Source organism: Lampetra planeri, chromosome 51 (assembly GCF_965212315.1).
Source record: "Lampetra planeri chromosome 51, kcLamPlan1.2.h2, whole genome shotgun sequence".
NCBI classification, from domain to species: Eukaryota; Metazoa; Chordata; class Hyperoartia; order Petromyzontiformes; family Petromyzontidae; genus Lampetra; species Lampetra planeri.
This window is the reverse complement of record NC_136157.1, coordinates 6,074,415-6,146,503: the sequence shown is the minus strand read 5'-3', so window position 1 is coordinate 6,146,503 and position 72,089 is coordinate 6,074,415. Positions and strand designations below refer to the sequence as shown.

Sequence of the window (72,089 nt, the reverse complement as noted above, 5' to 3'; positions counted from 1 at the left end):
CCCCCGCACCTCCCATTAGCACGGTTGGCTACGTACGGCGTGAAAGAAGTTCAACAATTAGTTTGAGAAGTTCGTAATTAATTTACTATGTACATTAATACAAATTGGCATTTTTTTATTCCGTCCTCTGCCCTTGCGAGTGGCGTCACGGGATCTTTAACGTCAATAGTGAGTGGTGCTTTCATTTATGGCGCTGAGTGGCATTTTTTAATCCTTTATATTAAGTTCACTTGCTTGCTTGCTTGCGCGCTTACGACCGTGCAAATCTTTCGGTCGTTTTTTAACCCACTTCCCGTGATCCAATCGAGCTGACATTTTGCACACAGACTCGTTGTACGTGACAATAAATTTTCGTGAAAATTTTTTTCCAAAATTTTCCACTTTTTAGGAAAACAAAATTTCATATTTAATTTAAAATACCAATGTGATGAAAATGAAACTCTTACTCAAGAAAAACTGAAATGAATAATAAAATATAACCGATGCCACGCATATAAAGGATTTATAGTGAAAAACTTAGTTTTTACGGGTTAATTTTTTAACGGTTAAAACCGTATTCACCAGGGTGGCCAACTGGATTCGAACAGCGTTAGTAATGCAGTGGGCGCCGTGGTGGCGAGCTGTTAACCACCTCGCTTGGTACGCATTCATTTAATGGCGCTGAGTGGCATTTTTTACGGTTAAAACCGCATTCACCAGGGTCGCCAACTGGATTCGAACAGCGTTTGTAATGCAGTGGGCGCCGTGGTGACGAGCTGTTAACTACCTCGCTTGGTACGCAGGAGGTCGTGGGTTCGACCCCTCACGCCTTCTGCATATTTGCAGTTTGCGTGTCTCTCTCTCTCTCCCTCTCTCCCCGTGGTCGCGTGGATTCTTCTCCGGGTCCTCCGGTACAGCCTTACCTGTAGTCTTCTTGGTTCTTTCGGTAAAGTCACGTAGAAGGGAAGTAATACAATAATAAAAATAAAACATATTTTATTATGTTTTATTTTATTACTTCCCTTCTACGTGACTTTACCGAAAGAACCAAGAAGATGAATCCCTGCAGTCACGAAAGCTTTAAATCGAAATTTAAGCTGTAGTATTAACCAGGTCAGCCGTTTGGTTCCAACCGCGACGATCTGCAAGGGACGGGCGGCGAACGGCTCTACAGCTGCTAGCCACGTCACCATCCTGGATGAATAATTTACACTTAAGATGAATTATTGTCTATAAGCCAAACGTGTGTCTCCATATGTGTCGCCCACAAGTAAATAATAAATGTGTTTCACACCCATTATTATAATTGTTTAGTAGCAGTAAAACTCTGAACCGGTTGTGACCTTCTGGGTCGACGTTGAGTCTTTAGGTCTCGATGTGAGTCTATGAGTTTCTGTGTGAGTCTTTGGGTTTCTATGTGAGTCTGTGTGTCTCTGTGTGAGTCTAATGGTCTCTGTGTGAGTCTATGGGTCTCTGTGTGAGTCTGTGTGTCTCTGTGTGAGTCCAATGGACTCTGTGTGAGTCTTTGGGTCTCTATGTGAGTCTGTGTGTCTCTGTGTGAGTCTATGAGTTTCTGTGCGAGTCTATGGGTCTCGATGTGAGTCTGTGTGTCTCTGTGTGAGTCTTTGGGTCTCTATGTGAGTCTGTGTGTCTCTGTGTGAGTCTAATGGTCTCTGTGTGAGTCTATGGGTCTCTGTGTGAGTCTGTGTGTCTCTGTGTGAGTCTAATGGTCTCTGTGTGAGTCTTTGGGTCTCTATGTGAGTCTGTGTGTCTCTGTGTGAGTCTAATGGTCTCTGTGTGAGTCTATGGGTCTCTGTGTGAGTCTATGGGTCTCTGTGTGAGTCTCTGTGTGAGTCTATGGATTTCTATGTGAGTCTGTGTGTCTCTGTGTGAGTCTAATGGTCTCTGTGTGAGTCTATGGGTCTCTGTGTGAGTCTATGGGTCTCGGTGTGAGTTTCTGTGTGAGTCTATGGATTTCTATGTGATTCTGTGTGTCTCTGTGTGAGTCTAATGGTCTCTGTGTGAGTCTATGGGTCTCTGTGTGAGTCTATGGGTCTCTGTGTGAGTCTATTGGTCTCTGTGTGAGTCTATGGATATCCATGCGAGTCTGTGAATCTTTATATGAATCTGTGAACCTCTGTGTAAGTATATGAGTCTCTACATAAGTCTATGGATCTCTATGATAGTCTGTGAGTCTCTTTGTAACTGCACGGGTCTCTGTGTGAGTCTATGGGTCTCTATTTAAATCTATGGATCTCTGAGTCCCGTTGTAACTAGATGGGTATCTATGTGAGTCCATGCGTTTCTGTGTGAGTATTTGGGTCTCTATGTGAGTCTGTGTGTCTCTGTGTGAGTCTAAGGGTCTCTGTGTGAGTCTATGGGTCTCTTTGTGAGTCTATGGTTCTCTGTGTGAGTCTATGGATCTCTGAGTCTGGTTGTAACTAGATGGGTCTCTATGCGAGTCTATGATCATCCAAGTAAGCGTTATGGGTCTTCATACGAGTCGATTGGTGTTCTGTTGAAACCACTGGGTTTGAACCTCTAACTGGTTCCTCCGGAGGGTGGAATAGGGCTGAACGATTTGGGGAAAATATCTCATTGAGATTTTTCTGACAGATATTGCAATTTGATTTGCGATTAATAGCCAAGTTTCAGTTCAATATTCACTGCGTAATAGATTTTCAACATGTAATTGAGCATTACCACATGATTCCATCAAAATATGAACTGCTCTATATAATCTAATGCAAGGATGAGAACTTAAAATATTTAAATTGCTTCCAACATGTATTTATAAAAACATTTTAATTGAAATAGAACATTTCGATTTAAAGCTTTCGTGACTGCAGGAATTCATTGTCTTGGTTCTTTCGGTAAAGTCACGTATAAGGGAAACAATAAAATAATACAAATAAAACATAATAAAATACAATTCTCACGACGTTTCGGCCACAACTCAAGCAGCCGTTCTCAGGTGAAGAACAGGTCTGTCGGAAAGACAGCGTCTGAATGTCTTTCCGACAGACCTGTTCTTCACCTGAGGACGGCTGCTTGCGTTGTGGCCGAAACGTCGTGAGAATGATTTTATTATGTTTTATTATTTTTATTATTTTATTACTTCCCTTCTACGTGACTTTACCGAAAGAACCAAGACGATGAAATAGAACAATCAAACATAGAACAATTGTTAAGTTAAATAAATAAAGTTACAATAATAACAAAAAATAAATACAAATCCTATTAGAAAGTAACAGGATTTTTCAAATCGCAACCTTCGCGCTTTGCTAATCGCATTGTTTCAAATTGCGAGTTCGATTTGAAATCGATTAATCGATTTAGATTTGAAATCGATTAATCGCTCAGCCTTAGTTTGGAACCCGCTTCAATCGCAGTGGGAACGTGCCTTAGACCAGGATACGAACCCATCATCTCCCGTGTCCGCGACGTGGCTATTGTAAACCTCACCTCCCACAGCCAATCCGGCTACCTCCAGTTCTGATGTTTTAAATATCGCATGCCACACACAAAGACAAAGATCCCCCCCCACCATCACCACCATCCCCCTCCCCTCCCCGTATAGCCTCAACAGACTGTGGGGGCAAATGCTGTCACAGCGAGTATCAGCAACCTATGAAGGCCGGCACGGCACACGAGGGGGTGGGTCAGGCCAGCCAGCACCACGCCCGGACCATCTTTGTCTCTCTGGTTCTCGATGTTTGCTACACAACGCACCGGGTACACATTCGAGGCTGAGTCGACCTAAGGGAGGCCTAAGACCGGCTCCGATCATCTACATATTGGACAACACGCACACGCGCACACCACCGTGGAAGAGTAGGCCAAGGGCTCCCAAGACCCTACTTTGCATACTCTTAGGTTTTATCGGTAAAGTCACGTGGGTAAAAAAATATAATTAAAATTAATAAAAGTAATAATAGAAATAAAATAAAATAATAAATCACGACGTTTCGGAGGCAACACAAGTCTCCGTCATCAGGTGGGACCGTCACAGCTAAATTTACTGTCTCAAGTGAGTAAATTAGTAAATTTAGCTGTGACGGTCCCACCTGATGACGGAGACTTGTGTTGCCTCCGAAACGTCGTGATTTTAATTTTAATTTTATTTTAATTAATTTAAATTTTTATTTTTTACCTACGTGACTTTACCGAAAAAACTCAAGAGTATGAATCCTTGCAGTCACGAAAGCTTCAAATCTAGAACCCTACTTCTAGATTTGAAGCTTTCGTGACTGCAAGGATTCATGTTCTTAGGTTTTTTCGGTAAAGTCACGTAGGTAAAAAAAATGTTAATTAATAAAAGTTAAATAAAATAAAACAAAATAAAAATCACGACGTTTCGCGAGCAACACAAGCCTCCGTCTTCAGGTGGAACCGTCACTGCCACGACAGCTGTATCAAGTAAGTAAATGAGAGATCACAAAAAATACCAGCCCATTATATATACGGGGTGGTATTTATTGTGATCTCTCATTTACTTGACACAGCTGTCGTGGCTGTGACGGTTTCACCTGAAGACGGAGGCTTGTGTTGCTTCCGAAACGTCGTGATTTTTATTTTGTTTCATTTTACTTTCATTAATTTACATTTTTGTACCTACGTGACTTTACCGAAAAAAACCTAAGGATATAGAACCCTACTTCTCTGCGTCCTTTCGCCAGCAGCGGTGTGAGAAAGGCGACTGGACGCCTTTCGGGAATGCCCAGAGCCAGACATCAAAGGCAGGATTAGAGTGATTTCGGGTTTTTTTGTTTTTAGTTAAAGGGGGTGGTGTGGTGGGGGGGGGGTAAATGTTTTTTTGAAGGTTTAAGATTTCTTCGAGAGATATCTTACACAGCACCTGGGCTAAAACAGAAGCACGAGAAAGCGTGCACACAGACGCACGTGTGTGTGTGTGTTGTGGTGGGCAAGAGCTGTTAGCGAGTAGCGGCAACCTATGAAGGTCGGCACGGCACACGAGAGGCTGGGTGGGTGGGTGGCCAGCACCACGCCCAAGCCGTGTGTGTTGTGTGTTGTATGTATAGCGTGTGTGTTGTATGTATAGCGTGTGTGTATTGTGTGTAGCGTGTGTGTGTATATTGTGTATAGCGCGTGTGTATTGTGTATAGTGTGTGTATATTGTGTATAGCGTGTGTGTATTGTGTGTAGCGTGTGTGTGTTGTGGATACCGTGTGTGTGTATTGTGTATAGTGTGTGTGTGTATATTGTGTATAGCGCGTGTGTATTGTGTATAGTGTGTGTGTATTGTGTATAGTGTGTGTGTGTATATTGTGTATAGCGTCTGTGTGTTGTGTATAGCGTGTGTGTGTGTTGTGTATAGTGTGTGTATATTGTGTATAGTGTGTGTGTATTGTGTGTAGCGTGTGTGTGTTGTGGATACCGTGTGTGTGTATTGTGTATAGTGTGTGTGTGTATATTGTGTATAGCGCGTGTGTGTTGTGTATAGTGTGTGTGTGTTGTGTATAGTGTGTGTGTATAGCGTGTGTGCATATTGTGTATATTGTGTGTGTATATTGTGGGTAGCGTGTGTATATATTGTGTATCGTGTGTATATATTGTGTATAGCATGTGTGCATATTGTGTATAGCGTGTGTGTGTATATTGTGTATAGCGTGTGTGTGTATTGTGTATAGCGTGTGTGTACTGTGTATCGTGTGTGTATATTGTGTATAGCGTGTGTGTGTATATTGTGCATAGTGTGTGTGTATATTGTGTATAGCGTGTGTGTGTATTGTGTATAGCGTGTGTGCATATTGTGTATAGCGTGTGTGTATATTGTGTATAGCGTGTGTGCATATTGTGTATAGCGTGTGTGTGTATATTGTGCATAGTGTGTGTGTATATTGTGTATAGCGTGTGTGTATATTGTGTATAGCGTGTGTGCATATTGTGTATAGCGTGTGTGTATATTGTGTATAGCGTGTGTGTGTATTGTGTATGGTGTGTGTGTATATTGTGTATAGCGTGTGTGTATATTGTGTATAGTGTGTGTGTACATTGTGTATAGCGTGTGTGTACATTGTGTATAGCATGTGTGTATTGTGTATAGCGTGTGTGTGTATTGTGTATGGTGTGTGTGTATATTGTGTATAGCGTGTGTGTATATTGTGTATAGTGTGTGTGTACATTGTGTATAGCGTGTGTGTGTATTGTGTATAGCGTGTGTGTGTATTGTGTATAGCATGTGTATATTGTGTATAGCGTGTGTGCATTGTGTATAGCGTGTGTGTACATTGTGTATAGCGTGTGTGTGTATTGTGTATAGCGTGTGTGTGTATTGTGTATAGCATGTGTATATTGTGTATAGCGTGTGTGCATTGTGTATAGCGTGTGTGTACATTGTGTATAGCGTGTGTGTGTATTGTGTATAGCGTGTGTGTGTATTGTGTATAGCGTGTGTGTATATTGTGTATAGTGTGTGTGTACATTGTGTATAGCGTGTGTGTACATTGTGTATAGCATGTGTGTATTGTGTATAGCGTGTGTGTACATTGTGTATAGCGTGTGTGTACTGTGTATCGTGTGTGTATATTGTGTATAGCGTGTGTGTGTATTGTGTATGGTGTGTGTGTATATTGTGTATAACGTTTGTGTATATTGTGTATAGCGTGTGTGTATATTGTGTATAGCGTGTGTGTACATTGTGTATAGCGTGTGTGTACATTGTGTATAGCATGTGTGTATTGTGTATCGTGTGTGTACATTGTGTATAGCATGTGTGTACATTGTGTATAGCGTGTGTGTACATTGTGTATAGCATGTGTGTATTGTGTATAACGTTTGTGTACATTGTGTATAGCGTGTGTGTACATTGTGTATAGCGTGTGTGTACATTGTGTATAGCATGTGTGTATTGTGTATAGAGCTACGCTGCGCTACGAACCCGAGTTCGAATTCAGCTCGCGGCCATCACCACCGGTGACGATTATCTGAACCTGTCCTGGGCCTCACCCAGGTAGACTCAGCCTCAAATGAGTACCTGGCGTAGTGTGTTAAAACATCGCCACTGGGGAGACAAAGGCGGCCGGGCGTGGTGCTAGCCACCCACCCCCTCGTGCGCCGTGCCTGCCTTCATAGGTGCTCGCTTCCAGCACTTGCCCCGACAGTCTGTTAAGGCTACCCGGGGGAGCTTTGTCTATGTTTGTTTTGTGTTTTGAGCAGTGGAGGCAGTGGTTAGCGCGCTGTGCTACGAACCCAGATGACTATCTGAACCGGTTCCTGGCCAACCCCTAGATCGACTCAGCTGCGATGTATAAACATCGCCACCAGAGAGACAAAGGCGGTCGGGCGGGTGTTGCCCCCCCCCCCCCCTCGTGTACCGTTCCGGCCTACTCGCTAACAGCACTTTGCCACAAGAGTATGTTGAAGGCTACACGGGTATCTTTGTCTTTGTGTGTGGCGAGCAGATTTCCCTGTAAGTTTACGTCAAAGGGCGTTTCATCTTCGAGAAGGACACGAACGCTGGGGACATCCCCCTTCTCATGATGCGGATTGTTTGCAATCTTAGTGGTTACCAAGTTTGACTTCATCGTCAAAGAGGAACTATTTTGTCGTTTTGTTAACGTGACATATCCCTTACTGATTGCCTGTGTCGGGTGGTGGAGGGTTTCGACGCATTTATACTTGAAGCCAAAAAACTTTTAGAATGAATTATTATCACGATCGTCGTGAATGTTGTTGTTGTTGGTGGTGGTGGTGATCGTAGCGGTGGTGATGATGATGATGATGACTGTAACGATGGGTTTTACCCTTAAGGGAAATACGACACGCGTTAAGATGTTAAAGCACCACAATTAATCATTTTTTCAAGGAATCCTGTCTGCATTAGCCACCCGTTACTAGTGGTAAACATGCACACCAAAACACACAGACAAGCTGTGAAAATAATTATATATGCATTTAATTTTGATGTAAAGCTTTCGTGACTGCAGGGATTCATATTCTTGGTTCTTTCGGTTAAAGTCACGTAGCAGGGAAACAATAAAATAATAAAAAAAATATATAAAACAATAAAATTCTCACGACGTTTCGACTGACGATGATTGCGTGTATTGCCCCTTCCTGCACGACGGACACAATAATCCCCTGTGGGCTGGTGTAACCAGGTTCCTACCAGTATATGTTTTAATCCTTTGTATTAAGTTCGCTTGCTTGCTTACGACCGTTCAAATCTTTAGGTCGTTTTTTTAACCCACTTCCCGTGATCCAATCGAGCTGACATTTTGCACACAGACTCGTTGTGCGTGACAATGAATTTTCATAAAAATTTGTACACTGTTTAGGGAATTTCTTTTTAATATTTAATTAACCAATTGTGTAAAGCTGCCAGAGGACGAAAGGACTCTAGCCGCCGCGATGCCACGCATATAAAGGATTTATAGTGACAAACTTTGTTTTTACGGGTTTACATGTTTCTACCCACGTTGACTTTACCGAAAAAATCAAAGAGTATGGATTCCTGCAGTCACGAAAGCTTCAAATTAAGAAAGCTGCCTCTGATGTGGCCAAATCAGTTTCAAAGACAATGCTAGCAGAGCATGTTTCTGTTTTGTTTTCATGTTCAGAACAAGCACGGGTGGTTAGTGCAGTACACGGTTCCTTGAAAAATGTGTTTGGTGTTTTTAACATCTTAGCACACAACTGTTTCATTGCTAGAGAGGGTTCAACCTATTTTGTTATTTTGACACTTTTGAACGAAAGGTCCCGTACCCTGATGATGGCTGTGACGATCATGAGTTTGCAGTGGTTAGCGCACTAAACAAAAAAAACAACTCTTTTAACACGCTTTCATTTAACTCACTCTGTCTGTTGTTGTTGTTGTCGTTGTTGAATCCTCAAATCTTGTAACACAATTTAAACCCACTTCCCAATGTGGTATCGACTGTAAACGTATTCCATCGTAAAAAATACAAATATATTTTTAAACATTAACTTTAAAAAATGTTATGTTTCAGCTTGGGTCTAATTGTCCACGCTCAACTGAGGTTGGCTGTAATTGACCACGGTCCCCTTACGTTATGGCAAGCTTCGGGGCCACTTCCTGGAGTCGTGGAGTTCTGCCATTACAAGTACGGTACATTTCATACTGGTAGGAACCTCCTCGCTACACCAGCCCACAGGCAATTATTGTGTTCGTCCGTCGTGCATGGCGGGGCTGGGTGGGGAGGGAGGGGCTGGGTGAGGAGGGTAGGGAGGGGCTGGGTGTGGAGGGGCTGGGCCGGGAGAGTGGGGCTGGGTTGGGGGTGGGAGGGGTGGGGCTGGGTGAGGAGAGGCTGGTCACCCCGTGGTGCCCTGATAAAACTCAACGTTTAACCTACTCACGCCAGCTTGTGCCCGCCCTTACAGTCGGGCATATTTGCGGAATACACCACGCCGCCGTTGACCCTGGCCATTGACCAAGCAACCCAACGTTCCTACCAGTTCCCTCCGCAGGAATGTGTTAAAAGCGTGTTTTAAAAAAAGTGTTTTTAAATATGTATTTTGTTGTTTCACCAGATAAAGGCCCTCTGAGCTACGTAGTTCTGTTTGCAGAAGCGACGTGGCAATCGCAAACGACAGCTCAGCGAAGTTGGCTTCCCCATCACGAGGACATTTACAGCAGCCAAACACTCCCAACGCGTTCGATGTTGATTCTTGTGTAGGCGGAGGGAAAAAACTTTGAAAGTCGGAGGACCAGGAGAAAAATCCACCCCAACACTGAGAGAGAGAGAGAATGACACGCAAACTCTAAATGTACAGCAGGCGTCAGGGTCGGGATCAAACCCACGACCTCCTGCACACCAGGCGAGGTAGTTAACATCTCCTCGCCACCGTGATGATGATGATGAGAGAAAGACACACAAACTCCAAATATACAGCAGCAGGCGTCAGGGTCGGGATCGAACCCACGACCTCCTGCACCCCAGGTGAGATAGTTAACATCTCGCCATAGAGAGAGAGAGACACGCAAATTCCAAATATACAACAGCAGCAGGCGTCAGGGTCGGGATCGAACCCACGACCTCCTGCACCCCAGGTGAGATAGTTAACATCTCGCCATAGAGAGAGAGAGACACGCAAATTCCAAATATACAACAGCAGCAGGCGTCAGGGTCGGGATCGACCCCACGACCTCCTGCACACCAGGCGAGGTAGTTGACATCTCCTCGCCACTGCGGCGGTAGAGTAACCCGGGCAAGGAATCTCCGAGTCGCCAGGCTGCTTTTGGGCACAGGGGACGTTAAAGACCTCGTGACGTCTTTCGCGAGAGCGGGGACATTGCATGCCGAGATGCATTCATTGGAAAAGTTGCACCGCAAATTTTTCCTCGGTTGAGATTATTACATAATAAGCATAGCGGCAAGTTTCCTCTTTGTTTTTTTCGGTAAAGTCACGGAGGTGAAAAATTAAATAAAAATAAATAAAATCACAGTGATTTAATACATTTATATATTTTTTTTTTACCTAATAATAAATTAAATCACAGTGAAATTTCGATTTAAAGCTTTCGTGACTGCAGGATTCATCTTCTTGGTTCTTTCTGTAAAGTCACGTAGAATGGAAATAATAAAATAATAAAAAGAAAAATAATAAAATAATTAAATTTTGATTTGAAGCTTTCGTGACTGCAGCGATTCATCTTCTTGGTTCTTTCGGTAAAGTCACGTCGAAGGGAAATAATAAAATAATAAAAATTAAACATAATAAAAATAATTCTCACGACGTTTCGGCCACAACGCAAGCAGCCGTCCTCAGGTGAAGAACAGGTCTGTCGGGAAGACAGCGTCTGAATGGTGTGCGTGGTGATGATGATGTTGGTGATTCATTCTCTCTCTCTCTTTCTCAGTGGCTGCTTGGGTTGTGGCCGAAACGTCGTGAGAATTATTTTATGATGTTTTATTTTCATTAATTTATTATTTCCCTTCTACGTGACTTATCCGAAAAAACCAAGAAGATGAATCCCTGCAGTCATGGTCGGGTTAAGGTTAGAGGTAGGGTTGGGGGTAGGGTAAGTGATAGGGTTAAAGTTTAGGGGTAGGGTTAGAGTTAGGGTTAGGGGTAGAGTAAGTGATAGGGTTAAAGTTTATGGGCAGGGTTAGAGTTAGGGTTAGGGTAAGCGGTAGGGTTAAGGTTACAGTTAGGGGTAGGGTTAAGGTTAGAGTTCGCGGTAGATTAAGTGATACGTTTAAAGTTTAGGGGTAGGGTTAAGGTTAGAGTTCGCGGTAGATTAAGTGATACGTTTAAAGTTTAGGGGTAGGGTTAAGGTTAGAGTTCGCGGTAGATTAAGTGATACGTTTAAAGTTTAGGGGTAGGGTTAAGGTTAGAGTTCGCGGTAGATTAAGTGATACGTTTAAAGTTTAGGGGTAGGGTTAAGGTTAGAGTTCGCGGTAGATTAAGTGATACGTTTAAAGTTTAGGGGTAGGGTTAAGGTTAGAGTTCGCGGTAGATTAAGTGATACGTTTAAAGTTTAGGGGTAGGGTTAAGGTTAGAGTTCGCGGTAGATTAAGTGATACGTTTAAAGTTTAGGGGTAGGGTTAAGGTTAGAGTTCGCGGTAGATTAAGTGATACGTTTAAAGTTTAGGGGTAGGGTTAAGGTTAGAGTTCGCGGTAGATTAAGTGATACGTTTAAAGTTTAGGGGTAGGGTTAAGGTTAGAGTTCGCGGTAGATTAAGTGATACGTTTAAAGTTTAGGGGTAGGGTTAAGGTTAGAGTTCGCGGTAGATTAAGTGATACGTTTAAAGTTTAGGGGTAGGGTTAAGGTTAGAGTTCGCGGTAGATTAAGTGATACGTTTAAAGTTTAGGGGTAGGGTTAAGGTTAGAGTTCGCGGTAGATTAAGTGATACGTTTAAAGTTTAGGGGTAGGGTTAAGGTTAGAGTTCGCGGTAGATTAAGTGATACGTTTAAAGTTTAGGGGTAGGGTTAAGGTTAGAGTTCGCGGTAGATTAAGTGATACGTTTAAAGTTTAGGGGTAGGGTTAAGGTTAGAGTTCGCGGTAGATTAAGTGATACGTTTAAAGTTTAGGGGTAGGGTTAAGGTTAGAGTTCGCGGTAGATTAAGTGATACGTTTAAAGTTTAGGGGTAGGGTTAAGGTTAGAGTTCGCGGTAGATTAAGTGATACGTTTAAAGTTTAGGGGTAGGGTTAAGGTTAGAGTTCGCGGTAGATTAAGTGATACGTTTAAAGTTTAGGGGTAGGGTTAAGGTTAGAGTTCGCGGTAGATTAAGTGATACGTTTAAAGTTTAGGGGTAGGGTTAAGGTTAGAGTTCGCGGTAGATTAAGTGATACGTTTAAAGTTTAGGGGTAGGGTTAAGGTTAGAGTTCGCGGTAGATTAAGTGATACGTTTAAAGTTTAGGGGTAGGGTTAAGGTTAGAGTTCGCGGTAGATTAAGTGATACGTTTAAAGTTTAGGGGTAGGGTTAAGGTTAGAGTTCGCGGTAGATTAAGTGATACGTTTAAAGTTTAGGGGTAGGGTTAAGGTTAGAGTTCGCGGTAGATTAAGTGATACGTTTAAAGTTTAGGGGTAGGGTTAAGGTTAGAGTTCGCGGTAGATTAAGTGATACGTTTAAAGTTTAGGGGTAGGGTTAAGGTTAGAGTTCGCGGTAGATTAAGTGATACGTTTAAAGTTTAGGGGTAGGGTTAAGGTTAGAGTTCGCGGTAGATTAAGTGATACGTTTAAAGTTTAGGGGTAGGGTTAAGGTTAGAGTTCGCGGTAGATTAAGTGATACGTTTAAAGTTTAGGGGTAGGGTTAAGGTTAGAGTTCGCGGTAGATTAAGTGATACGTTTAAAGTTTAGGGGTAGGGTTAAGGTTAGAGTTCGCGGTAGATTAAGTGATACGTTTAAAGTTTAGGGGTAGGGTTAAGGTTAGAGTTCGCGGTAGATTAAGTGATACGTTTAAAGTTTAGGGGTAGGGTTAAGGTTAGAGTTCGCGGTAGATTAAGTGATACGTTTAAAGTTTAGGGGTAGGGTTAAGGTTAGAGTTCGCGGTAGATTAAGTGATACGTTTAAAGTTTAGGGGTAGGGTTAAGGTTAGAGTTCGCGGTAGATTAAGTGATACGTTTAAAGTTTAGGGGTAGGGTTAAGGTTAGAGTTCGCGGTAGATTAAGTGATACGTTTAAAGTTTAGGGGTAGGGTTAAGGTTAGAGTTCGCGGTAGATTAAGTGATACGTTTAAAGTTTAGGGGTAGGGTTAAGGTTAGAGTTCGCGGTAGATTAAGTGATACGTTTAAAGTTTAGGGGTAGGGTTAAGGTTAGAGTTCGCGGTAGATTAAGTGATACGTTTAAAGTTTAGGGGTAGGGTTAAGGTTAGAGTTCGCGGTAGATTAAGTGATACGTTTAAAGTTTAGGGGTAGGGTTAAGGTTAGAGTTCGGGGTAGAGTAAGTGATAGGGTTAAGGTTAAGGTTAGAGTTAGGGGTAGGGTAAGTGATAGGGTTAAAGTTTAGGGGTAGGGTTAAGGTTAGAGTTAGAGGTAGGGTAATGGAAAGGGTTAAAGTTTAGGGGTCGGGTTAGAGGCAGGGTTAGGGAGTACAGTAACACTCCGGTTAACGTCGTGGATGCGTTCCTGAATAGCGCGATGACGGATATCGGAACGGCGCAAGATGAAAGCGACGAACATGGTAGTAGCAGGTGGTGGTGGCGGAGGAAGAACGGCTGAGAGACGACGGACAACGAGACAGGACGCACGATGCAGCCAGCGGCGTCGTAAGTGCGGGGAGTTCAAAGTGATGCAAAGGAGAAGACGAGAGAGAACGGTGGGTTTTTTTTGCGGACGTGAATCGGTACGTCGCTCGCGTTTCGAATTCTCGCTCAACCAGTTAACAATTCCCTTGCTTCTGGCTTCGTCCGCATGAACTCGGCGGGCAGATCAGCCGCCCAGATCTGCAAATTGACAAAGAGAGAGCGGAGAGAGAGAGAGAAACAACACAAAGTTATTTGAACGCGTGGGTGGGCTGTGAGTAACACGGCAGGAGCGGTGGCGCAGTGCTTAGCGCGTTGCCGCCCTCCCAAGTCGAGTTTTCGATTCCAGGCTCAATGGCCACGAAACGGCAGTGGCGATTATTTGAATCGGTTTGTGGGCTTCTCCTAGGTCGACTCAGCCTCAAGTAGGTGACCTTGGCGCGGTGTGTAAAACGTCTCCATTGGGGAGACAAAGGCGGCCGGGCGTGGTGCTGTTGGCCACGAATATCATCTGCTTAGCAGCACTTGACCCAAAAGTCTCTACGGGCTATACGGGGGATCTTTGTCTTTCTAGTTTACTGCCGGGGCAAGTGGTTGTTAGCGAGCACCTATTAAGAGACAGACCCCACTCCATTGTATAGAGATACACACAGATAAAGATGCCCCGTATAGTCTACGGAGGCTGTATGGGGCAAGTGCTGTTAGGGGAGTTCAAAAAGCACGCAACGCACGGCCACCTTTGTATCTCCCACCCGTTTGCTCGCCCAATATTTAGTCTGAGCTGACCTAGTGGAGCATAGTGAGGCATTCGGAAAAAAAAAATCTAATTACATATCTTGTTTTTTTTTTAAACGGTGAGATAATTAATTATTACGGCATTAATTATTTCTTTACTTAGTCAGTGTCACGGTGCTTCGCTTAATTTGAGATGCAGGGGCTGATTGCATGGTTAAAACATTAAGGTGTGGAATGTATTCGGCGCAGTATTCCTTATTCTGAACACGCATTGACGAAGATGCCCCGTATAGCCTCCGACGCGTGCCTGGGGCAAGTGCTGTGAGCGAATAGCACTACGACACGACCGCCTTTGTCTCCCCAGTGGCGATGTTTACTGGGTCCCAGGTGAGGCCCACGTCCGGTTCAGATAATCGTCAGCGGTATTGGTGGACTGATGAACTGGAATCGAACTCGGGTCGCTCGAACGGGTTTCGATGCGCAGCGTAGCGCTAACCGCTGCGCCACCGCTCCCCCCCACCCACCCCCACCCCCCCCCCGAACAAAACAAAGTCAAAGATCCCCCGTACAGCCTTCACAGGCTGTTCGTGGCAAGTGCTGTTAGCGAGCACCTATGAAGAACGACAGGGGTGGGTGGCCAGCACCACGCCCGACCGCCTTTGTCTCCCCAGCGAAGATGTTTACTCCAAAAACCAGCACCAGGTTACTCATTTCAGTCCGAGTCAACCTAGGTGAGAGTCCCAGGTCCAGCGCTGTCGGTTGCCGCGAGCCGGGAATCGAACTGGGGATCGCCCGAACGAGTTCGCAGCGTAGCGCTAACCGCTGCGCCACCGCTCCTCCCTCCCCTCCGCACGAACGCACGGTCACGCCTCGATTCCCGTGAACCAAGTAGCCCGCAGAGCCCCAGAGAATACCTCGCCTAGCCTCGGGGGGTAGGGGGGGGACACGTTTCACTAACGAGAACGTTAGCGCTAATAGCGGCGGAGCGCGTGTCAGAGTGTGTGCGTGTCAAGCGTGTGTGTGTGTGTGTGTCAGCGTGTGTGTGTGTCAGTGTGTGTGTGTGTGTCAGTGTGTGTGCGTGTCAGCGCGTGTGCGTGTCAGAGTGTGTGTGTATGTGTCAGCGTGTGTGTGTGTGTGTCAGTGTGTGTGCGTGTCAGCGCGTGTGCGTGTCAGAGTGTGTGTGTGTGTGTCAGCGTGTGTGTGTGTGTGTCAGTGTGTGTGTGTCAGTGTGTGTGCGTGTCAGCGCGTGTGCGTGTCAGAGTGTGTGTGAGTGTGTGAGTGTGTGTGTGTGTCAGCAAGTGTGTGTGTGTCAGTGTGTGTGTGTGTGTGTGTGTCAGTGTGTGTGCGTGTCAGCGCGTGTGCGTGTCAGAGTGTGTGTGTGTGCGTCAGTGTGTGTGTGTCAGTGTGTGTGTGTGTGCGTGTGTCAGCGTGTGTGTGTGTGTCAAGTGTGTGCGTGTGTGTGTGCGTGTGTCATCATGTGCGTGTGTGCGTGTGTCAGGGTGTGTGTGTGTGTCAAGTGTGAGTGTGTCAGTGTGTGTGTGTGTGCGTGTGTCAAGCGTGTGTGTGTGTGTGTCAGCGTGTGTGTGTGTGTCAAGTGCGTGTGTGTGTCAGGGTGTGTGTGTGTGTCAGCGTGTGTGTGTGTGTCAGGGTGTGTGTGTCAGTGTGTGTGTGTGTCAGGGTGTGTGTGAGGTCCTGGGGGAGGGAAAATCTCTCAGCCAGGAAAACATCATGGCACAAAGTGGGGATAACTCTGCTGAGGCTGCGGTGCCTCAAATATTGGAAGAGGTCACCCCCTGTGAGTGGCTGGCTGAGGTACCAGCTGTTGAGGAAGTACTGAGGGCGATCCGGAGTCTGAGACCAGGGAAGGCACCGGGCAGAGATGATCTCCCAAGCGAAATGCTGAGGGAGGGTGGCGTTTGTGCACAGACTGCCCTATATGACATCATAACAACAGTCTGGACCACTGGACGGGTTCCGCAGGACTGGAAGGATGCCCTGGTGGTCCCCCTCTTTAAGAAGGGGGACCGTACCGACTGTAACAACTACAGGGGCATCTCACTCCTCAGTGTGCCGGGAAAGGTCCTGGCAAGGATTATTCAACATCGCCTTGCTAGGCACGCTGAGGAGAGGCTTGCGGAGCCCCAATGCGGTTTCAGGAAAGGTCGGTCCTGCACAGATGCCATATTTTCTGTCCGTCTGCTACAGCAGAGGTGTAGGGAATTCCAAAAAGACCTACATCTCTGCTTTATTGACCTGGTCAAGGCCTATGATACCATCAGTAGGACTGGGCTCTGGGTTGTTCTTCGTACTTTCGGAGTCCCTGACCCTCTGCTCACGATCATTAAGGACCTTCATGATGGTGAGCGGGCCCGGGTAAAACTACGTGGCCGGGAGTCGGAGCCTTTGCCTGTACACCTTGGGGTGCGACAGGGATGTCCTCTGGCTCCCACATTATTTAACATCTATTTCGACTGCGTAGTTCGTGAAGCCTTCAATAGCTGTACCGGGGGAATTACCATTTGGTACAGATATAATGGGAGGCTGATCGACGCCCGGGTGCGATCAAGGGATGGCTCCCTATTGGTCACCAATGTTATGTATGCCGATGATTTGGTAATAGCAGCTCATTCTGAAGAGGAGTTGGAGACGCTGCTGCTGAGACTGGAGCGTGCCACTAAGAGGTGGGGCCTTACCATCAGCCCCACCAAAACTAAGCACCTGCCTGGGTATTTTGTACCATCGGGCACTCCACCCCCACAACTCTCAATCGGTGATGGGGCAGTTGTGGAGAGAGTGGAGAGTTTCCCATACCTGGGCAGTGTGCTTATGACCGGCTCCAGTTTATCAGCAGAAGTCTCACTCCGAATCAGTCGAGCGACAATATCTTTTCATCGGTTGCGTAACGCTGTGTGGAAGCTACCTGGTCTGTCGCTCCGCACGAAGCTTCAGGTCTTCTCGGCCACGGTCATTCCCTCCCTTCTCTACGCTTGCGAAACGTGGACCCCCCTAGTGGAGCATCTTCGCCGGTTGGAAACATTTAGGCTGGCCTGCCTACGATCCATCATGGGTTTAACCAGGCTGGATTGTGTGAGGAGCTCACAAGTCCTTGAAAGATCTGGGCAAAGTCCCATCAGTGAGCTCCTCCGGCAGGCAAGGCTGCGTTGGCTGGGTCATGTAGCCCGCATGCCCAGCCACCGCATGCCTAAACAGCTTTTGTTCGGCCGGATCGAGGGGGCTAAACGGGCGCGGCACGGGCTAGAGAAGAGATGGAGTGATGTGGTACAGGAGGACGTGGAGCTGAGTGGACTTGCCGATGACTGGTACCAGCGGTGTCAAGATCGGCCTCAGTGGAGGAGGCTCGTGAAGGACGCTACTGGGCAGTTGGAGGCAGTCGCCCTCCAACAACAACGGAGGGCGGAGGAGCGACGCTCACAACAACGAGCGGAGCGCCGGGTGGCTAAAGCACAGCAAGTTGGCACAGTAGGGGGCACAGGTGGTGCATCAGCCAGTCATCTCGGTCATCTCGGTCAGTCGACCCGTGGCACCTGGGTCTGCCCCGTGACCTCCTGCCAGCGGGCGTTCGACACTTCACGTGGCCTCAGGGTGCACATGGCCTGGCACAAGCGTCGTGGTGACGTCACCGCCACTTAGTGGCGAATGGCGGTTGTTGTTGTTGTTGTGTGCGTGTCAACGTGTGTGTGTGTCTGTATGTGTGTAAGAATGGGGGGGAGCGGTAGTGTAGCGGTTAGCGCGCTGCGCTATGAAACCGGCGACCCGAGTTCGATTCCCGCTCACGGCCAACACCAGTGACGATTATCTGAACCGGTCCTGGGCCTCCCCTAGGTCGACTCAGCCTCAAATGAGTACCTGGTTCGGTGTGTAAATATCGCCACTAGGGAGACAAAGGCGGTCGGGCGTGGTGCTGGCCACCCACCCCCTCGTATACCGTTGCGGCCTTCATAGGTGCTCGCTAACAGCACTTGCCCTTACAGTCTGTTAAGGCTATATGGGGGGTCTTTATCTTTGTTTGCGCGTGTCAGCGTGTGTGACTCAGTGTGTGTGTGGTCAACCCCGCCCCCCCCAACTCGTGTGCCATTCCGGCCTTCACAGGTGTTCAATAACAGCACTTGGCCCAACAGTCTGTTAGGGGCTACTCGGGAGACCTTTGTCTTCGTGTAGCCACCCAGGTGCTCGCTAACAGCACTTGCCCCAACAGTCTGTTAGGGGCTACACGGTGAATCTTTGTCGCTGTGTTTCGTGCGTGTCACTGTGCGTGTCTCACGTTTAAATAAACGACGGCGAAATTTTATATCTTCCATAAAGACTCCGATTAGGCGAGGTGGCGCGTTTCTTTCCTTCCACCACCAGATCTGTTTGTGCCGCCAGCCCAACACGCGAGACGCACGCACGAGACAACACGGGTTTCGTTTCACAACTTGGCACGATTGAATTTCAACGCCTATGAAAACGAAGGTGCTGTCGTACGCTCTGCTGTCATGGGAGTTGTAGTCGAAACTAGGCTTCGGCAAGGTAAGGTAAAAGTGTAAAAACTACTAGCCTACCTTTTACCTTACCACAATACAATCACTCTACCCTACCTTTTACCCTTTAGCAGGTAAGGTAAAAGGTAAAAAAATTAACCCGTAAAAACAAAGTTTTTCACTATAAATCCTTTATATGCGTGGCGGCTAGAGTCCTCTCGTCCTCTGGCTTGAGATGGCTGCCACCTATGGGTCAGATGATTGCCTGCCACCATTAAGCAATTGGTAATTAAATATAATTTTTTGTTCCTAAGAAGTGTAACATTTTGGAAAAATGTTTTCACGAAAATCAATTGTCACGCACAACGAGTCTGTGTGCAAAATGTCAGCTCGATTGGATCACGGGAAGTGGGTTAAAAAACGACCGAAAGATTTGCACGGTCCTAAACAAGCAAGCAAGTTAACTTAATATAAAGGATTTAAAAAGCAACGAGCCTACCTTTTTACCCTTACCCCTTGGCATGTCGACACATTTACCCTTTACCTTTACCCTTTTACCCGGTACAAAGGTTACAATTACCTTACCTTCTCGAGGCCTAGCACTCGAGACGTCCTTTAGTCCATAAATGTGGCCTAACTGTTCATCTGTCGCCTGGTTGTAAGTGCACACAGTAATGTTGGGCTGTCGGGCAAGCACTTCTTAAACATCGATGCGGAGAGCACGTGGCATCTCCCGTGTAGCCCTATGCCTTTGTCTCCCCGGTAGGCGATGTTTACACACCCCACTAGGTACTCATTTGAGGCTGAGTCGACCTAGGGGAGGCCCAGGACCGGTTCAGATAATCGTCACCGGTGTTGGCCGTGAGCGGGAATCGAACTCGGGTCGCCAGGTTCGTAGCGCAGCGTGGCACTAACAGCCACACTGCCGCATAGACAGACGGGACAGATACAGACAGACACACGCCGTACACACACAGACACACAGTCAGACAAGACGCACACAGACAGGCATAGACTCAGAAACACGAGCAAATAGACAGACAGACAGACACACAGACAAACATGCCCACACAGACAGAGCCAAACGGACAAACAGGCATAGACCCAGAGACACGAGCAAATCGACAGACAGACACACAGACAAACATGCGCACACAGACTTAGCCAGACGGACAGACACATAGACCCAGAGACACAGACATACACACACAGATACACGAACGTAGGACGGCAGATCAGATCAAACGCCTGGCACGTACAGACAGACACTGCCACAGGCTAGGAGAGAGAGGAGAGAAGAGAGATGCAACAGGTGTGAGCCCAGGTAGCTAGGAAAACACACGGGGAATAAACACACACGCAGATACACACACACAGACAAAGACCACCCCACCCCCCACCACACACACCCCGTACAGCCTTCAACATACTGATTGGGGCAAGTGCTCACCTACGATGGTCAGAACCACGCCCGGCCGCCTTTGTCTTCCTCCCCTTGGCCGATGTTTGACACTAATTTGGAGGCTGAGTCGACCTAGGGGAGCCCCAGGACCGGTTCAGGTTGAATCGTCGTCACTGGTTGTGGCCGTGAGTGGGAATCGAATCGCGCTCGTGGCCGGGTTCTCGGCGCAGTGCGCTAACCGCTGCGCCACCGCTCTTCGCTTACAAAAAAAAGATCACCCGTGTAGCCTTAACAGACTGTAGGGGCAAGTGCTGTTAGCGAGCACCTATGAAGGCCGGCACGGCACACGAGGGGGTGGGTGGCCAACACCACGCCCGGCCGCATTTGTCTCCCTAGTGGCGATGTTTGCACATCGCACCAGGTACTCACTTGAGGCTGAGTCGACCTAGGGGAGGCCCAGGACCGGTTCAGATAATCGTCACCGGTGTTGGCCGTGAGCGGGAATCGAACTCGGGTCGCCAGGTTCGTAGCGCAGCGTAGCGCTAACCGCTGCACCACCGCTCCCCACACACCCACGACAACAGCTGTTATTTTTCACCCAGTTGTGGTGACGTCATCGCAGCGATTGTGCCAGGCTGGGTGCACACACGATTAGTTTCCTACTCAAGCACAGAGTTCGCGCAAACTACTGTAACAGCAACAACCGGCGCTGATTCGAGCATAGCTTGGCACTGCTGATGAGAAACTGAGTCTCGAAACCCGCTCCTGCCTGTAAGATTTGGCATTTTCTCCATCAATGATTCCAGCAAAAGCCTGGCACTGCTGATGAGAAACTGAGTCTCGAAACCCGCTCCTGCCTGTAAGAGTTGGCATTTTCTCCATCAATGATTCCAGCAAAAGCCTGGCACTGCTGATGAGAAACTGAGTCTCGAAACCAGTTCCTGCCTGTAAGATTTGGCATTTTCTCCATCAATGATTCCAGCAAAAGCCTGGCACTGCTGATGAGAAACTGAGTCTCGAAACCCGCTCCTGCCTGTAAGATTTGGTAGTTTCTCCATCAATGATTCCAGCAAAAGCCTGCCACTGCTGATGACACACTGAGTCTCGAAACCCGCTATTGCGTGTAAGATTTGGCATTTTCACCATCATTGATTCCAGCAAAAGCCTGGCACTGCTGATGAGACACTGGGTCTCGAAACCAGTTCCTGCCTGTAAGATTTGGCATTTTCACCATCATTGATTCCAGCAAAGCCTGGCACTGCTGATGAGACACCGGGTGTTGAAGGCATTCCAGATTGTCGGCTCGTCTTGAATCAACGCTGCTGAAATGATGACCTCCTCCCAATGGCCGCGCGGCTGATGGGATGGCTAAAACGTTCTCCACTATTTTAGTTTTCATCAACTTTGGAACGAACGTAATTTCTAATCACGCAATGCTTTTAAAAAAGCCGCGGAAACTCGCTCTGCCTCTCTGTCCTCCCCACATGCCTTGACAAAGGCTCGTTGCATGAAACGTCACCCTATTCATTGTTGTTTTTTTGTTCACGTAAAGTCTGCCAAACGCAGCGTGTGGTCCCAAACTGGTTGACGCAACAGTGCACGTCATAACAACACACACTCACCCAAAGACAAAGATTCCCCGTATAGCCTGGACAGATTGTTGGGGCAAGTGCTGTTGGCGAGCACCTGTGAAGGCCGATACGACACGCACCAGGCCCGGCCGCCTTTGTCTCCCCAGTGACGACGTTTACAAGCGCACCAGGAGCTAATTTGAGGCTCAGTCGACGTAGGGGATGCCCAGGACCGGTTCAGATAATCGTCACTGGGTGTTGGCCGTGAGCGGGAATCGAACTCGGGTCGCCGGGTTCGTAGCACAGCGCGTAGATCGCGCTGCGCCACCGCTCCCCACTCACCAACTCACCAACTCACCCACCCACTCACCAACTCACCAACTCACCCACCCACCAACTCACCCACCCAACAACACTCACCCACCCACTCACCAACTCACCAACTCACCAACTCACCCACCCACTCACCAACTCACCAACTCACCAACCCACCCACTCACCAACTCACCCACCCACCAACTCACCCACCCAACAACACTCACCCACCCACTCACCAACTCACCAACTCACCCACCCACTCACCAACTCACCAACTCACCAACCCACCAACTCACCCACTCACCAACTCACCCACCCACCAACTCACCCACCCAACAACACTCACCCACCCACTCACCAACTCACCAACTCACCCACCCACCAACTCACCCACACAACAACACTCACCCACCCACTCACCAACTCACGCACTCACCAACTCACCCATCCACCAACTCACCCACTCACCAACTCACCCACTCACCAACTCACCCACCCACCAACTCACCCACTCACCAACTCACCCACCCACCAACTCACCAACTCACCAACTCACCAACTCATCAACTCACCCACTCACCCACCCACCAACTCACCAACTCACCCACTCACCAACTCACCCACCCACCAACACACCCACTCACCAACTCACCAACTCACCCACTAACCCACTCACCAACTCACCCACCAACTCACCCACCCACCAACTCACCCACCCACCAACTCACCCACCCACCAACTCACCCACCCACCAACTCACCCACCCAACAACACTCATCCACCCACCCACTCACCAACTCACCCACCCACCAACTTACCCACCCACCAACTCACCCACCCACCCACTCACCAACTCACCCACCCACCCACTCACCAACTCACCCACCCACCAACTCACCCACCCACTAACTCACCCACCCAACAACACTCACCCACCCACCCACTCACCAACTCACCCACCCACCAACTCACCCACCCACCAATCAACTCACCAACTCACCCACTCACCAACTCACCCACCCACCAACTCACCCACCCATCAACTCACCCACCCACCAACTCACCCACCCACCAACTCACCCACTCACCAACTCACCCACCCACCAACTCACCCACTCACCAACTCACCCACCCACCTACTCACCAACTCACCCACCCACTAACTCACCCACTCACCAACTCACCCACCCACCAACTCACCAACTCACCCACCCACAAACTCACCCACCCACCAACTCACCAACTCACCCCACTTCAGGCCGCAACATGACACTCACCCAACGACTCACCCACCCACTCACCAACTCACCCCGTAACAACACACTCACCCACCCACCAACTCACCCACTCACCAACTCACCCCGCAACAACACATTCACCCACCCACCAACTCACTCACCAACTCACCCACCCACCAACTCACCCACCCACCAACACTCACCCACCCACCCACTCACCAACTCACCCACCCACCAACTCACCAACTCACCCACTCACCAACTCACCCACCCACCAACTCACCCAGGCCGGCACTGTGGCACACGATGGGGTGGGTGGCCAGCACCACGAAACGGCCGCCTTTGTCTTCCCGCACTCACCCACACACTCGGAACATTGGAATGCAGCCTCACTCAAGAAGTTCACTCTATCCACAAATTTTATTCATTGAATTCAAAGGAGGTCTTAATTTCTTTAAATCATTTAAATCAAAGCCATTAGTTCGAGTATGTACATTTTGCTGCTGCTGATGATGATGCTGCTGCTGATGATCGCGATGACTTTGCCGATCATAATGACGATGATAATTGTTTATACAACTTTATTTTAACTAAGCTTTCCAAAACAAAAAAAAAATTATATCAGGAAAAAAATCTACACTGATCTAGTAACTTATTTTATTCATGTATTTACGTATTTATATCATTTCGTTTTGTATAGACATTAAGAGACAGTGTATACACACACACATATAAACGCATCGTATTTTTTTTAATATATAAGCAATTGCCTGAAACGGACATGCTTACATAGTTTAACAATCTATTCACAAATCAGTCAATTATAATTATTAATATTATTTTAATAGCAACAATTTTCAATGATGAACGAAAATGAACATATTTATATTTTGTGTGGTTTGTATTTTTTTTTTATTTAAAAGAATGGCATTTTTATAAATAACCCTTACAACAACGTAGTCTTATATTCACTTTATTACTCTTGATATTAACTTGCCTTAATGAAAGCGATGCGCGCGTGTGCGTGCGTTTGGTGGGGAGTGGTGGCGCTCCGGTTAGCGCACCGCGCTCCAAGACGAACCCAGCTTAACCCCTTCCCCCACGGCCCCCCCCACCCACCCCGCCCCCCTCTGCCCCCCCCCCCCCATCCCTCCCCCTTACCCTATAACTGAGCATCGAATACATTTGAGGCTTCCCTGCCCGATTCGATCCACTCAGCCTTAAAACACGACTACCACTTGCTGTGTAGTGCCGGGTGGGGATACAAAGGCGGTCGGGCGTGGTAATTGCGGGAGGGGACGGGCAGATGTCACTCATCGACCTTGCTTGTTCATTGGTGCTACTCGCTAACAGCACTTGCCCCCCCCCCCAACCTCCCCAAGGCTATACCGGGGCCGCTGGTTGCTTTGTCTTTGTCTGCGTGTGGTTAAGTGTCGATACTGACGGAGAGAGAGACACGGGATTGATATTTTTTTAAACTCATTCATCATTTCGTTCCCAAATATACCCATCTCGTTCCGATCCGTCAACCCCCCCCCCCCCGTTAATCCGGCATGTGTGCACGCGTGTTTATATGCACGCGTTAAACGTGTTGTACTATTGTGTGTGTTGTTATCATGTGTTATAAAGTGTGTGTGTGTGTGTGTGAGTTTTTTTGTCATTGGAGGAAAACATTTATCGATAATCCATCAATATTCAAGGGGATGGGGGAGGGGGGAGGGGGGGGTTTGAGTGTTCACAAAATAAAATATTAGAATCGATTGTAATTTTGCGTGGTCAGTTTTTGTTGTTGTTGTTGTTGTTGGTTGTTGGTTGTTTGTTGAGAGCATTTCAAGTCGACTTGCCCATCCACTCCATCTCGCTTCTCACCATATCGTGTAGGTGTCGTGAACTGGTCACAACAAAGCAGGCACAGACAAAGAGACACGACAGAGAGAGAGAGAGACAGAGACACGTTAGTCAGCCAGACATACAAAACTAAAACCAATCTATCAAAAAAAAACACGTTAAACACTTTTTTTTATTTAACCAGGTAATGTCTATCACAAATTATAGCTCAACCAAGTGGCTCAATCACGTGGGCATTTACAGCAGCATCCAACTACTTTCTAGACTCGCGATGTCGATTCTAAATGCGGAGGGGAAAAACCGGAGGACCCGGAGAAAAATCCACGCGACCACGGGGAGAGAGAGAGAGACACACAAAGATAAAGATCCCCCGTATAGCCTTAACAGACTGTAGGGACAAGTGCTGTTAGCGAGCACCTATGAAGGCCGGAACGGTACACGAGGGGGTGGGTGGCCAGCACCACGCCCGACTGCCTTTGTCTCCCCAGTGAGCGATGTTTACACACCGCACTAGGTACTCATTTAAGGCTGAGTCGACCTAGGCGAGGCCCAGGACCGGTTCAGATAATCGTCACTGGTGTTGGCCGTGTCGCCAGGATCATAGCGCAGCGTAGCGCTAACCACTACACTACGGCCTCCCCACAGAGAGAGACACACAAACTCAAAATACACGACCTCCTGCATACCAGGCGAGGGAGTTAACATCTCGCCATCCTCCTGGTAACAACCTCATAACACAAATTCCCTCGGGCGAACCGATCGAACGCTGTGAGTGTCGCACAAACGCATCAGGAGCGCGCGCCGCGTGTGTGTGGATTGGAGGGACGCACCACAATTGCCGCGTCGCGAAACCAACCACTTTCTAGATTAGAAGTTTTCGTGACTGCAAGGATTCACACTTCTCTTTGGTTTTTTCGGTAAAGTCACGTAGGTAAAAAAAAGTAATAAAAGTTAAAATAAAAATAAAATAAAAATCACGACGTTTCGGAGGCAACACAAGCTTCCCGTCTTCAGGTGGAACCGTCACAGCAAAATAACTGTATCACTCGAAGACGTTGGTACTTTAATAACAAAGTAAAAATGATGACGGATTCTTAGAATGTTCGAGATTATTCCGGTGCGCCCGGGGCAGACGTCGACGCGAGGTTAGTATGAAATAATCGATTTTCAATAATCGATGTGCTGATGATGACGATGATGACGATGATGCTCCAGTAATCGAGGCGAGCAACTGATGCAGCGAGCGATTAATGGAACGGTTCCCGATCCCCACAAAGCGATTTGCCGACCACAGACCGGTGACGAACCCATGACTTTGTTCAGCTGGTTGGACCCACAAGGCAGCGAAAGTTCGATTTCCCCAGAAGAAATCGATTTGTAAAGACCCCCCCGGCTGGGGAGACAAAGGCGGCCGGGCGTGGCGTTTTCTATCCATTCCCGCCTGCATAGTTGCAGCTGCTGCTCGCTAACAGCACTTGCCCCAACAGTCTGTTAAGGCTATACGGGGGACCTTTGTCTTTGCGCATGTACACTACACAAGCACTGTGTGTGTGTGTATATGCGTGTGTGTGTGTGCGCGCAAGAATGTGTGTGTGTGTGTGCCTATTACACGATCGTAAAACTATACGAGCATGCACATATTTGCAGCAATATTCGTGTTTTACGTCTCCATATGTACATAAGGCTGCGGTTTATTTTGTGTGCACAGGCGCGTGTAAATTACAACGTTGTAAGCACGCAAACGGAACAAAATCGCGTGGATTACGTTTCACGAAAAGTACACGAATTGTTTATGTTCGGGCTCACGGGACATCATCAGCGACGGTCCTGGGCCTCCCCTAGATCGACTCGGCCTCAAATGGGCGATGCGTAAAATGTCAACACTAGGGGAGACAAAGGCGGCTGTGAGTGGGTGCTGGCCACCCGCCCCCCATCTCCACTTGCACAGTCCCCCCGGCCCTTCAAGAGGTCCTTGCGAACGGCACTTGCCCCAAAACAGCCGGTTGAAGACTACCTGGGAGATCTTTATCTTTGGCGCGGTGTACGCAAGCAGTCATACGCCCACACACACAACCACACACCACACACAGAAACCACACCACCACACACACACACCACCACCACCCACACACCACCACCACCCACACATCCCCACCAAACACCCACACATCCCCACCAAACACCCACACACCCACACATCACCACCAAACACCCACACACACACCACCACCACCAAACACCCACACACACACACCACGACCACCAAACACCCACACCACGACCACCAAACACCCACACACAGACCACCACCACACATCACCACCACACAAACACACACATCACCACCACACAAACACACACATCACCACCACACAAACACACACATCACCACCACACAAACACACACATCACCACCACACAAACACACACATCACCACCACACAAACACACACACACACACACTACCACCACCACACAGCACACACACCACCACCAAACAACCCCACCATCACACACCCACACACACCACCACCACACACAGTAGCGAAATACATTCCCGAACATACACGCACAAAAACACGAAGTACGCAGACGTGTGTGTCTATGTCGATTCACGCTGTGACGCTTATTGGATGGCTTCACCAAACATCGCCAAGCAGTTTTTTTCTTCTTGGTTATTTCGGTAAAGTCACGTAGAAGGGAAGTAATAAAATAATGAAAATAAAACATAATAAAATAATGAAATTTCGATTTTAAGCTTTCGTGACTGCAGGGATTCATCTTCTTGGTTCTTTCGGTAAAGTCACGTAGAAGGGAAGTAATAAAATAATGAAAATAAAACATAATAAAAAATGAAATTTCGATTTTAAGCTTTCGTGACTGCAGGGATTCATCTTCTTGGTTCTTTCGGTAAAGTCACGTAGAAGGGAAGTAATAAAATAATGAAAATAAAACAATAAAATTATTCTCACGACGTTTCGGCCACAACGCAAGCAGCCGTCCTCAAGTTAAACCAGGTCTTATGTTTTATTTTTATTATTTTATTACTTCCCTTCTACGTGACTTTACCGAAAGAACCAAGAAGATGAATCCCTGCAGTCACGAAAGCTTTAAATCGAAATTTAATTCTTTTATTATGTTTTATTTTCATTGTTTTATTACTTCCCTTCTGCGTGACTTTACCGAAAGAACCAAGAAGATGAATCCCTGCAGTCACGAAAGCTTTAAATCGAAATTTCATTATTTTATTCTGTTTTATTTTCATTATTTTATTACTTCCCTTCTGCGTGACTTTACCGAAAGAACCAAGAAGATGAATCCCTGCAGTCACGAAAGCTTTAAATCGAAATTTCATTATTTTATTATGTTTTATTTTCATTATTTTATTACTTCCCTTTTGCGTGACTTTACCGAAAGAACCAAGACGATGAATCCCTGCAGTCACGAAAGCTTTAAATCGAAATTTCATTATTTTATTATGTTTTATTTTCATTATTTTATTACTTCCCTTCTGCGTGACTTTTCCGAAAGAACCAAGAAGATGAATCCCTGCAGTCACGAAAGCTTTAAATCGAAATTTCGCCAAGCTGATCAATGCGCGTTTGCAAACATCCCCGGTATAACCTTCACAGAGTGTTGGGGCAAGTGCTGTTAGCGAGCACCTATGAAGGCCGGCACGGCACACGAGGGGGTGGGTGGCCAGCGCCACGCCCGACCGCCTTTGTCTCCCTCGTGGCAATGTTTCTTTACGCATCGCACCAGGTACTCATTTGAGGCTGAGTCGACCTAGGGGAGCTTCAGGACCGGTTCAAATAATCGTCACTGGGTGTTGGCGGCCGCGAGTGGGAATCGAACTCGGGGGAGGTAGTGGGGGTTGGGTCAGGTTGGTAGTGCAGCGCGCTAACCACTGCGCCACCGCTCCCCACTCACACACAAACATGAAGATTCAACTCTCAGCATGTACGCACACGCGTGTACACACACACACACACAGACGTGTACACACACACACACAGACGTGTACACACACATACGCATACACACACGCACACACAGGCGTGTACACACACACAGGCGTGTACACACACGCACACAAACACGTGCACACACACACAAACACGTGCACGGTAATTTAAATGCACACACAGTCACGTTCAGAGATAATAGCCACTGATGTTGGCCGTGAGCGGGGAATTGAATTACTGAGGCTTCGCAGTGCGTCAACCACTGCGCCAAGACACAAAGACAAAGCCCCCCCCCCTCCCCCGTGTAGCCTCGGGGGACTACTGGGGCAAGTGCTGTTAGCGAGGAGCAGCACCTATGAAAGCCAACACGGCACACGAGGGGGTGGGTGGCCAACACCACAGCCGGCCGCCTTTGTCTCCCTAGCTGCGATGTTATACACATCACACAAGGTACTCATTTGAGGCTGAGTCGACCTAGGGGGGAGCCCAGGACCGGTTCAGATAATAATCGCCGGTGTTGGTCGTGAGCGGGAATCGAAACCGGTAAATCAGTCACTCAGCTCTCTATCCCTTCTAGAGCATCACTAGAGTTGTACATCAGTCACTCAGCTCTCTAGCCCTTCAAGAACATCACTAGAGTTGTACATCAGTCACTCAGCTCTCTATCCCTTCTAGAACATCACTAGAATGGACATCAGTAACTCAGCTCTCTAGCCCTTCTAGAACATCACTATAATGTACAGCAGTCACTCAGCTATCTATCCCTTCTAGAACATCAATATAATTCAGTCACTCAGCTCTCTAGCCCTAAAAGAACACCCATCACCACCGCGCGCTTTCAGATGCACTTCAGCAGCCGTCTGGAACGCTCTTCCTTCCGATACAGTATTAAAAAGCGACTGGCGCGGTGCCCTTTTAAATCACCGGTTTTCTGTCCTTTCCTCGCACATTCTATTAGCGCGGTTGGCTACGTCCGATGCGAAAGAAGTTCAACAACGTACAACCACTAACACACCAATCACTCAACTCTCTCTCTCTCGCCCTTCTAGAACATCACGATCATTTGTTTCAGTTAATCACCGGTCAGTCAACCATCTACTACGTGTGGAAGATTCACGCGTGCAGCCATCGCACACGCACACACAGTCAGTTATAACATCATTGCGTAATTCTATTATACCTGATAGAATTAATACATAATCAATACGGGGCAATTACATGTTGTTTTTCCCCCCATTAAGTCTTAGCAGAAGAATATATTCGTACAGATTCACACGAAGACAAAGGTCCACCATATAGCCTTCAACACACTGGCGTGGCAAGTGCTGTTAGCAAGTAGCGACTATGAACGATGGGGTGGGTGGCCAGCACCACGCCCGGCCGCCTTTGTCTCCCTCCGTGGCAATGCTTACACATCGCACCAAAACCGATTCAGATAATCGTCGTCACTCGGTGCTTGCTGGCGGTGTGACCCAGTGAACAGGAATCGAACTTGGGTTGTACACCGCTGACCACTCCCACGTGAATACGAAAAAAAGTTCCAGTAAATCTTCATAAATTAGCAGCGAAACTTCGCAGTGCCGACTCCATTGAGTAAATGTTTGTGGATTTACTCTCTAACACACCCCCCGGTGGGCTGAAGTAGTTAACCCACTTGGCGTTTTGTTTACGCGACTAATCCCTTGATAATAATTGGCCGTTGTCCATGGTGGTGGAGAGTTCACGACACAACATTCATACTTACGCGATCTAACCACGCAAACACAAAAAAAACTTTTACACGAATAATATCGGTTCGCGAAAAGCTGCTACGTTTTTTACAACATTTTTAAAAGTCCACGTTACCGTTCACGACTTTCTCCCTAAAATTGACCCACTCACCCAACTCACCCCTTTAAAAAAAATCCACGTTACCGTTCACGACTTTCTCCCTAAAATTGACCCACTCACCCCACTCTCCCTTCTCTCCCCCCCATTCTCCCGTGACGCCGCTTCTGTGGCGAGTTTGCCCCGAGCGAGGTTGCACTTGACCGCAAATCTGAACGTCGCTGGAACGTCAATTTGTCATCCGTCCGTCGTCGTTACGATTTTCCCCGAAGCCCCTTTAGACTTCAATGGGGGAGGGGGCGGAGGAGGTAATAGAACGCGAATTATAACCAAGTCGCGAAATATCAGACGACGAAATCGGTAAGTAATAAACTGTTAACGTAATAACCGCACAAAAGTCCGTACACGCGAATATATATATAAATAATATGAGCCATTTTGGGTACTGAACAAGGTTCATTCCCCGAAACGTCGCACGTTATCGACACTGTTTTCATTCCCTTCCAGGAGCACCCACCTGCGCTGTGGACAGATCTGCCGAGGGGCTTCTCCGTTTGTGTTCGTTCGTTGTCACTTCACTCTTCTCAACCTCACAAACTCACGCCGTGTCCGCTCGCTTTGACCATACTTCACCACGCTGGTCCTGCCGTCACCAGCCGCCGGGCGTTTGCCGTGGCGATCGAATCGAACTTCGGTTCGGGGTTCCGTGCGTAACGCACCGAGGTTCCTAATAGCCGCGTGCGCGTTACGAACCTACAACCACCAACACAGGGACCCGAGTTCGATTCGCGCTCACGGCGCTCTATTAAAAAACACGCTCAGTGACCGGTCCTGGACCTACAACCTAGGTCGACTCGACCTCAAATGAGTAGCTGGTTACGGTGTGTGTGTGTGTAGTAAGCGTGGCCCCTGGGGAGACAAAGGCGGCCCTGCGTGGCGCTGGCCAATTGCGAGTACCGGCTGCTACTCGCTCACAGCACTTGCCCCAACAGTCTGTTAAGCCTATCCGGGGCGGAGGGGGGTCTTTATATTTGTTTGTTTGTGACCACACACAAAAAGTGTGTTACACACAGACACAGACAAAGGTTCCCCGCGTGTAGCCTTACTAGACCGTCGGGGCAAGTGCAGTTATCGCGAGCGCACACAAACTTAAACACGATCCCGATACATCGGTAAGAAGGTAAAAGAAACCTCTCCCCGTATAGCCTCTAACGGGCCGTTGGGGCAAGTGCTGTTAGCGAGCGCCTATGAAGACCGGCACGGCACACGAGGTGGGGGTGGGTGGGTGGCCAACACCACGCCCGGCCGACTTTGTCTCCCCAGTGGCGATGTTTGCACATCGCACCCAGGGCGCTGTACATACATACACACGTACGATCGTACGTATGTACGCACACGCATGTCAACATGTAGCAACAGTTGTGCGCTAACCACTGCGCCACCGCTCCCCACAGACTCACAAAGACAAAGCCCCCCCCCCCCCATATAGCCTAAACAAACTCTTAGGGCAAGTGCTAACACATACGTATGTACGTACACGCATACATGCATAAGAACGTACACGCATGTCAACATATGGGGTCAATGATAAGACGAAATCTGCAGTGCTGTACTGTTGTTAGCGAGCACCTATTAAGGTACACACACACATATGAGCGCGCATACATACGTACGCGTACATACGTACACACACGTACACAGCATACGCACGTACACTTATACAGTATAGAAATACCTCGCATGACGTTATAGACTGTTGGGGCTTATTGCGCCGTGAGTATGGTGTGGTCTAAACAACGCCCGGCCGCCTTTGTCTCCCCACAACTTAGCCAACGTTTGACACAGCTAATCACGAACGCCACCTGACGTTAGCCGTGGCCAGGAATCGTAGGAGCGGTGCGCCAACCACTGCACCACCGATCCCTCAAACACAAAGGCAAAGCCACCCCCCCCCCCCAGCGGAAAGCCTTAACCGACTGTTGGGGCAAGTGCCGCATAAAAGTCGGGCACGGCACACGAGGGAGTTGGGTGACGAACATCGCGCCCGACCGCCTTTGTCTCACCAGCGAGCATTTGAGGCCGAGTCGACCTAGGGGAGGCACAGGACCGCGTTGCGCGCGCGCGCACACGCGGGCACATGTTTTGGGTTGATTGAAGCCACATGGCTGTGATGTTCTTAAAGTATTTCACGGGAGGGAATTACAGAAAGTTTTACGTAGGCGGGGGGAAACTCGATGAATTATTAAGTAATTTGTTTAAATAAATTATGTTATCGAGGCTTAGCAACTTGCTTGCCTTAATGTATATTATGTTACGATTAAGTGTGTCAACCCCTTTTTACGGATTCTAGGATGAACATCTTTAGCATGCATCTCTTGGTTAAAATGCTTAAGATTTGAAAGTTAATAAAAGTTTTCATGATTTTCAAATTGAGGTTCTAAATCCGTCGATTTCCCAGGCGCCGTGATTTTGCGGCCCATTATTATGCATATTATCTTGGTATTTTTCTTCTCAAGTTATAAACGTATCGACTTCAATATTTGAACACAATCTCAGCTCTCTAGCCCTTCTAGAACATCATTAGAATGTACATCAGTCACGCAGCTCTCTATCCCTTCTAGAACATCACAAGAGTTGTACATCAGTCACTCAGCTCTCGATCCCTTCTAGAACATCATGAGAATGTACATCAGTCACTCAGCTCTCTAGCCCTTCTAGAGCATCACTAGAATGTACATCAGTCACTCAGCTCTCTATCCCTTCTAGAGCATCACTAGAGTTGTACATCAGTCACTCAGCTCTCTATCCCTTCTAGAGCATCACTAGAGTTGTACATCAGTCACTCAGCTCTCTAGCCCTTCTAGAGCATCACTAGAGTTGTACATCAGTCACTCAGCTCTATCCCTTCTAGAGCATCACTAGAGTTGTACATCAGTCACTCAGCTCTATCCCTTCTAGAACACTCAATACCAACACTGTCCTTTCAGAGTACATAAAATCGATACCACTCTTTAAAAAGTCGACATTGATTGTTTGATGGATGGACTTAACCCTCCACCCTCGCCGCGGGAATGTGGAATTGCCCACCACTGCCTCGAGGTTATAACCGGGACAGAAGCGCTACTCGGCTTTCGCTCAAGGCGTCAAATTTCGCGGTTTCATGTGCGATTATTTTGGCCATACTACGCCACGCCAGTCCATACAGGGAGGACGTTCTTAGGGGCACGCAGAGTAAAGTCCAGCAGCCGCAACCACCAGTCACCCATCCGCGATTATAATATTGATTAGGGGGGGGGGGCACACATCCCCCCCAATATTCAAGTATGCTCAAAATTTCCCCCCCCCCCCCCTCCCAATATGTTTCTCTAAAACAGATTTCTGTTTATATGATTGTGGTTATGGTTGTACTTTGTTAATCCCTATTCTCTGCCGTTACATACAATGAAACAAGAAAAGGTAAAAAAAAAGTAAAAACAGAGCAATGTAATACAATACACTCTTAGACATCATTGCAGTCCATATAAGTGTTAGTGAAATGTTTTATATTTTAGGCAAAAAATTCGTTTTAAAATTTAGATTTTTTTTCTGGGGGGGGGGGCAGACCCCCTAGAAGATTTGCCCGCCCAAATGTTAACTCAATGGCTACGACCTTGATCCAGGCTCAACCCCTGCTTAGATGTCCTTTGACAGACTGCAGGGGCAAGTGCTCCGAGCGAACACTCGCGAAGGCCGGAACGGCACACGAGGGGGTGGGTGGGTGGGATGTGGGCCAGAACCACGCTCGGCCGCCTTTGTCTCCCCACTGCCCAATGCTCGCACACCGCACCAGGTTCTCATTTAAGGGCCGAGTCGACCTAGGAGAGGCCCAGAACCGGCTCGGATAATCGGTCACTGCTGTTGGTGGCCGTGAGCGGGAATCGAACTCGAGTCTAGACCAACGCGCTCTCCAATACGCGATTCAAATCGATATGCGCGCGCCATAGATCGATACGTGGCGACGGATACATGGGGAGCCGTACGCGCTCGCATCAACGGACGAAGGTGAGACGAAATCGATACGCACGTAACTTTTGTATCCGTACCAACAGTTGCGATTGGAGCGTCGAATCAATCAACAAACGTTGATTAGTCAGTATCGATACGTATCGATACGTACATCGCACGCATGGATATCTGTGTGTGTGTGTATACGTGAAAATAAAGACTGACATTATTGTAACTCATCGATACACAGATGCCGATGCGCTAACGGTGATTCGGTATTGTACATACCTTGGTACGCGAGCGCTAACGCCAATTGCAGGAACCCTTGCGCATGTCGTCGTACGTACAACAGATCAACTGATACACACACACACGCCAACTGATACGTGCGCGTGAAACGTACACGCGAATGTGCGTACGCTTATGAACAATAAAAAAAGCCGATACGCGTAACGAGTAGGCGTACAACATACCCTATGCGTGCAGACCGATCGATCCGTATAATACATTCGTGTAGTGATTGGTATAGCATACGTCTGCTAAACGAGTGCAGATGATACGTAGTATACATGTGCATAACCACGGGTGTGTACACACACACTCACAGAGTGGTACGAATATATAGCCGGTAGTCGTAATTTAAATTAGCACGTGAAGTTAAAGTTTGTTGTTGTTGTCGTTTTCTCACCCGGGGGGGGGGTCTCCAGCGTGCATCGCTTAAACTGCGTCCTCTGCGATTTGAGAGGATTCCTCCACACAGCACAGAGAGGGTGAGTGGGTGAGTGGGTGGGTGGGTGAGTGAGTGAGTGGGTGGATGAGTGGGTGAGTGAGTGGGCGAGTGAGTGGGCGAGTGGGTGGGCGAGTGGATGGGCGAGTGGGTGGGCGAGTGGGTGGGCGAGTGGGTGGGCGAGTGGGTGGGCGAGTGGGTGGGCGAGTGGGTGAGTGAGTAGGTGGGTGAGTGAGTGAGTCAGTGGGTGGGTGGGTGGGTGAGTGAGTGGGTGGGTGAGTGAGTGGGTGGGTGGGTGGGTGAGTGAGTGAGTGGATGGGTGAGTAAGTGAGTGGGTGGGTGAGTGGGTGAGTGAGCGAGTGAGCGAGCGAGCGAGTGAGTGAGTGAGTGGATGGGTGAGTAAGTGAGTGGGTGGGTGGGCGAGTGAGTGGGTGGGTGAGTCAGTGGGTGGGTGGGCGAGGGAGCGAGTGATCGAGTTGAGAGAGGATTCCTCCACACGGCACAGAGGGGGCATCGTGGGTGAGTGGGTGGATCGGTGAGTGAGTGGATGAACAAGTGAGTGAGTTGGTGAGTGGGTTGGTGAGTAGGTGACTGAGTGAGTGTGAAGGTCAGTTAGTAGGCGGGTTAGTAGTTGAGTAGGTGAGTAAGTGAGTAAGTGGGTGAGTCGGTGAATGGGCGGGTGAGTGTGGGTAGGTTAATGAGGTAGGCGAGTAGGTGAGTGAGTAGGTAAACAAGTGGATAGGCGAGTGGGTCGGTGAGTGAATTGATAATTGAGTGGGTAGGTGAGTGGATGAGCGAGGTGAGTAGGTAGGCAAATGAGCGCGCCTTTCGAGTAGTGGCACCACGATACGTAACACGTACCACCGATACGTACACGCGTACCAGTGATACACGGACGCGTGCTAACGCTGCGTGAATCTGATACGTACAGACCCACTGGGTATGGAAGATCAAATGCGTAATGTATATGTATATACGGGCTTGCACGTACCAATTGCTATACGTAACCACTGCGGATGATACGTACGCAATACACACATTTCCCGGTAAGACCACCCGTGTCGCCTCGACAGACTGTCGGGGCAAGTGCTGTTAGCGAGCACCTATTAAGGCCGACACGACGGGCTCCACGCCGCCAGAACCTGATGGCCACGAGCAGGAATCGAACTCGGGCCGCCGGGTTCGTAGCGCGGCGCGCTAACCGCTGCGCCACCGCTCCCCCCAGGTTTCAGCAAACAAAAAAAACCCACCCACGCACACACACACACACAGACACGCGAACTTGCACGTACCAGTTGATAGTTGAGCGGCTGTGGCCAAGCACTGCTTTGTATCGCTGTGCGCAGGGCCGCGTTGGGTTAGGCCAGGGGTCGGCAACCAAAACAACAAGAAGAGCCATTTCTTTCCAATTCGGTACAAAATTCAGTATTTCAAGAGCCGCAATGCATCTGAGTACATACTGTACTCACGTACATATCGTCAAGAAGCAGCCCGCAAAGAGCCGCATGCGGCTCCGGAGCCGTAGGTTGCCGACCCCTGGGTTAGGCTAACACGAGGTAGGTACCTTTGGTGGTTGCACGCTCACTCGATGCGTTTCACGTATCGAGTCGGTGTACGGCGTTTTTTTCTGCAATATTTTGCTGTTTTCTTTTCTTGTATTTTCTGTTTGCACTCGGTTACATATATTCCCTTCAAGATGTTTTTTTGTTCATGTTTTTGCTTGTTGCGGTTGTACCCGATTCAAGAGCCGAATTGGCTCACAGGGCTATACCTAATACATTTACTTGAACTTGAACTACTCATTGCGCGCACACACGCACATGCCAACGCGTGTACCTGGTAGTTGTTCTTTACCTGGGGGTGCACTAACACCCCCCCCCCCTCCTCCTCTCCCGGGGGTAGCGAGACACGGCAAGATGTTTGTGTTGTCGTTGTTTAGAGAATGTTCATCGCCGAAGTGACAAATTCAGCACGGGCAAGTTGACTTTTCATCTTCTTGGTTCTTTCGGTAAAGTCACGTGGAATGGAAATAATAAAATAATAAAAATAAAACGTAATAATAAAATAATGTAATATTTTATTATTTCCATTCTACGTGATGACTTTACCGAAAGAACCAAGAAGATGAATCCCTGCAGTCACGAAAGCTTTAAATCGAAATGTATTTTATTATCTTTTATTTTTATCATTGTATTACTTCCCTTCTACGTGACTTCACCGAAAGAACCAAGGAGATGAATCCCTGCAGTCACGAAAGCTTTAAATCGAAATGTATTTTATTATCTTTTATTTTTATCATTGTATTACTTCCCTTCTACGTGACTTCACCGAAAGAACCAAGGAGATGAATCCCTGCAGTCACGAAAGCTTTAAATTGAAATGTATTTTATTATCTTTTATTTTTATCATTGTATTACTTCCCTTCTACGTGACTTTACCGAAAGAACCAAGGAGATGAATCCCTGCAGTCACGAAAGCTTTAAATCGAAATGTATTTTATTATCTTTTATTTTTATCATTGTATTACTTCCCTTCTACGTGACTTTACCGAAAGAACCAAGAAGATGAATCCCTGCAGTCACGAAAGCTTTAAATCGAAATGTATTTTATTATCTTTTATTTTTATCATTGTATTACTTCCCTTCTACGTGACTTTACCGAAAGAACCAAGGAGATGAATCCCTGCAGTCACGAAAGCTTTTAATCGAAATCAAGTTGACTGTTTCATCTAAGCACCCCCCCCCCTCCGTCGTAGCTGTGAATAGTAAAATGCTGTGGGTCTGGGCCCTCCACCACCCGACCCCGGTTCGTGCTGCACCAGTGACGAATCGGCAGCATGTTGCTCGCCGATTGGCCGTGTCGGGTGGTGGCGGGTTTGACGACACATTTATATGTTTTTTACGCGATCTAACTACATAAAAAAACGTGTTAATGCGTGAATTTGCATTAATTAATCATCTCCCCCCCCTCCTCCTCCCCACTTCGCGTAAGAATGTTGTCGTCGCATCTACGGCTCTAATTTTAAGGAACGAGACGGGTGGGCTTCTCCACAAATGTGGCCGTCCGCCTGATGAAGCTAGTTGTAATTACTGGCGAAACGTCGTAGCTCAGACTTGTAAATGTTGTGACTTGGCTCTCCAACTCACCGGTTAGTGCTGTACTAGTACACTACACTATACACTACACTATACACTACACACTACACTATACACTAGTGCTGTACTAGTATACTACACTATACACTACACTATACACTACACTATACACTACACTATACACTACACTATACACTACACTATACACTACACACTACACTATACACTAGTGCTGTACTAGTATACTACACTATACACTACACTATACACTACACTATACACTAGTGCCGTACTTGTATACTACACTATACACTACATTATACACTACACTATACACTAGTGCCGTACTAGTATACTACACTATACACTACATTATACACTACACTATACACTAGTGCTGTACTAGTATACTCCACTATACACTACACTCCTATACACACACTATACACTAGTGTACTAGTATACTACACTATACACTACACTACACACTAGTGCTGTACTAGTATACTACACTATACACTACACTACACACTAGTGCTGTACTAGTATACTACACTATACACTACACTATACACTACACTATACACTACACTATACACTACACTACACACTAGTGCTGTACTAGGTGACGAATTGGCCACGTTCCATTTACGTGACAACCCTTACTAGTTGGCTGTGTCGGGTGGTGGCGGGTTTAACGACACATTCATTTATTTATGCGATCTAACCCCCCAAAATAACACCCCTGTGTTATGGACAACTTCTATGTATTTAGTCTTTACTTGAAGCTTTACTGACTGCAGGCATCCACAACTCTTTGCTTCTTTCGATTCAGCAGTTGCACTGCTGGATTATTTTTTTTTTCTGCCTGAGAACGACCCGCTTGCGTTGCGATCGAAACGTCGTAATTTTTTATTTTTATTTTGCTTTAATTTTGCTACCTACGCGACTTTACCGAAATAACCAAAGATTACCCTATGTATTTATCAACATTTTACATTTTTTTTTCTTATAACTATTGACAACGAAAAGGGGGGGGGGGGGTGCACACAAGGCTGCATTGAAGATTAAGAACAACTGGCCTAAATTCGTACGGCCGATACACGCACACGCACAGATCGATACGTACGTATGTAGACACGCACGCGCGCACATTTGCGGTCTCGACAAAACTCGTACCAATGGTTAGGTGTGTGTGAAAGAAAAAAACATCCCAATTGATACGCATGCGTGTACAAGCCCATAACGTACGCGGAGTTTCGATATGCACACGCCTGCATACCGACTGATGCATGCATGCATACGCGCTATATATGTAAACACACTCGCACACTTTTATAAACACAGACGTGTCCAGCAGTTGATACACGTGCGAAAAACTGCCGATACGTGCGCGTGTCTAAAGTTTTAAAAACGCGTGCGTCCGATAAACGCACACGCGCGCATACTAGTTGATGCGTAAACGCGTCAACGGATTCGTACGAACTGGCATAACTTGATACGTGTCTTGTGTGTGTGTGTATGTTAATAGATACGCGCGGATCCAACACGCAAACACATACCCAGCTAAATATACAGGCGTTCGCATTACCGACTAGTACGCACAAACACTATTTAGACGTATTCTTAGGTTTTTTCGGTAAAGTCACGTAGGTAAAAAATTTAAATTAATAAAAGTAAAATAAAAAACGAATTTACTTGATACAGCTATCGTGCTGTGACGGTTCCATCTGAAGACGGAAGCTTGTGTTGCCCCCGAAACGTCGTGATTTTTATTTTATTTTTTATTTTACTTTTATTAATTTTACTTTTTAATTTTTTACCTATGTGACTTTACCGAAAAAACCTAACAATATGAATCCTTGCAGTCACGAAAGCTTCAAATCTAGAACTATTTAGACGTCTCTACCAACGAGTACTTTGCGACCACGTGGAGTGCACGATCGCCAACTCCATGATGAGAATGATCTCGAATCAAGTGAGTACCGATTTTTATCGAGCGCAAAACAAATTAAGATGATTGGCCCAAGTCATTTGAAAAGGGACGCGTTTCTCGGTGCGTGGCTGGCGAGAATAGGATGTTGATTGCTCAATTGATGTATTGGTTGATTGATTTATTGGTGGGCGACACTAAGCGCCGAGTGGCAGCCCAAAGGATGGACGTACACCCCGGGGCTCACCCCACGGGGAGACGGAGCGGTGAATTGGAGGAGCCTTCGTCAAGCAGTGGATTGTTTCGTGGCTATTGATGATGATGATGGTTGTTGTTTGAAGAGAGCAACACACATCGTGAAGCATTCACGGCGAGTCAATTCGCGGCGTGGTGATGATGAATGATGGAGGTGATGGTGGTGGTGGTGAGGATGATTAGGGTATTGATAATGGTGTTGATGATGATGATAGTGGTGATGGTGTTGATGAAAGTGGTGATGGTGTTGATGATGATGATAGTGGTGATGGTGTTGATGATGATGATAGTGGTGATGGTGATGATGATGATAATGGTGATGGTGATGATGATAGTGGTGATGGTGTCGATGATGATGATAGTGGTGATGGTGATGATGATGGTGGTTGTTACGATGGTATTATTGACAATCACGACGACGGTGATGTTGATGATCATGGTTTTTATGATCATGAATGATAGAAAAATATGATGATTATGTTGGTGACGGTGGTGATGACGACGTTGACAATTCTGATCACTATCAATTTAAAGTCGTTTAAAACTCTGCTCGGCTCGAGACGGTCAACGCAAAGTCAGCTCCGAGTCTCCGTTTCCCTCTGTAACGTGATGGGGAGGCGGGGGGGTCAGAAGAACACCCGTGTAACGTTCATCCAACGTTGAGAGCGAAATTTTCGTGTAAAAGTTGCGTTTGGTATTCTGGACAGCCACTCTTCGAGAGAGAGAGAGAGAGGAGAGGAGAGAAACAACGGACACATTGACCAAGGGGGTGAATCTATAGCGACAGAGAGAGAAACAGCAAAAAAACCAGCGCTAAAAGGGTCTACATTATCGGAAAATATATTATCAAGCATATTCTGACATTGTTAAAGTGATCCAATGTAATTTGTTTGACTTTGTAATGTACTCCCCCCTCCTCCTCGCTCTGGTCGTCCCACATGATAAAGCATCACCATCATGACTATCATATCACCACCACCACCACCATCATCATCACCACCACCCCTCCCCCACACCTTCACTCAATCTACTCAAGACTGGAGTCGTGGCGTTATGTTGTCGTTGTTGTTGCGATGTAATTGCTGTCGTGGTGTTGGTGTTGTCGCAAACTTCTAGGTGTCTCCCCAGAGTCCATGCGTGAGCGCGATTGTTACTCCTCGTTGACTCGAAACCGAGGCGGCTTTTAAAAAGGCGCCCCTCGGGGCAAGCATCTTGCAGGACCCCTCGTCTGGGAGAGACTCAACATCGTTATCGTGGGGTCGCGGTCTTTACTGAAAGTGACAAGGCCAATTTGTTAATGAGTGTATGTATATAGGCATCAGCAGTAGCAGTAGCAGCAGCGGCATGAGCCGTGTTCAATCCACTGCTGGATGAAGGTCTCCACCCCCCCCCCCCACATCACCTCACTCTGTCGTCACCTCTCACGACGTTGCGAGGGAGCGATCCGCCAGCACAACCAGCTGACGTCACCAACTCCACCACCAACTCCACCTCCACCTCCTCTACCACCACCAACACCTACACCACCACCACCTCCACCACCTCCACCACCTCCTCCTCCTTCTCCTCCACCACCTCCTCCTCCACCACCTCCTCCTCCACCACCTCCTCCTCCACCACCTCCTCCTCCACCACCTCCTCCTCCACCACCTCCTCCTCCACCACCTCTTCCTCCAACACCTCCACCACCACCTCCTCCACCACCTCCACCACCACCACCACCTCCACCACCTCCTCCTCCACCACTTCCTCCTCCTAGCCGTGACGCATCCTGACTTAGCCCCACCACTCAACTCTTCGCCACGGATTGAATGATGACATTGGCCTGCTGCGCATCTTCTCTGATCCACGTGTTCCTCTTTATCTCGATCCATCTCATCTCAACCTCTCTCTCTCTTCCTCCCTCTCCATCCCTCGCCCAGAAGTGTGGTTCCAAGCGTTACAATTAGTACAAAGATTAAGACACTCCGTATAGCCTTAACAGACTGTTGGGGCAAGTGCCGTTAGCGAGCACCTATGAAGGCACACCGCACCAGGTACTCATTTGAGGCCAAGTCGACCTAGGGGAGGCTCAGGACCGGTTCAGATAATCGTCACCGGTGTTGGCCGTGTGCAGGATTCGAACCCGGGTCGTTAGGTTCGTAGCGTAGCGCTAACCGCTGCACTACCGCTCCCCACAAAACACACACACGCGCATTATTAATGTAATTGTTTACACAACGATTATTCAAAGTTTAAAGTTACCCACTACCAACAACAAAATGAACACCGTCACCATCATCATCATCTTTGCACGGTCGCTAAAAGATAAAAGGTGTACCACTTCGTGAGATTTCGAAACTCAAAAGCGGTTGTCCCGTTCAGAAACGTACAAAACTCCGGCATCGGAAGGTGGAATTTCCAGAAATACGTTACACTCGCAAAAACATATAACCAAGTCCACGGGTTTAACAAAACATGAGGTTACACTACTGGATATTCTAATTCCCTTAACTTGTTTTTATACAATTTAATCAAAACTCTTACACATCTCAATGGGATCCTGGCGCCATTGATGGACATTCCACGTTCGCCTGACGGGAGCCAGACTAACGACAAGACACAGTGACCAAGTGATTTTGAGCACCCACGCTGTATGGATGACGATGACGATGATTGATGCTGCTGATGATGAATCCGATACTCGTGGTGATGGTTGTTAAGTGGGGGAAATATGATGATGATGGTTGGTATTATAAACATCTGCAATAAGTCACAATTACGATAATCATCTATACCCTATGAAACGTGACGTTATTCGTTTCGCCGATACGATTTCAAGCGCATTTAAATGCAAATTCAGTTTTAGCGGGAGATCTCTAATTATTGATACAAAGACAAAGATCCCCCCTCCCCCCGTATAGCTTCAACAGACTGCTGGGGCAAGTGCTGTTAGCGAGCACCTTTAAACAAACACACAAACACACACGTACAGTAAAACCTGTTGGTGGGGGTTTCCCGCTTTCTATCGGCTTTATCGTCACACTCCTCTCCCTCCCTCCCCCGTCGACGGGAGGCGAATTACTCGGTCCACCACTGAGTGTTGAGCGCGATTGCGGACATCGAGACGGAGCCTCCTGGTCCTTGTGAGCCACAGCGATCACACTCGGAGCGCTCCTCTCGGCTTTGGGTGGATAAAACGAGAACTAATTTGTGGGTTTTCTGATTCCGAGAGTTGTTAGCGGATTTTTATTGTGCCAATTTTCAGCTCTCCACCCCCTTCTAGAACATCACTAGAATGTGCATCAGTCACTCAGCTCTCTATCCCTTCTAGAGCATCACTAGAGTTGTACATCAGTCACTCAGCTCTCTATCCCTTCTAGAACATCACTAGAATGTGCATCAGTCACTCAGCTCTCTAGCCCTTCTAGAGCATCACTAGAGTTGTACATCAGTCACTCAGCTCTCTAGCCCTTCTAGAACATCACTAGAATGCACATCAGTCACTCAGCTCTCTAGCCCATCTTGAACATAACGATAATTTATTCTAGATCTTCAAATTATTAAATGGGACTGGCCCCTTCAATTAGTGGTGGAAATTTCACATTTAAATGGCTGGAAAAACGTCTGTCATATACGTACATTTACCGTGTGAATGTACATGGAAATACAAATGCACCATCATCAATAACCTCAATGATCATCATCCTAATTCTAAAGTCATTATCACAACCACCACACCACCACTATCATCACGCCCATCACAATCCCATTGTAGCCATGGTAACATCATCGTCAATGACGACCATCACCCGCATCACGTAAACCTTCGTGCTTTCAACGGTCGATAAAATTGGTACCATTTTGTTAGAAATCAGTGGGTACGTGGGTAGTTGTGTAAGTAGCCAGGTAGATACGCAACGGAGGTAGTAGTTTAGACCAATAGGTCGCTCCAATGTAATTTACGAACAAATTGTGTATCGAAAATAAGATAGCGTACGATGTACACATGCGTCGAGTCGTATCGTGTTACTGTGACAATGCTCAGTACATTTAGGAGGGGAGCGGTGGCGCAGCGGTTAGCGCACCATCGCCATGGGTCCCAGATGGGATTCGCGAGCGCGGTCAACATCAGTGGCGAATGATTCCAGAAACTGTTTTTTTGTTTAAGCGCCCTCCCCCCCCCCTCTCCATGAGAGCGCATTGACCAGCGTGGTGAAGTATGGTCACCCCCCCCCCCTCTCGACATGGCGTGGAGAGTGACACATTCATCCAGCAGTGGATTTACAAAAATGCTTGTAGATGAACGAGATCACTGCCTGTGATGTAGTTAAACTTTTTTTTCCCACGCTGTACATATAAATCGTACGTCGATCAACGAATATATACTCGTAGAATAACTAACATACACGTAATGTGTACGATTTCACTATAAAGCATGTGATTATCGCAATATAAAATTAGGTCGTGAAGATGAATAGGTTCACTTCGTATACGCATAGACATATACACAAAGGCAAAGATCGCCCGTATAGCCTTTAACAGACATTTGGGGGCAAGTGCTGTTTGCGAGCGCCTATTAAGACCGGTACGGCCAGCACCACGCCCGGCCGCCTTTGTCTCCCTAGCGGCGATGTTTACTACACACCGCACCGGGTAATCACCCGAGGCTGAGCCGACCAATACGCACACGCGCAATTAAACCACTACACGTATGATTGCTAAAAGGTTAAAATGAAGTTGAGTAAGCATGTACTCCACCACTCACCTATAACCATGACCGCGTATCGGTCGCTGATTGGAGGTTAGCCGTTCAACCATACTTCACCACTCTGGTCACTGGATGCGGGGCTGACCAACATCGGCTCCCCATTACATCACTCGCCACTGATGCGAGCCGTGAGCGGGAATCGATCCGAGGCCGCAGCTTTCTTAGCCCAATTGCGCGAGCCTCACTCGGTCCTGGGCCTCGCTCCCCCCTGGGTCGACTCAGCCTTAAATGTGTACACCCCTCCCACCGACGGGGAGACAAAGGCGGCCGGGCGTGGTGCTGGCCACCCGTTCCCTCGTGTGCCGTGTTGGCCCCATCGCACTGCTGCTACTTGCCAAGGCGGACTGTTGGATGTCTACACGGAGGATCTTTGTCTCTGTGCGCGCCACTATATATGCACTTGTTTGAGTAAATGTGTGTGTGTAGATGTGCGTGTGTGTAGATGTGCGTGTGTGTAGGAGTGCGTGTGTGTGTGGAGATTGTGTGTGTGTGTAGATGTGTGTGTAGATGTGCGTGTGTGTGTAGGTGTGCGTGGGTGTGTGTGTAGGTGTGCGTGGGTGTGTGTGCAGATATGCGTGGGTGTGTAGATGTGCGCGTGTGTGTAGGTGTGCGTGTGTGTGTAGATGTGCGTGTGTGTGTAGATGTGTGTGTGTGTAGATGTGTGTGTGTGTGTGTGTAGGTGTGTGTGTGTGTAGGTGTGTGTGTGTGTAGATGTGTGTGTGTGTAGATGTGTGTGCGTGTAGATGTGCGTGCGTGTAGATGTGTGTGTGTGTGTAGATGTGTGTGTGTGTAGATGTGTGTGTAGATGTGTGTGTGTGTATATGTGTGTGTAGATGTGCGTTTGTGTGTGTAGATGTGCGTGTGCGCGCGCGTGTATCTATATGTAGTGCAACACGTGTGCATTGTTAGTGTATGTGCGTGTGTGCATGTGTACGACGCGTGTGCACACACACGCACACCATGCGCGTGTACACAACGTGCGCTGTTGTGCTACATGTGTGTGTCTTTGTGTCGGCTTCAATTCGGGTGAATTGTGTAAACGTGTGCGTGTGTCCGTGTTGGTGTGTATGTGCGTACATGTGTGTGCAAAACTTTGTGTATGCGTAAAAAGTCTGCATGTGTGCGTGTTTGAATGTGAGTGTGTGTGGGTGTATGTCTATATGTGTTTGTTAGTAACTGTGTGTTTGTTAGTAACTGTGTATGTGTGTTAGTAACTGTGTGTGTGTTAGTAACTGTGTATGTGTGTGTTAGCAACTGTGTGTGTGTTAGTAACTGTGTGTGTGTGTGTTGGCAACTGTGTGTGTGTTAGTAACTGTGTGTGTGTGTGTAGCTGTGTATAACTGTGTGTGTGTGTTAGTGAATGTGTGTGTGTGTTAGTGAATGTGTGTGTGTGTGTGTGTTAGTAACTGTGTGTGTGTGTGTAGCTGTGTATAACTGTGTGTGTGTGTTAGTGAATGTGTGTGTGTGTTAGTGAATGTGTGTGTGTGTGTGTGTTAGTAACTGTGTGTGTGTTAGTAACCGTGTGTGTATGTGTGTGTGTAACTGTGTGTGTGTGTTAGTAACTGTGTGTGTGTGTGTGTTAGTAACTGTGTGTGTGTGTGTTAGTGAATGTGTGTGTGTGTGTAGCTGTGTATAACTGTGTGTGTGTGTTAGTGAATGTGTGTGTGTGTTAGTGAATGTGTGTGTGTGTGTGTGTTAGTAACTGTGTGTGTGTTAGTAACCGTGTGTGTATGTGTGTGTGTAACTGTGTGTGTGTGTGTGTTAGTAACTGTGTGTGTGTGTGTAGCTGTGTATAACTGTGTGTGTGTGTTAGTGAATGTGTGTGTGTGTTAGTGAATGTGTGTGTGTGTTAGTGAATGTGTGTGTGTGTGTGTGTTAGTAACTGTGTGTGTGTGTTAGTGAATGTGTGTGTAACTGTGTGTGTGTTAGTAACTGTGTGTGTAACTGTGTGTGTGTTAGTGAATGTGTGTGTGTGTGTTAGTGAATGTGTGTGTGTGTTAGTGAATGTGTGTGTGTGTGTGTGTTAGTAACTGTGTGTGTGTTAGTGAATGTGTGTGTGTGTGTTAGTAACTGTGTGTGTGTTAGTGAATGTGTGTGTGTGTGTGTTAGCAACTCTGTGTGAGTGTGTTTGAGACGTGGGGAGCGGTGGTGTAGCGGTTAGCGCGCTGCCCTACGAAAAACACGGCCACCCGAATTCGATTCCCGCTCGCGGCAAACACCGTTTGACGATCATCTGAACCGGTCCTGGGCCTCCCCCTAGGTCGACTCGGCCTTAAATGAGTATCCTATCTGCGAGGCGTAAAAAAAAAAAGCTTTGCCATCGGAGAGACAAAGGCGGTCGGGCGTGGTCACTGTCCAACCCGCCCTCTCATGTACCCGTGCACAGGTTCCAGGCTGCGCCGAGCCACTGATGTAGCCGTGCCGGGGAAAACGAACTTAATTCGAGTAGCGGTTGTGCACTAATCGCTGTCGATTGTGATTTACCCGCCTTAAATTCTCCGTAACATAAGTCGTGCAATAACGGCCGTAAGTTTAATTGGTGTTATTATTGTTAATACGATCATATTAAGCCAACTTCACTCGGGGCTCAGATGTGTATTTGTGATAATATCTAAAATTGTGCACTTGTGTGCAACTACGTATGTGTTTGTGCGTGATATTCGTGTATGTTGGGGGGGGGGAGCGGTGGGTGTAGCGGTTAGCGCTGCCCACACTCGTGGCAATGATCTGTGCCTCGCCTAGGTCGAATCAGCCTTAAATGAGGACTGGATGCGGTTTGTAAAATATCAGTACTGGGGAGACAAAGGCGGCCGGTCGTGGTGGTAGCCGCCTAGCCACCAGTTAACCCGTGTCAGCCTTAATAGGTGCTCGCTAACAGCACTTGCCCCAACAGCATCTTAAAGGCTACACGGGGGATCTTTTTCTTCGCTTTTCCTATACGCGTAGTCGCATGCGATTCGATAAAAACAAAACATGCTAAGGATATTAAGTTAAAACTTTTATATAAAAAAAAATAGCAATTATATTTACAGCTCTCTATCCGTTCTAGAACACCATTCGAATCTGTTAATCCACTGCTGGATGAATGGCTCTCCCACACGCGGGGTATGTTTGACCATACTTCACCACGCAGGTCAACGCGTGCATGTATATATATACAGATGTATATATATTCGCATGAGATACACACAGATATGCGCACCATACAATAACCATACACGTGCACTCGTAAATATTTCCTCAATTTACATGTTTACGCACGTGTAGACGATACGTATCTGAATTCGTAATTGTGCATACATACACCTACATGTACGCATGTGTACATTGATGTACATCAGGTACACGATCCGTCTCTATTTACACCAAACTAATAAACTATTGTTTTTTTCAAATATTTTAACGGGTAAGACCCACCGAGACAATATTCTAGCGCTGTTGCAGAAGCGAGCTGGACAATCGCAAATGATTGCACCTCTCCGCAAGTGGCCTTATTATCATCGTCATCATCACGTGGAAATTTATAGCGGCCAAATTACTCGCGTAAAAAATAACAACCGCGTTATGTTGAGAGAGACACGCAAACTACAGATATACAGCAGCAGCAGGCATCATCAGGGTTGGTATCAAAACCACGACCTCCTGTATACCAGGCGAGGTAGTTAACATCTCCTAGCCACCGTGATGACGATGAGAGAGAGACACGAAAACTACAAATATACAGCAGCAGCAGCAGGCATCATCAGGGTCGGTATCGAAACCACGACCTCCTGTATACCAGGCGAGCTAGTTAACATCTCCTAGCCACTGCGCCAACGATCACCACACCTATATACATATATAAAATTAAGATAAAATTCCCCCATATAGCCTTAGCAGACTGTAGGGGCAAGTGCTGTTAGCGAGCACCTATGAAAGCCGGTACGGTACACGAGGGGATGGGTGGCCAGCACCACGCCCGGCCGCCTTTGTCTCCCCAGTGGCGATATTTACACACCGAACCAGGTACTCATTTGAGGCCGAGTCGACCTAGGGGAGGCCCAGGACCGGTTCAGATAATCGTCACTGGTGTTGGCCGTGAGCGGGACTCGAACCCGGGTCGCCGGGTTCATAGCGCTAACCGCTACACCACCCCTCCCCACATACACACATATATACAAACACACATGCACACACAATTATACATTAAATTCGCTAGCATAATATGAACATTAATTTACGGAAAACGTCAATTTTAACCTTATGCGTCAAAGTATAAAATACACATATATATTCCGCGTTATACGTACCCACAACCGTAAGGACATAAGTGTATCAAACATTATAAAATAACTGCCCTTGTATGATGATTTTCCTATTTATAAAACAGTGGAGGGGGGCCCCCCCATTGGCGCTTTTTATCGGCTTTGTCGTCGCACTCCCGCCACGGGAGGCGGATTTTCTCGACGAGCCTTCGAGAAAATCTTGTGTGCGAGCGACGCCAATCACACTGCGCCGCGGTATAAAACGAGGACTATTTTGATTCTCAGATTTCTCGAGACTCGGCTACGATTGCGCCACAATGTTTAGCTCTCTTTAGCGCCTTCTAGAACATCGCGAGAAATCGCAATGAGTCACTCAGCTCTCTAGCCCCTAATAGAACATCGTCAGAATGTGCATCGGTGAACCCTTTCACTTTTCCAGAAATGTTTTTTAGAATGTAGATCTGTCACAAAAATTGCCATGTATTAAATGCGGTTATTTAGATCTCTGTGCGAGTCTGTGGGTATTGTGCGAGTCTGTGGGTCTCTGTGCGTGTGTCCGAGTCTCTGTGCGTGTGTCCGAGTCTCTGTGCGTGTGTCCGAGTCTCTGTGCGTGTGTCCGAGTCTCTGTGCGTGTGTCCGAGTCTCTGTGCGTGTGTCCGAGTCTCTGTGCGCGAGTCTGTGGGTCTCTGTGCGTGTGTCCGAGTCTCTGTGCGTGTCCGAGTCTCTGTGCGTGTGTCCGAGTCTCTGTGCGTGTGTCCGAGTCTTTGTGCGTGTGTCCGAGTCTCTGTGCGTGTGTCCGAGTCTCTGTGCGCGAGTCTGTGGGTCTATGTGCGAGTCTGTGGGTCTCTGTGTGAGTCTGTGGGTCTCTGTGCGAGTCTGCGGGTCTCTGTGCGAGTCTGTGGGTCTCTGTGCGAGTCTGCGGGTCTCTGTGCGACTCTGTGGGTCTCTGTGCGAGTCTGTGGGTCTCTGTGCGAGTCTGTGGGTCTGCGTGCGCGTCTGTGGGTCTCTGTGCGAGTATGTGGTTCTTTGTCCGCGTCTGTGAGTCTCTATCTCTCTGTGCGAGTCTGTGGCTCTATGAGTCGCGTTCTGAGTCTCTACGAGTACTTAACGCTTTTTTTAAACACGGCAACTGAAAGAACCCAGGCAGGATAGTAGTGGAGCGTTACGCTTCGTCAGACGCTTGGGGCGATGGTGGTGGTGGTTGTGTTGAAAAGTTAAAGAGTTTCACAGGAAACAAAAACTTTAACAGCTACTGGACCGTAATCCGGCCCCGCCTGTCAGCGTTTTGCGTATCCCCCCCCGAGTGCGTTCACGTTTCCATTGCGTTTACTCACACACACACCACACACACCACACACACTTAATATACACACACCACACTTTAAACACACACACCACACTATATATACACACGCACACCTCACACTTTATACACACACACACCACACTTTATATACACCCCATACTTTACATACACACACACCCCATACTTTACATACATACACCACACTATACTTTACATACACACACTATACTTTACACACACACACCACACTTTACACACACACACACCATACTTTACACACACACACACACCACACTTTACATACACACACTTTACATACACACACACCACACTTTACATACACACACCACACATTACATACACACACACCACACTTTACATACACACACACCACACTTTACACGCACACACACCACACTTTACATGCACACAATTTACATACACACACTTTACACACACACACACCATACTTTACACACACATACACCACACTTTACACACACATACACCACACTTTACATACACACACTTTACATACACACACTTTACACACACACACACCATACTTTACACACACACCACACTTTACACACACGCACACCACACTTAACACACACACACACACACACCACACTTTACATACACACACTTTACATACACACACACCACACTTTACATACACATACACACACTTTACATACACACACTTTACATACACACACTTTACACACACACACCATACTTTGCACACAACATACTTTACACACACACACACACACCACACTTTACATACACACACTTTACACACACACACACCACACTTTACACACACACACCACCCTTTATACACACACACCACACTTGGCAAACACCACGCCCGGTCGCCTTTTTCTCCCCAGTGGTGATGGGTTTTTTTACGCATCCGGTACTCGTTTGAGGCCGAGTCGACCTAGGAGAGGGGAGGTCTATGACCGGGTCAGATAATAGTCAACGTCGTGGGTGGCTGTGAGCTGAAATCGCTACGCTACCGCTCCCCACAACAACAACAACAACAAGTTGCCGTGGACGTCACCAAAGCGCTTGTGCCAGGCTAGGTGCACTATGAGGCCGTCACGGGCAGTGTGGGAGGCTGGCTGCTGGCAGGAGGAGGTGGTCACGGGGACAGACCCAGGTGCCATGGGTTGACTGCTGTGCCAGGCTAGGTGCAGGAGGTCACGAGCATAGACCTCGGTACACACCATGGGTTGACTGCTGTGCCAGGCTAGGTGCAGGAGGTCACGAGCATAGACCTCGGTACACACCATGGGTTGACTGACAGATCACTCGGTAAAGTGCTTTCCATACTCACAAAGACAAAGATCCCCCTTATAGCCTTGCGCTAATGTTGGGGCAAGTGCTGTTCGCGAGCAGCATCTAAGAAAGTATGTTGAACTTCTTTCGCGCCGTACGTAACCGACCGTGCTAATCGCAGGTGCCGTTTTGAAGGACACCAAACTAAACACACCGTACAGCAGATCTAAAGACGGCACTTTCGAACGTAAAAGACAGAGATAAATATCCCCCATATAGCCTTAATAGACGATTGGGGCAAGTGCTGTTAGCGCGCGCAAATAAAGCACAAATATCCCCCCCCCCCCATAGCCTTAACAGACTGGTGAGGCCACGCACAAAGACAAAGATCCCCCGTATAGGCTGTAACAAACTGTAGGGGCAAGTGCTGTTAGCGAGCACCTATTAAGGCCGGCACGGCACACGAGGAGGTGGGTGGCCAGCACCACGCCCGGCCGCCTTTGTCTCCCCAGTGGCGATGTTTACACACCGCAATAGTTACTCATTTGAGGCCGAGTCGACCTAGGGGAGGCCCAGGACCGGTTCAGATAATCCGTCACCGGTGTTGGCCGTGTGCGGGAATCGAACCCGGGTCGCCGGGTTCGTAGCGCAGCGTAGCGCTAATCACTACACCACCGCTCCCCACACACACACACAGACACACACACACACACAGACACACAGACACACACACGTACATACGAGTACATGTAAACACAAGGAATCCCACACGCATGTTGCCCCCCCACTCACCGTTGAGCCCAGACGTCTGATAGTGCTGGGTCAGACCGTGGAGGCGTCTTTGACCCAAATCCATGCCGCTCACTTGATTTTCAATCGCTCCGCTCACCAACGCGGCACCACCACCACCACCTCCTCCTCCACCTCCACCACCACCACCACCACCACCTCCACCACCACCAGCAACAGCACCACCACCAGCAGCAGCAGCAACAGCAGCCGCGCCAGCTCCCACGGGTAGATACATACTGATCATCTCTCCGAGGTCACCCGGACACGCCTGTCCTGCCGCCATAGCACTCCCTAGCAGCGAGCGCTGCTGCTGCTGCTGCTGCTGTTGATGCTGTTGATGCTGCTGCTGCTGATGGTGTTGTTGGTGTTGCTGGTGCTGCTGCTGCTGGTGGTGGTGCTGGTGGTGCTGGTGGTGGACGGGCGTTGACGAAGGACTCGACTCCGACTTGATGCCGCTAACACCGCCCACGCTCGAAGCCGGCACCGACGATGCGCCCGAAGAAGCCGCCGCCGCCGCTTGCGCAGCCGCCGAAGGTGTCGATCCCGCAGAAGACGACGACGACGACGAAGACGACGACGACGACGAAGACGACGACGAGGAGGAGGAAGCCGCAGCAGCCGCGGCCGCGACCGCCGCAACAGCCGACGCCGCGCCGCTTGCTCCACCACCACCACCTCCACCACCTCCTCCACCTCCTCCACCTCCACCGCCCAGCGTGGCCGTCTGGCCGTAAGCCGCTGCCGCAGCGCTCATCCCGTACGCGGCGGCTACGGCGGCCCCGTTCATGTAGCCGTGGGCTGCCGCTGCAGCCGCGGCCACGGCGTTGGCGTGGTGCGAATGTCCGGCGTGGTGCGAGTGGCCGTGGTGGTGGTGGTACGGGAGACCGGCCATCTCGTAGCGCGACGGATGATGTGGGTGCGCCGGATGATGGGGGTGAGCCGGGTGATGTGGATGAGCCGGGTGATGCAGGGGCGACTGGTGGTGGTGGTGGTGGTGCGCCGGGTGATGCGGATGCCCGGGGTGGTGGTGCGGGTGGTGGCCCATGGTCTGCCCGACGGGGCTGTGCGCACCACCGACGCTGCCGTGGCTGTAACCGGCGGCCGCGGCCACGCTCAGCTGATCCTGCATGAGAGTCGCCGCGTAACCACTCCCTGGCCAGCCGTTGACAGCTGCCTGGTACGCGGCACCGTCCACCATAGCTCCGCGATGCGAGGACATGCCCGCGCCGGAACCCACGGGGCTATTGCTGTTCACCGACACGCCGCCCGGTCCAAGGAGGCCCGCGGGCAGTGAATATTTGTCCTTTTTCAGGAGGGTTTTGGTCTTGCGGCGTGGTCTGTACTTGTAGTCGGGGTGTTCCTTCATGTGCAGGGCGCGCAGACGCTTCGCCTCGTCGATGAACGGCCTCTTCTCCGCCTCGGTGAGGAGCTTCCACTCGGCGCCGAGACGCTTGGAGATTTCGGAGTTGTGCATCTTGGGGTTTTCTTGGGCCATCTTTCTCCGCTGCCCTCGCGACCACACCATGAAGGCGTTCATTGGCCTCTTGACGCGGTCGTTGCAAAGTTGCTGGCTCTGCTGCCCGCCAACTTTGCCGCCTTGTCCACCACCTCCACCACCACCACCTCCACCACCACCAACGCCACCTCCTCCGATGATGAGAGAGGAGTTCGCGGACAGACCGCCGTGAGTTTGAGCCACATGCTGCTTGAGGTCGCTCTCCAGCATGCTGTACATCATCTTGGCGACGGGGCGAAGTCGTTCAAGACTCGCTAGAATGTTTACTTGTGAAGACGACGACCACGATGCTGTTGCTGCTGCTGCTGTTGTGTTGGCGATGGTTTCTTTCTTGCCGAGGCTTTCGAAGAGAGCGGTTCGATTCGGGAGGTAGGGCGTGAAGATAAAAGCGTGGTTCGTTCGAACACAACGGTGATCGCCGTCTGTGTTAAAGAGTTCCTCCAACGCACAGCCGATCTGGCAAAGGTGACGCTGCTGCTACTGCTGCTGCTGCTGTTGCTGCTGCTGCTGCTGTTGCTACTACTGCTGCTGTTGCTGTTGCTACTACTGCTGCTGCTGCTACTACTGCTGTTGCTGCTGCTGCTGCTGTTGCTGTTGCTACTACTGCTGCTGTTGCTACTACTGCTGTTGCTGCTGCTGTTGTTTTTGGAGTTGCCCTAAACGATGGCGACAGTCGCAAGCCGTTTAACCGTGAACAGCCCTCCGGAAGAACTCAAAAGTGATTCAAAATAAATCGGAGTATTTTGGGTACTCCTCGCGATCGATAAACGAGGACCCCTAAAATAATCGAGAGACGATTTGTGACCGGTTATTTTTGTTTGTTCTTATACTCTGACTAACTAACTAACTACCTCCCCGGCACGAAACATTCGTCGATTTTGAACGAGCGCGAACTACAGTAGGATCGGCAAACAACAACAGCAGCAGCAATAACAAAACGAGAGTGGGAGATAAAGCGACTCCTGTAGTTGGGCGAAATTAATGTATTCTTTTGAAACCGACTCCACGTTCTTCCTTTTGTTTTGCTATTCTGGGGGGCGAAATTACTACCCCGTCTTCTCCCCTCCCCCCCAACACACACCACACACACACACACACCCGCTCACTCCCTCCACTAATAAATATAATTACTCGTATTATTATCCAAATCTTCAATAGCTTCCACAGCAATGCGATTCTATATATCTATCTATCCGTCAAGTTTCAGCCCGTGAGCCAAAGGCGACAAATACCCCGACGAACGAATCCGTACAGCAACACCAACGAGCGAAAGAGAGAGAAATTAAAAAGCCAAAATCGACTCAAATCTACTTCTACGTTGCCGACTTACGCATCACTACCGCCTTTGTAAACTAACAAACTCGACTACCGTGCAAGCGACTCCTTCTGCCATATAACTAAGGCGAGAGGAGATATGCAACTCTCCTCCACCTCCTATGAATACACGGAGAGAGAGAGAACGAGCGAGCGAGAGAGTGAGTGAGTGTGCGCGCGTGTATGTGTGTGCGTGCGCGCGCGAGTGAGTGGGTGAATGAATGGGGACAGAGCCTGGCATAGCGAGGAGTTGAAGGCGAGTCGGAAATTTTTTTTACGGAAAATAATTAAATAAATAAGTTGCCTCGGTGGGGGGTGGTGGTGGTGTTGGTGGGTGGGGGTGGGGTTGGTGGGTGGGTGGGTGGGGGTGGAGAGAATGAGCGAGAGAGGAGGGGGGGGATGGGAGGATAGGTGGGACGGTGGGTTGGGTTGCGTTGCGTTGGATGCGTGGTTGGTCTGTTACAACGTCAAGGCACCGCCCATCACCTCCGTGAGCCCGTGGTTGGAGTCTGTCAAACAGGTTCGCTTGCCTGTGCGTTTGGGGAGGAGGAGGTGGAGGAGGAGGAGGTGGCGTGTGACGTCACCGCCTCCACCCTCCGTGCCCCCCTCCCCCCCTCAGCCACAGTGCCAATGGCGAGCGAGGCGAGCGGTGGAGGTGAGCGATGGTGTGGGGAGTGAATTTAAGGATGGGGAGGCAAGCAGGTGTGTGGGGGAGAGCGTGCGCGCGAGTGTGTGTATGTGTGTGCGTGTATGTAAGGGTGTGTGTGTATGTGTGTGCGTGTATGTGTGTGTGTGTATGTGTGTGCGTGTATGTGTGTGCGTGTATGTGTGTGTGTGTATGTAAGGGTGTGTGTGTATGTGTGTGCGTGTATGTGTGTGTGTGTATGTGTGTGCGTGTATGTGTGTGTGTGTATGTGTGTGCGTGTATGTAAGGGTGTGTGTGCGCATGTGTGTGTCTATGTGTGTGTGTCTATGTGTGTGTGTGTATGTGTCTATGTGTATGTGTGTGTGTGCGCATGTGTGTGTCTATGTGTGTGTGTCTATGTGTGTGTGTGTATGTGTGTGTATGTGTGTGTGTCTATGTGTGTGTGTCTATGTGTGTGCGTGTATGTGTGTGTGTGCGTGTATGTGTGTGTGTGCGTGTGTGTATGTGTGTGTGTCTATGTGTGTGTGTAGATGTGTCTATGTGTGTGTGTGTATGTGTGTGTCTATGTGTGTGTGTGTGTGTTTATGTATGTGTGTGTGTCTATGTGTGTGTGTGTATGTAAGGGTGTGTGTGTCTATGTATGTGTGTGTCTATGTGTGTGTGTGTATGTGTGTGTGCGTGTATGTGTGTGCGTGTATGTGTGTGCGTGTATGTGTGTGTGTATGTGTGTGCGTGTATGTAAGGGTGTGTGTGCGCATGTGTGTATGTGTGTGTCTATGTGCGTGTGTCTATGTGTGTGTGTGTGTATGTGTCTATGTGTGTGTGTCTATGTGTGTGTGTCTATGGATGTGTATGTGTGTGTGCCTATGTGTGTGTGTCTATGTGTGTGTGTCTGTGTGTGTATGTGTATATGTGTCTATGTGTGTGTGTGTTTATGTGTGTGTGTCTATGTGTGCGCGTGTATGTGTGTGTGTGTCTATGTGTGTCTATGTGTGTCTATGTGTGTATGTGTGTGTCTATGTGTGTGTCTGTGTGTATGTGTGTGTCTATGTGTGTTTGTATGTGTGTGTATGTGTCTGTGTGTATGTGTGTCTATGTGTGCGCGTGAATGTGTGTATATATGTGTGTATGTGTGTGTATGTATGTCTATGTGTGTGTCTGTGTGTGTGTCTATGTGTTAGGTCAACTCAGCCTCAAATGAGTATCTGGTGCGGTGTGTAAACATCGCCACTGGGGAGACAAAGGCGGTCGGGCGTGGTGCTGGCCAACCACCCCCTTCATAGGTGCTGCTCGCAAACAGCCCTTGCCCTCCCCAACAGTCCTGTTGAACGCTATACGGGGGATCTTTGTCTTTGTGTGGGTGGGTGTGTGTGTGTTTGTACGGTTGTATAGGTGTGTGTGTGTGTATGTGGGCGGATGTGTGTGCGTGCGTGTGTAAAACGCGCATGTGTGTGTGTGTGTGTTTCCGCGTGAGTGTGTTGTGCGTGTATGTAATGGTGTGTGCATATAGTGTGCAGCATTGTGTGTGTGTGTACACACATGAGTGTATACGCTTGGTTACGTGTGTATATCGTGTGTATGCGCGTTTATGTCTACGAATGCGTTTTAAAGAGTGAGTGTGCGCTTATGTAGTTATGTATATCTGTGTGTATATATGTATGATGCGGTTGTACGTATGTGTGTACGGGGAGCGGTAGTGTGTGTGTGTGTGTCTGTGTGTGTGTGTGTCTGTGTGTGTATGTGCGTCTGTGTGTGTGTCTGTGTGTGGGGGTATTTGGGTATGTGTGTGTCTGTGTGTATATGCGGGGCGGTGGTGTGGCGGTTAGTGCTGCACTAAGCTACGATTCCAGCGACCCGAGTTCGATTCCCGCTCACGGCAAACAGCGGTGACGATTATCTGAGCCGGTCCTGGGCCTCCCCTAGGTCGACTCAGCCTCAAATGAGTACCTGGTTCGGCGCGTAAAAAATCGCCACTAGGGAGACAAAGGCGGTCGGGCGTGGTGCTGGCCACCCACCCCCTCGTGTGCCGTTCCGGCCTTAATCGGCGCTCGCTAACAGCACTTGCCCCAACAGTCTGTTGAGGCTATACGGGGGATCTTTATCTTTGTGTGTATATGTGTATATGTGTGTGAGTGTGCGTATGTGTGTATGTGTGAGTGAGTATGTATGTATGTGTGTGAGTGTGTATGTGTGTGAGTGTGTTTGTGCGTGTGTATGTGTGTGAGTGTGTTTGTGAGTGTGTGTGTGTGTATGTGTGTGTGAATGTGTGTGTGTGTATGTGTGTGTGTGTATGTGAGTGTATGTGAGTGTGTGTGTGTGTATGTGTATGTGTGTATGTGTGTGTGTGTATGTGTATGTGTGAGTGTGTGTGTGCATGTGTGTGTGCATGTGTGTGTGAGTGTGTGTGTGTGTGTGAGTGTGTTTGTGCGTGTGTATGTATGTGTGTATGTGTGTGCGTGTGTATGTGTGTGTGTGTATGTGTGAGTGTGTGTGTGCATGTGTGTGTGCGTTACCCCAACAGTCAGTTGTTGAAGGCGACACGGCAATGTAGAACTGTCTTTGTCTTCGTTTTATTTATATATATATGTTCATGCGCATATGGTTCCCGGTGAAAAAAATATTAGTTCTCTTGGTGCGTGACCTCGTTCCTTTGCATTTGTACCCGCGCGTGCGTGCGTGTGTGTGCAGCATGACTGGGGAGACAAAGGCGGCCGGGCGGGGGATGCTATCACCGCTGCATCCCCCGCCTCCCTCCAATCCACCCCCCCCCCACCGATGCTGAGGTGTTCACGTCTGGAGAGGTGCTCGCAGACCGGCACTAGCCATGGCCGCGTGCGGGACGTGCAAACTTTCGCGTGTCCACTTCGAACGTACGTACATCGGAGGCGCGTGCACATCGATGCGTATCGGTGATCGAATATCTGAAACGAGTGCCTGGTGCGGTGTGGAAACGTCGTCACTAGGGAGACAAAGGCGGTCGGGCGTGGTGGATTCTGGCCACCCATCGCCATGCGAACCGTTCCGGTTTTCATCGGTGCTCGCTAACAGCACCTGCCCCCAACAAAGTCTGCAGGAGGCTATACGGGGGCTCTTTGTCTTTGTATTGCGGGGAGCGGTAGTGTAGCGGATTAGCGCACTGCGCTGCGGAACCCGGCACTGGGGAGACAAAGGCGGCCGGGTGTGGTACTGGTCACCCACACCCTCGTGTGGGTGACCACTGCTCGCTAACGGCACTTGCCCCAACAGTCTTAAAAGCTATCCGGGGCATCTTTGTCTTATTGACGTGTGTGTGTGTGTAATTGTATTGTGGACGTGTGGATAATTGTCCTTGAATGTATGGACGTATCTATACACTGACGCGCACATATACACATATACATACGTAAAAAGACAAAGCTCCGTCTATAGCCTTGACAGACTGTAGTGGCAAGTGCTGTTAGCGAGCAGCAACTATGAAGGCCGGCGCGGCACACGAGGGGGTGGGTGACCAGCACCACGCCCGACCGCCTTTGTCTCCCCAGTGGCGATGTCTACACACCGCACCAGGCACTCATTTGAGGTACAGATAATCGTCACCGGTGTTGGCCGAATTCGGGAATTCGCCGGTTTCGTAGCGCAGCGTAGCGCTAACCACTGCGCCACCGCTCCCCAACAAACGCGCGCGCGCGCGCGAATTTTAGTGGAGCGGTGGCGCAGTGGTTAGCGCGAGTTCGATTCGCGCTCGCGGCCAACAGCAGGTGACGAGTGAGCATCGACCACTGGGGAGACAAAGGCGGCCGGGCGTGGTGCTGGCCACCCACCCCCTCGTGTGCCGTGCCGGCCTTCATAGGTGCTCGCTAACAGCACTTGCCCCAACAGTCTGTTAAGGCTACACGGGGGATCTTTGTTTGTTTTTCCCACCTTTGGAATGTCGCGCGCGTGTCATGTTGGCGAGCGGTGGCGCAGTGGTTAGCGCACCGCGCTCCCCATCTAAGTTCGACCCCCCCCCCCCCCGGCCGCTGTGACACTGGGGAGACAAAGGCGGCCGTGGAAGGGGTACAGGACCGCACCTTCCCAGCGTGTCTTCGCTCGCAGCACTTGCCCCAGACTGTGCTCAAGGCTACACGGGGGATCTTTGTGCCATGCTAGGTGCACGCATATATACACAAAGACAAAGATCCCCCGTGTAGCCTTAACAGACTGTTGGGGCAAGTGCTGTTAGCGAGCACCTATGAAGGCCGGAACGGTACACGAGGGGGTGGGTGGCCAGCACCACGCCCGACCGCCTTTGTCTCCCCAGTGGCGATGTTTACTACACACCGCACCAGGTACTCATTTGAGGCTGAGTCGACCTAGGGGATGCCCAGGACCGGTTCGGATAAGCGTCACTGGTGTTGGCCGTGAGCGGGAATCGAACCCGGGTCGCCGGGTTCATAGCGCTAACCACAACACCACCGCTCCCTATACACACACACATATACATACAATATACACCACAATCATATCACGAATACGCAAGCATACATGCCGATTCATACAAAACACGCAAGTTCATGTATTCTCAACTCGTATGTGCGTACTTACAATGATCACAGACATCTTCTGTGTCTTTATGTTTGTATGTACAAAACAATATATATAAATATCCCCCGTGTAGCCTCTAACAGACTGTTGGGGCAAGTGCTGTTTAGTAGAGTGTGGTTCCTATGAATGCTGGCACGGCACACGAGGGGGTGGGTGGCTAGCATCACGCCCGGCCGCCTTTGTCTCCCTAGCGGCGATTTTTAACACATTTTAGGCTGAGTCCACCTTGGGGAGGCACAGGACCGCTTCGCGTAATCGTCACTCGCGTTGGCCGCGAGCGGGAATCGAACTCGGGTCGCCGGGTTCGAAGCTCAACGAAATAATAAAGATAAAGATCCCCCGTATAGCCTTATCAGACTGTTGGGGCAAGTGCTGTTAGCGAGCACCTATGAAGGCCAGAACGGTACACGAGGGTGGGGGTGGCTAGCACCACGCCCGACCGCCTTTGTCTCCCCTGGTGGCAATGTTTACACACCGCACCGGGTACTCGTTTGAGGCCGAGTCGACCTAGGGGAGAGCGCGTCCATAGCGAAGCGCGCTAACCGCTGCGCCACCGCTCCCTCCCGGCAACAACCCACCGACTCACGCGTTAGACCCAGCGACAACAACAACAACAACATCAACAACAACAACAACAAAACCACCGACACATCAATTTATTACGGCATTCCGTACTCGGAAGAACCCGGCGAATATTTCGTCTAAAATTCCCGCTCGGCCTGTTCACAAGGAAAGTTCACGAAGCGATGTTCGTCCGATCGCCGTCAGAAACCAGAGGTCGCAACCGGGTAACCCGATACCCGTACCCTACCCGATACCCGGTTACCCGGCCAGGTACGGGTACCCGTTTGCGACCCTGGTGCGGCCGGGTACGGGTAAGGAATCAAAACCCGTTTGCGACCTCTGTCAGAAACCCACCCCAAGCGGTCACTAGTGGCACGTGGGGGTGGCACGTGTTGCAGGGCTGCGCCTCTATCTATTCTCAGATTGTCGCTGAAGGTGATGATGGTGATGGTGGTGATGGTGGTGATGGTGGTGGTGGTGATGGGTCCGCGTGGGCGGCTTCGTCGCTGCGATCGCCCCCCCGACCGCCTTTGTCTCCAATGGACTGCGAAGGTTCGACTCTTGCAGATGCGACCATCATTGCAACATGCGGTACTCTGTTGTTGTTATTTTTTTTCCGGCTGAGTCGACCTAGGCGCACGATTCGATGATTGACTGAGCTTGGGGGGGGCACAGACAAACGAACGTCAACACGCGCAAAGACAAAGATCCCCCGTATAGCCTCAACGGACTGTTGGGGCAAGTGCTGTTAGCGAGTAGCACCAACGATGGCTGGAACGGAACACGAGGGGATGGGTGGTCAGCACCACGCCCGGCCTCCTTTGTCTCCCCAGTGCAGAGACGTATACACTCCGTACCAGTTACTCATTTGAGGCTGAGTCGACCTAGGCGAGACCCAGGACCGGTTCAGATAATCGCCACTGTGTGTCGGCGGCCGTGAGCGGGAATCGAACTCGGGTCGCCGGGTTCGTAGCGCAGCGCGCTCTACAGATACAGACACTTAGAGACACATCATGATATACACAACGAGATATACATATAAGATACACACACACACGCAGACACACACAGATACACACCAACAACAACCGCCATTGACCACTAAGTGGCGGTGATGTCGTCACTGCGCTTGTGCCAGGCTAAGTGCGCATTGAGGCCACGTGAAAGTTTCAAAAAGCTCTCTGCTTGCAGGAGGTCACGGGACAGACCCAGATGCCATAGGTTGACTGACTGAGATGACTGGCAGTTGCACCACCTGTGCCAACTTGCTGCGTTTTATCCACCGGGCTCTCCTTTCGTTGTTGTGAGCGTCGCTCTTCCGCCCTCTGTTGTTACCGGAGGGCGACTGCCTCCAACTGCCCAGTAGCAGCGTCCTTCACGAGCCTCCTCCACAGAGCCCGATCTTGACACCACCGGTACCGGTCATCGGCAAGTCTTCTCAGTTCCAGCTCTTTCTGTACATCAGAAGCCCACATCTCTTCTCGGGCCCGTGCCGCGCCCGTTTAGCCCCCATCTATCCGGACAAACAGAAACTGATTGGCCATGCATTGGCTGCGTCTGCGGGCTCCATGACCCAGCTAATGCGGCCTCGCCTTCCAATGATGGGACCGTGTCCAGATCTTCCAATGATCTGTGATCTCCACACACAATCCGGTGTGGTTAAACCCGAGATGGATCGGAGGCAACCCAGCCTGGATGTTTCAAACCGGCGCAGATGTTCCTTTGAAAGGGCTCCACGTTTCGCAAGCAATGACTGTGGCCGAGAAGACCCGGAGCTTCGTGCGGAGCGACAGGCCAGGTAGCTTCCACGCAGCAGCGTTACGCATCCGATGAAGAGATAATGCCGCTCGACTGATTAGGAGTGAGACCTCCGCTGTCAAACTGGAGCCTTTGGAAACACCCAACCAACATACACACAGCCACATGCAAACACACACACGCACACACACGCACACACGCACACGCACACACACACACGCACACACACACACGCACACACATGCACGCACACACACGCACGCACACACACGCACATGCACATGAAGACAACAGTCCATTCAGGCTATACGGGGGATCTTTGTTCCCATACCTACACACCTTCACACACACACAAGTACACACACACAAGTACACACACGTGTACACACACAAGTACACATACATACATACATACACGTGTACACACATTCACACAAGTACACACACTTACACATGTACACAAATTCACACACACAAGTATACACACACAAGTACACACATACACGTGTACACACATTCACACACACACACATGCCCACATACAAGTACACACACAAGTACACACACGTGTACACACATTCACACACACACACAAGTACACACAGAAGTACACACATACACGTGTACACACATTCACACACACATACAAGTACACACACAAGTACACACATGTGTACACACAATCACACACACACACAAGTACACACAGAAGTACACACATACACGTGTACACACAACACAATTACACACACACGTGCACACGCATCCACACACACGTGTACACACACACACACGTGTACACACATCCACACACACAAGTACACACACACAGGTACACACACAAGTACACACACACGTGCACACGCATTCACACACACGTGTACACACACACACACGTGTACACACATCCACACACACAAGTACACACACACAGGTACACACACACGTGCACACGCATTCACACACACGTGTACACACACACACGTGTACACACATCCACACACAGAAGTACACACACCACAAGTACACACCCCACACGTACACACGCATTCACACACACACGTGTACACGCACACCTGTACACACACACACACGTGTACACACACATCTACACACAAGTACACACACATCTACACACACGTACACACACCACAAATACACACGTGCACACGCATTCACACACACGTGTACACACACACGCCCTTGCCTTTATCTTCATCACCCCTCCCCCCCACATGAATCCACCCCCTCCCCTCATCCCGCGACCCTCCCCCCTCTGCATTCAGCCTCACACACACAAACACACCTGTACAAAGATACCCCGTGTAGCCTGTAACAGACTGTAGGGGCAAGTGCTGTTAGCGAGTAGCACCTGTGAAGACCGGCACGGCACACGAGGGGGTGGGTGGCCAGCACCACGCCCTGACCGCCTTTGTCTCCCCCAGTGGCGATGTTTGCTACACACCAGCACCCGGGCACAGTTCTCAATTTGAGGCTGAGTCGACCTAGGAGGGGGTCCCAGGACCGGTCCGGAGCGATCGCCGATGCTTGTTTGGTCGTAGCCGTGAATGGCAATCGAACTCGTGGCGCTGTTTTTTTTTTGTTACCTGGCGCACGCAGCGCGCTAACCACTGCGCCACCGCTCCCTCGCTTTTCGTACACACGCACACGCATACGCACACACACCTGTTACACACGCATTACTTATTTGGGTAATTGCTGCTGCTGCTGCTGCTGCGTTTGGCAGTGGTGCAAAAAAACAACAACAAACTCCATAACAGCGTGGCCTTAAATGCAGACGCGTATCTCTGTGTTGATGAAGGGTTATTGCCCGAAACGTCAATTGTATCTCCTTTAAAGGCCACCGTGTGTATGGACGAGTGTGTTGTTATTATTAATTTTTTTTTGGGGGGGGGGGGGGCGCAGAGGAGCGGTGGCGCTGTTGTTAGCGCACTCCGCTTCAAAACACCCTCCAACACCTTGCAAGAAAACACTCGCTTGGCCGGCATGGTGAAGTATAGTTAAAAACAACAACATCATCCAACAGAGGATAGAGGGAAGGGCGCTGTTGTGTTTGCGTACGCCGTGCATGTGTGCCTCGCCTAGGTCGACTCGGCCTCAAATGAGTACCTGGTGCGATGTGTAAACATCGCTAACCACTGCGCCACCGCTCCCCTAATCGGTTGCATACAAAGACAAACTTCCCAGACTGTTGGGGCAAGTGTTGTTAGCGAGCACCTATGAAGGCCGGCACTGTGGCACACGAGGGGGTGGGTGGCCAGCACCACGTCCGACCGCCTTTGTCTCCCCAGTGGCGATGTTCACACACCGCACCAGGTACACATTTAAGGCTGAGTCTACCTAGGGGAGGCCCAGGACCGGTTCAGATAATCGTCACCGGTGTTGGCCGTGAGCGGGAATTCGAACCCGGTTCGTCGGGTTCGTAGCGCAGCGAAGCGCTAACCGCTACACCACCGCTCCCCACACACATACACTTACACACACGCACACACAGACACTTACACACACGCACACACATACACATACACACACACTAACACACACACATACACACTAACAAACACACATACACACACACCGACACACACACAGACAGACACACAGAGAAACACACACATTGACACACACACACACACACAGACACACACAGACACAGACACACACACACTGACACACACACACTGACACACGCACAGACACACAGAGACACACACACACACTGACACACACACTGACACACACACACACACCGACACATACACTGACACACACACAGACACACAGACACACTCAGACACACACACAAACACACACACACAGACACACACACAGACACACACACGCTGACACACACACAGACACACACTGACACACACAGACACACAGAGACACACACAAAGACACACACAGACACACACACAGACACACACACGCACCCTCAACACTTTAATCCCTTCTCCTTCCACTCGCCCACATCCCAACCCCCACTCTTAATTCGCTCCCTATTCAAACTTTGGCTTCCCCTCCTCCCCGTGTGTCCCCGTGTCTCCCCGTGCCCCCATGCGCCTTGTCAATGCGTCGCGGTGTCTCTCTGTGCCCCCGTGTCTCTGTGCCCCCGTGTCTCTGTATCTACACGTCCGCGTGTCTCTGTGTCCCCGTGTCCCCGTGTCTCTGTGTCCCCGTGTCTCCGTGTCTCTATGTGCTCCCGTGTCTCTGTGCCCCCGTGTCTCTGTATCTACACGTCCGCGTGTCTCTGTGTCCCCGTGTCTCTGTGTCCCCGTGTCTCCGTGTCTCTGTGAGTCCCCGTGTCTCCGTGTCTTTGTGTGTCCCCGTGTCTCTGTGTCGCTGTGTCCCCGTGTCTCTGTGTCTCCGTGTTCCCGTGTCTCCGTGTCTCTGTGTGTCTCTGTGTCCCCGTGTCTCCGTGTCTCTGTGTGTCCCCGTGTCTCTGTGTCTCTGTGTCTCTGTGTCCCCGTGTCTCTGTGTCTCTGTGTGACCCCGTGTCTCTGTGTCTCTGTGTCTCTGTGTGTCCCCGTGTCTCTGTGTCTCTGTGTCCCCGTGTTCCCGTGTCTCCGTGTCTCTGTGTGTCTCTGTGTCCCCGTGTCTTCGTGTCTCCGTGTCCCCGTGTCTCTGTGTCCTCGTGTTTTCGTGTCCCCGTGTCTCTGTGTCTCTGTGTCCCCGTGTTCCCGTGTCTTCGTGTCTCTGTGTGTCCCCGTGTCTCTGTGTCTCTGTGTCCCCGTGTCTCCGTGTCCCCGTGTCCCCGTGTCCGTGCCGTCCTTCGTATGTGCCTCTCGCTAACAGCACTTGGCCCACGGACATTCCCTTGAAGCCTATACGGGACATCTTTGTCTGTGTGCGTGTGAGCGTTCCTAATTGTGTGTGAAATGTGTGTGCGTGTGTGAAATGTGTGTAAGTGGGTCCGTGGGGAACGACAGTGTAGCGGTTAGCGCGCTGCGCTCCGATTCCCGCTCACGGTGACTTCTTATGAACCGGTCCTGGGCTTCCCCTAGGTCGACTCGACCTCAAATGAGTACCTGGTGCGGTGTGTAAACATCGGACGTGGAATGCGGGCCACCCAGCCTCCTCGTGCGCCGTGCCGGCCTTCAAGGGTGCTACTCGCTAACAGCACTTGCCCCAACAGTCTGTTAGGTCTACACGGGGGATTTTTGTCTTCGGTGTGTTTCCCCGGCCTTCATAGGTGCTCCTCATGCAGCACTTGCACCCCAAAAAAGTCCGTCAAAGGCTCTCCGGGGTGGGGAAGCGCGTGGTGTCTTTGTCTGCTGACAGCCTCATCGACAAACACGAACAGACCGAGCCAATCCACTGCTGGACCGAGGGCCGACAGCTTTCTCACCCAGGGCAGTCGGGAATCTGTCGCGCGAGCTCTCCGCTTGCGATGTGTGTGTGTGCGTGTGTGTGTGTAGCAGCATCGATGTGTGTGTGTGCGTGTGTGTAGCAGCATCGATGTGTGTGTGTGTGTGGAAGCATCGCCCCCCCGCCCCTTCCCCGATATTGCGACGCAGGATACAAAGACCCTCTCCTGGCAGCGAGTCTTGAGACTCGGTTGATGATTTTCGTGGGTGAAACAATTCCGATTAATAAATACACAAATAAGCATGGGCCGCGTGCGTGCGTGTGATGTTTTTTTTTCTTTTCTTGGAGTGTGTTTGTGTGTGTGTGTGTGCGTGACTGCGTAAGATTGTGTGTGCGTTTGCGTGTGTGTATAGTGCGGGGTGTGTGTGTGTAGTGTGGGGTGTGTGTGTGTACGTGACTGCGTAAGATTGTGTGTGCGCTTGTGTGTGTGTAGTGTGGTGTGTGTGTGTGTAGTGTGGGGTGTGTGTGTGTGTGTGCTTGTGTTTGTGTAGTGTGGGGTGGGGTGTGTGTGACTGCGTAAGATTGTGTGCGCGCTTGTGTGTGTATAGTGTGTGTGTGTGCGCTTGTGTGTGTGTAGTGTGGGGTGTGGGGTGTGTGTGTGTGCGCTTGTGTGTGTGTAGTGTGGGGTGTGTGTGTGTGCGCTTGTGTGTGTGTGTAGTGTGGGGTGTGTGTGTGTGCGCTTGTGTGTGGGTAGTGTGGGGTGTGTGTGTGTGTGTGACTGCGTAAGATTGTGACCAAGTGACGATTATCGGAACCAGTCCCACGTGGGGAGACAAAGGCGGCCGGGCGTGGCGCTGGCCACCCACTGCCTCGTGTGCCGTGCCGGCCTTCATAGGTGCTGCTCGCTAACAGCACTTGCCCCAATAGTCTGTTAAAGGCTATACGGGGGATCTTTGTCTTTGTGTGCTCTGTGACACCACCACACACAACTGGCACACACAGTGAGTTGGAGGAGGAGGATGAGGCTTGGGATGGACACTACTTTGTGCGAGGATCTCACAAATCCTCGTACGACCTGGGTCACATTCCCAGCACCAGTGAGCTCCTCCGGCAGACGAAGCTGCGTTGGTTGTGTCACGTCGACAGCATGCCCAGACCACCGCATGGCCAAGCAGCTTCTGTTTTGTTCGGATCGACGGGGGTTCGACGGGCTGGAGAAGAGACGGGGGTGATGTGGTACGGGAGGATGTGGAGCCGAGTTGACTTGCCGGTGTCAATTATTCGGCCTCCGTGGATGAGGAGGCTCGTGAAGGACGCTGCTGCTGCTGCTACTGCGGAGTTGGAGGCAGTCGCCCTCCAACAACAGCGGAGGGCGGAGGAGCGACGCTCACAACAACGAGCGGAGCGCCAAGCGGGTAAAAATCAGAACACCGCCACAACCGGTGCATCTGCCAGCCACCTCAGCCAGTCATCATACCCCGGCACCCGGGTCTGTCCCGTGACCTCCTCCTGCACCTAGCCTGGCACAGCAATTCAATGCGTGGTGCCTGGATCTGTCCCGTGACCTCCTACTGCACCTAGCCTGGCACAGCAAGTCAATCTGTGGCACCCGGGTCTGTCCCGTGACCTCCTCCTGCACCTAGCCTGGCACAGCAATTCAATGCGTAGTGTCTGGATCTGTCCCGTGACCTCCTCCTGCACCTAGCCTGGCACAGCAATTCAATGCGTGGTGCCTGGATCTGTCCCGTGACCTCCTCCTGCACCTAGCCTGGCACAGCAATTCAATGCGTGGTGCCTGGGTCTATCCCGTGACCTCCTCCTGCACCTAGCCTGGCACAGCAATCAAATCCGTGGTGCCTGGGTCTGTCACGTGACCTCCTCCTGCACCTAGCCTGGCACAGCAATTAAATCCGTGGCACCCGGGTCTGTCACGTGACCTCCTCCTGCACCTAGCCTGGCACAGCAATCAAATCCGTGGCGCCCGGGTCTGTCCCGTGACCTCCTGCACCTAGCCTGGCACAAAGCGCTGTGTGGTGATGTCACCGCCACTTGTTGTTTGTTTCGTTGGTTGTTGTTGTTGTTGCTGCGTGTGATGAGTACGCGAAACTAGGGCGGCGTGATACTCAACTCTGGCCGCGTCTTGTGAGCCTCTCTGTAATTCGGTGGGAGAGATTTAGAAGGCGTAAAATGAAATTGCAATTTCTTTTGTTGAGCTAAGACTGGGGGGGTGGGTGGGTGGGTGGGTGAGGGGGGTGAGGGGGGTGGGTGGGGTGAGGGGGGTGGGGTGAGGGGAGGGGGTCCTGGTGAGTTGGGGGGCTGCATAGACCCCCCCCCCCTCTCTCTCTCTCTCTCGCTTTCTCTCTGTGTGCGTGTTCGCGTGCATTCCCACATGCGCACACAGTTACACGAAGCAACGTGCATCATATATTTGCCTACTTTTACGCGTACATGGAAGAAAAAAAAGACGTAAAAGAGACACGCGCACACACACACGAAAAAGCGAGAAGACTCAACGTACGTAAACACAGACAAAGATCCCCCGTGTAGCCTCAACAGACTGTTGGGGCAAGTGCTGTTAGCGAGTAGCAGCACCTATGATGCACACGAGGGGGTGGGGTGGCCAGCACCACACCCGGCCGTCTTTGTCTCCCCAGTGGCGATGTTTTACACACCGCACCAGGTACTCATTTGAGGCTGAGTCGACCTAGCGGAGGCCCATGATCGGTTTGAAATAATCGTCACTGACGGTGTTGGCCGTGAGCAGGAATCCAACTCGGGTCGCCGGGTTCGTAGCGCAGCGCGCTAATCACTTCGCCCCCGCATCCCACGATCATTTACATACGCACCTTGACACACACACACACACCTTGTATGTAGGTTTAACTTTTTTCGCACCGTACGTAGTCAACCGCGCTACACACAATTGCAAAGATCCCCCGTGTAGCCTTAACGGACTGTAGGGGCAAGTGCTGTTAGCGAGCACCTATGAAGGCCGGCACGGCACACGAGGGGGTGGGTGGCCAGCACCACGCCCGGCCGCCTTTGTCTCTCCAGTGGCGACTTAAGGCTTAGTCGACCTTGGGGAGGCACAGGACCGGTTCACGTAATCGTCACTCGCGTTGGCCGTGAGCGGGAACTCGGGTCGCCGGGTTCGTAGGACAACGAAATAATAAAGACAAAGATCCCCCGTATAGCCTTATCAGAATGTTGGGGCAAGTGCCGTTGGCGAGCACCTATGAAGGCCAAAACAGCACACGATGGCGTGGTTGGCTAGCACCACGCACGGCCGCCTTTGTCTCCCCAGTGGCGATGTTTCCACACCGCACCAGGCACTCATTTGAGGCCGAGTCGACCTAGGCGCAGGCCCAGGACCGGCTCAGATAATCGCCACCGGTGATTGTGACCGTGAGCGGGAATCGAACTCGGGTCGCCAGGTTCGTAGCGTAGCGCGCTAACCGTTGCGCCACCGCTCCGCACTTGTTCGCAATGCATATGCGCACAAAGACAAAGATCCCCCGTATAGCCTTAATAGACTGTAGGGGCAAGTGCTGTTAGCGAACACCTATAAAGGCCGGCACGGCACACGAGGGGGTGGGTGGCCAACACCACGCCCGGCCGCCTTTGTCTCCCTAGCAGCGATGTTTACACACCGCACCAGGTACTCATTTCAGGCTGAGTCGACCTAGGACCGGTTCAGATAATCGTCACTGATGTTGGCCGTGAGCGGGAATCGAACTCTGGTCGCCGGGTTCGTAGCGCTAACCGCTGCACCACCATCATGCACACATTAGCACATGCAGACAGGCGCATGGAGAGGCACGGATACACACCTATGGAAGCGTACAGCGGCGTGCGTGTGCGTGTGTGTGTGTACATCCTCACGGATACACACAGACGTATCGACGCACACGTGTGCGTAAGAACGAACTTATGAAGATACTAGCGGTAAGTTCCCGGCGTTTCCCCGGGCGAAAAAGGCAGACGCA

The 72,089-nt window shown here is 49.6% G+C and overlaps 2 protein-coding genes across 3 annotated transcripts; one reads left to right on the top strand and one right to left on the bottom strand.

The window, feature by feature from the left end:
- Positions 1-25,173: 25,173 nt before the first annotated feature.
- On the bottom strand, positions 25,174-56,498 carry LOC144734561 (uncharacterized). Its single transcript, XM_078616807.1, has 2 exons — positions 53,411-56,498; positions 25,174-25,285 (listed from the first exon to the last, which is right to left on the bottom strand). The coding sequence occupies exons 1-2, from the start codon at positions 55,146-55,148 to the stop codon at positions 25,260-25,262; spliced, it is 1,764 nt and encodes a 587-aa protein (XP_078472933.1). The 5' UTR covers positions 55,149-56,498; the 3' UTR covers positions 25,174-25,259.
- Positions 56,499-59,557: 3,059 nt separating this feature from the next.
- On the top strand, positions 59,558-68,409 carry LOC144734523 (uncharacterized). Of its 2 annotated transcripts, XR_013588527.1 has the most exons (3): positions 59,558-59,756; positions 62,436-62,565; positions 67,988-68,409. XR_013588527.1 is itself a non-coding variant. In XM_078616758.1 (2 exons), exon 2 carries the CDS (start codon positions 64,013-64,015, stop codon positions 65,105-65,107), a length of 1,095 nt encoding a protein of 364 aa, XP_078472884.1. In that variant the 5' UTR covers positions 59,566-59,756; positions 62,436-64,012; the 3' UTR covers positions 65,108-67,412. The 2 variants fall into 2 exon arrangements, 1 of the variants encoding a protein (XP_078472884.1); XM_078616758.1 differs by lacking the exon at positions 67,988-68,409 and having other exon boundaries at positions 59,566-59,756; positions 62,436-67,412.
- Positions 68,410-72,089: the final 3,680 nt, after the last annotated feature.

Excerpts from the sequence above, each read along its gene's own strand:
- LOC144734561 (XM_078616807.1), bottom strand. The coding sequence starts at position 55,148 with ATGATGTACAGCATGCTGGAGAGCGACCTCAAGCAGCATGTGGCTCAA. Across the intron at positions 25,286-53,410 it reads TCAGACGTCTGGGCTCAACG|TTCACGACACCTACACGATA; the intron begins GTGAGTGGGGGG and ends TGTTGTGACCAG.
- LOC144734523 (XM_078616758.1), top strand. The coding sequence starts at position 64,013 with ATGCACGCACACACACGCACGCACACACACGCACATGCACATGAAGAC.